The following is a 72,089-nucleotide window of genomic DNA, read 5'->3' as shown; positions in this document are numbered from 1 at the left end:
CTTGGTTGTTTAAAAGTGCTCTAGGATAATACTCTTAGGTTTCATTCATACTCCATTTTTAAAATATGAGATATTAAAAGTAGTATCAGAAACATGAGGATTTAACACACATCACATTAGAATGTGTATCCACACAAACACAAAACAAAATACAAACAAAAACTCCTGATGCTGAAAATAATGTTAAAAAAAAAAAAAAAAAAACTCCTTTTCCATGTAAGTCAAAATCATCAGCAGATGTAAGAATGTTTTGTGATTTTACTATTAGTGAAACCTCTCAGTAACTTTGAGCAACAGAAGTTTCCTTTTCCATGTCATCACTGTCATACGCCTGAGCAAACACATAACCACCCACGCAGCAGACATTGCATAGCCATGACTATGCAAACCCAGACTCCATGAAGCTTCCTCCAGCGAGAGGAAAGGCTCTCAGAAACAGCGCGTGACTTTCTTGTGATGTTCAACAGTTTTCGTCTATTGTAAAAGGCTGTACTGTGTGTGCTATACTCTAAAAAAAAAAAAAAAAAAAAAAAAAAAATCTAGAAATAGCATTTCTGAAATTTCATGATTCCCAATAACAACTCCAGATTCAGTAACTGTTACTAACCAAATAGAGTATGGATTATGCCAAACTAAAATAGTTAATATCATTGTTAATATTTATTTATTATTTCTAAAATTTAGAGATAGTAAGCAAAAAAAAAGTCCTGCCCTTTCATTCATTTGCAGGTCTTCTGATGGAATACAAACAACACAGTTAGGTAACTGATGAAACTGTGGACTAAAAAACAATAATAATAACGCTACGATTTCATAAGATAACTATATAACCCAAGAGAGAATAGTGTATTATAGTTTCGTTTTTACACTTCTTTTAATATTTCTTTACAGGTCTGGGAGCCTCTAAACTAGTAGTAAGCTAAGTAGAATTCATTCTTATTGCTTATTATGATCTTTACAAATTGTCATCTTTATCATTATTTAATATTTAATAAATTTACTACTTCTGACATATAGGATGCAAATAAATATATGTTGAAATCTATGAAAACATCCTGATATTATATGAGGAAAATAAATAAATAAATAAGATTATTTCTTTCTTCATTTAGTGGTTCTAGCATTCAAATTTCAAAACTGTTTTCTTGCAAACTTCAGTTAAAAACTTCTGTATGACCAAAAATAAATTGAGTAATTAAATAATGCTATCAAGCAAAAATCTGGAGAATTTTTCACATTTATTTCCCCACCCCATCCCCCCAAAAAAAGAAAGAATGGTACAGAAAACACACAAACAATAAAAAAGAAATAGACAATTCAATTGAAAGAAAATTGGACAAAAGATATGAATAGACTGATAAAAGAAGAAATAATATGTTGAAGGTTACTTAGCTAGTAAAATAATTCTACTCTTCAGATACAGCACAGAGATAAAAATAAAATAGCCACATGGTTTATAAAAAGAAAATATGAGACAAGTTTAAGGAATGTAATAAGTTCTAAAATACAAGAACTGAATAATAATCAATGGGTGAATAAAATTACAAAAGCAAAAGAAAATTATGGTAAATAATAAATTTCATCCTAGTTTCCAAGATAATATAATCATAACATCTGTATCAACTGGTAGATCACAGTGTTGACAAGAGCCATCTTGCTGTACCTTTTATATATATATTTTTTTCCTTTTCTTGAGGTATTTTCTGTCATTTAACCTAAAACTTGTTAATGGAAACAGACTTGTTCCCTGACCTAAGGCAGATGTTGTACAAATATGTATCCGTAATCAGAAAGAATAACGTGTTCAGTGAATGTATTGATATTGAATATATATGCACATTCATATATCTAAGGATATGTATGCTAAAATATTAATTCCAGCATGGTTTTTAGTTTTTAAAAAACTAAAATTAATCAGAAAGTCAACCTGTAGGGAGCTATTTAAACATGAAGTATGTACAAAGGCTTTGAAGAAAGCAAAATAATAAAGTTGCCATTTTTGCAATGTTTATTAATGCAAACATAGTACAAAGTACTTCATATGCATTATTTGACTTAATCCTCACAGCAACAGTAGATCAGAGATTTTAGATAAAAAACCACTCTCAATTTTATTTTTAATTGGCAGCTAATACACATTTTTTAAAAATATTGCCTGAGCCAACTAAAAGTATCCATAGCCAGATCTATCTGACGGGCTGCCAGATTGTTTCTCTGATGTGGAAATTAGGGGAAAGACCAAACCTAGAGTTTTGAAAATTTTTATACACAGGGTTCTTTTGGAAGCTGTACAGTTAGCAAAAACAACGAAGAAAAGTAGACAGTAAATGAAGAGCCATGAAGCCAGGGTAAGAGAATTCATGACAGGAAAAATCAAGATCAAGTCGTGGGGAAAGTCTTAAAGTAAGATCTAAGGAGTTGTATGATTCTGTACTAAGAATGTCAACAGATGACCTTTAAGATCTGTAAGAGAGCATTTTCAGTAGAAAGGTGGCAGTGGAAACAAGACGGAAGGGGGCTGAGCAGAGGCAATCCAGTCAACAAATAAAGACCCAGGTTTTCAAGAATTCTGACTTAGAAAGAGGGCAAAATGGGACAGTGGTTTCATCTGTTCCTGTCAGATTTGAAAGAGATACAGACCAACGCCTGGAGCGGTAAGGACTGGGGAGGCATTTGAGAACCAGGGAGCGAGGCTTGTTTGTAGATAGGAAGAGGGAGAGGTAGAATTTCAGGGGTGAAGGAGGAGGCTAACTGGGAAAACAATCCTAGGACTACTGGAGGGCCAAGAGACATGGAGGGTTGCTTGTGAAAAGACAGATATTTCATCTCTGAGAGGAACAAAAAGATTAAGAATGATCACAGACACTTGAGACATTTTGAGGAAGTTCTGGTTAACAAACATTATTGGAGTAGCTACTCCGTGTCAAGTAGCTGTGTAAAGTTCTGGGCATGATAGAATCCGTGAGGCAAGCTCCCAGCTCTGAGGAGCCCTACCAACCGGGAACATAAAAAAAAAAAAGTCCACATTGAATGATGGGTCAATTAGGAGGTGAGCAGCCATCTGATGGGTAAGAGGGATGGAAGGGATAGTTTGAGTTAAAAAAAAAAAAAAAAAAACAGTGCTTCTAATCCTTGCTCCTATCGGAACCACCTGCAAAGATTCATGAAGTCTACCTGCTTAGACCCTAGAAAAGTCTGAGTACATAGGTTTGAGATAGCACCCCAGGATCTTTAATATTTTAGGCTTTATAGAAGATTTTGTCCAGCAACTATCTTAAAATTACTGGCTCAGAACAACTACTGGGGAACATCTAGGAGGGAGTCAATTAAGGATAGATAGAATGATTTTTCTTGGAGACTGAAAATAACTAGAGTTCATTATTTGGAATCCACAAATATTTACCAGTTGGATATTTTTTTTCAAGAAATTGTCAATACAATAAAATGAATTGTATAATCAAAATATAGTCAAAATATTCCCTTAGTATATAATGGAGAAACCTCTGGGGCAAAGGAGCATTCCATGGTAAAGTAAGAAAATGTCAAGAAAAAAAGAAAAACCACTAACCACCTTAAAACAGTATGAACACACACAGATTGGAAAGACACTTTTACTGAGTCACTAAATTTTCTCAAATAATTTCCTTCAAGCACAATCAGGTTTCCCCTGTGTTGACAGAAAAAAAAAAAAAATAGATGTTGCTTTCCCCTTTTAGCTAGGATCCTTTCCCCTTTCTTTGCTACCTAACTTCTAGAATGAGTGGTCTGTGCCCACAGCCTCAATTTCCTTCCCACGCACTCCCTCAACAAGAGCAGCAATCTGGCTGCTCCCACACTTTCTACTCAAAATGCAATTTCGAATGTCACCAGCATTGTAGAGTCAAACTTTTGGCCCCTCTGCAACACTTGTGCTCTGCTTGCCAGATTTTGGTACCATGAAAGTTGTTCGAATTAAAATGAGGTTGTTTGTATGAAGGCTTAGTGTGTGTATTTTTTGGTGCTGGAGATTGAACCGGGGGCCTCCTGCATGCAAGGCAAGCACTCTACCAGCTGGGAGCTATATCCCCAGCCCAAAGGCTTAGTTTTTAAAAGCAGAATAAAATAAATAGAGCCAGAATTATGAAGGAGGAAATTCCATATTTAAGTCTGATAAGAACAATTATAAACATGGCATAAAGGCTATTATAACCGTACACAAACAATACTTCTTCGAGGACATCTGGCCAACAACTGTCTTTATTCTTAGACTGCCCCCACCCCTGTTACTGACCCTCATAGACAAGAATTATTGTTTCAAAATTCCTTACAATACCCCCTCAATTTGTCTTTAAAAACTTCTCCTTGCCTCAACCTCTTTGATACACACATGATTTACTATGACACATATGTCCCCATTGCAATGTACTCTTGAATCCACTTATGAATGCTTGGAGAAGGCATCAACAACAAATCACTTTCTTCTCCTCCACGACACCAATATGTTTGTCTCTTTCTCTATCTCCTTCCCTGTCTTCACCAATTACTCCCATATCTTCTCTGCAAGCTGTATTTTCCTCAGATATGCAAGTGTGCTTTCAACCTCTCCCCAAAGTTTCACCTGCTCCTCTTTCTCTTTACATCTTCTGTCATCCCTCTCTCTAACCCCCAGAACTTCAAATTGACCTCTCCACACTTGATCTCCTTGTTTCTGCCCCTGTGGTCATGGCTTAGCTTTCTCTGTGCTTCATGCGAGCTGTTTGACCTGCCTGGAACGTTCATCTCACAACTCTAGCTCTTTCTGTTTGTCTTAAATATCTTTCCCAGAGAAGCTTTCTAACCCCAGACCATCTCCAACTCATGAGTGAAGTGTTTCTACATCAGACTATATTTTCCCTTTCACACTCTTCATTACTAAGGTATTTGCAACAATGTATTTAATCTCTATCTTCCCTACTAGATTCTAAGCTCCAGGAGAGTGGGATGTTGTGTCTCTCTTGATCAAGTATCCCCAACATGAAGCACATGACTTTGACTGACACATGACAGACACTCCTTGTAAGGTATAACTGACCCACGTTTTAGCTGTAACTTACTTTTCCTAAATAAGAGTCGCAAAGCTCTAGCTGCTATTCCTTCTGATTTCTTGCTGTCATTTCAAGTGCATCAAAATGTCCTAGATTTCCCCACACACACTTGCTAGATCTCTTTTCCCTCTATTTTTTGGTACTAAGGAGGTGTTCCAAACTCAGCTCATCCACCATAAAGTTAAGTGATAGATATCATTAACAATTTCTTAAATGTGCCTGGGCTTTATTTTCCTACATATAAAACGAAATAATTTTATCTGGATATTTCTAAAGTTCTTCCTTTCTGAAAACTCTAGTGTTGTACATCTTCTTCATTTCACAAATCAGTAAATTACTATCTAAGGAGGCTAAGAAATTCCTTAAAGATGAAAACAACCACACAAAATGGACATGTTATAATTGTTGAATACAATAGAGAGAAAAAGGTTGAAAGCAGCCAGAAAAAAAAATAACACATTATATTCAGGAAAACAATGGTGTATATGGCCAACTGACTTCTCATCCAAGATAGTAAAACATTTTTAAGGTACTGAAAGAAAAAAAAAAGTTCAGCCCCAAATTCTCCATCCAGCCAAAATATGCTTCAAGAATGAAAGCAAATACTTTTTTATATAAAAGAAAACTAAAAGAACTCCTTGCCAGAAAACTTACACTTCTAGAAATGACAAAAGAAATTTTTCAACCTAAAGGGAAATAATAATATACTAGATAGAAACTGGGAAAATCAAAAAGGAATGAAGAGTACTGGAAACCCCAACTATGGTAGATGTGGACATGCCCCAGGATCTCCTTCAAGCAATGACTCCACGGCTGTTACAGGGAGCACTGGTGGAACACAGCATTCCATCTCCAGCGTCTTCAGCAATTTGTCTCAGTTTTTCTGCCCAAAGTCAGACCTTTCCTAGAATAGTCCTCATCCAATAACCACAAGACTGAAAGTACAAAGGACCAGCCAATTTGAGAACGAAGGTTCTCTTTAAGGCCATTATATCTCTAAAGCCCCCCATAGGGTTAGGAGTGGGTAACAGCTGGTTGAGATCCCAGGAAGACTTTTCCTTCTACCAGTAAATATTCTGCACATGAAACTACATCAGTCTGATTCCAAGATAACCTGCAACACCATCACTAACTCAAAGTATTTGAGATTTTTGAAGAAAATTATATCTTTAGAAATGGAAAAACTTCTAGTCCTGCTTCAATCCTGGGACTCTTCTATAGTGCTTCCCTTAAACACAGATTAGATTTTGTTCTCAGAATGGGGTCTAGGTTTTCAGATATGCAAGGCCTATAAATTCTATTGTGGAAAAGTTGGAAACTGTTTTCTTGGTGTTGATGCCTGAATAATATTTGGGAGAAAAGGCAAAAATATATTAATGACTATTACATTTTAATCACTGTATAGATGAATATTTTGATACATTATAAAATCATATTACCTCTGTTTGATTTTATTAACAAGCACTATTTATTGAAATACTCATAATCTTATTGGGAAGCAGATTATACAATGAACACTTTAATTTTCTCACATCTCCTTATTGCCATCCCCCACTACCACCAGAGATTGAACTCAGAGGCACTTTATCACTGAGCCACATTCCCAGCCCTATTTTGTATTTTATTTAAAGACGGTCTCACTGAGTTGTTTAGTGCCTCGCTTTTGCTGAGGCTGGCTTTGAATTCTCAGTCCTCCTGACTCTACCTTCCTGGGACTTCAGGCATGGGCCACCATGCCTGGCCTCCTTATTGCTATTCGTAACTTATTAGTCTTCCCACACCCAACTTCTCAACTCATTCTTCAATTTCAGCAAAAGTATCTTTCCTCCCATTTAAGGTTATCTACACAATTCATAGCTCATCATGTGTCTTCCTATCTCTTCTTAGATCTTGCCCTCTGTTATAAAGAGGAATGAGATAATTAGGCTCCTTAGGATCCAATCCAGAAATCTCTAGTGCTTATTCTGTTATGTGTATTTTGATGGGTAGTCTTTTTGTGGAATTATCCTCTTCATAAATTGCCCACAAACCCTAGATTTTGCTACATTTCCAAGTACATACAGGAATTTCCCTCCTTAGTGTTCTCCCTTCCTAAACTGAGCTGAATACCTTCCTCTACAAACTCCCTTCTCAGCCAACAATGTGGATCATTGAAGACTGGGGTAGAATCTTTTGGCTCCTGTTTCAAAATAAATGTTTTGACTTAGTGCTACCAACATTCAATGGGACTTTGCTGCTATACTATTCTCCCAAAATATTACCTTATTACATTATTTTCCTGTTCACAAAATAATAGATGACCCCTCCTTGTCTAAGGCACAATTCTCGATTTCTCTACTCAGTTACCAAAGACCCCTGAAACCCAGCCTTATTTCCTATTATCATACAGCACACGATATCTGTGCCATCAAACTAGATTTCTTTCTCCCCTGAAAACCCTCGCCTTTGCTCACATTACATGGACCCCCCTCCCAATTTCCTTCTCTGCTTTCTGGTTAGTAGACAAGATTTAATAAGAAAATACCTGAGGGGAAAACTGAAAATAATTTAAATCATCCACCACTGAGTCAAGTTCCCAACCTTGTAACTGGTCCCCCTTCCTTCAACTCCTCATCTCTTAGGCTACTTCTTCCTCCTTTTACCCCTTTCATCTTCTAGGTTTGGGGTATGTGTTTGAATTATATATTCCTGCTCCAGTTAAAATCATTCCAGCTTTTACAACCTATCAGTCAAGGCCCAATTCCAGATACTTCTCCATGAAGACTTCAGCAAGGCAACCCACCATCATTTCAACTTTCTTCAGATTATTCCTGGGCTCCAAGACAAAAAAAAAGTCAAGATGTCCTAATTTTAAATCTTTCCCAAAGACTTCATCTCAGCTTTGAATACACTCCATGCTCTTAATAAGGCCTTCCAATATATTTATTAATTGCTTAAACAATTATAGGAAAATATACCTATAAATTATTTTAATATGTAAATTCACAACTATCACAAACTAAAAAAGAAAGGGCTAAAATTAAAGAAAGACAAATCTTTTCTTTCTTTCTTTTTTTTTTTTTCACAACTGCTTTTAATCTCTTTCTCCATCTTTTGCAATTCTGCTCAAATTACCCCATAGCTCAGTCTTGATTTTTATCTACTTCCTCTGTTGCCTGCTTGCCCTCTAGTGGAAGGTGATGATAAATGAGTAAAAATTATCCTCCCAAAATAAAGATGAGGGTTCCTATTCAGCAACTCATTTTGGTGAAATCAATAATTTTTGTAAAAGGTACAATGCTTTTAATTGAAATGGGAAAATAAAATTTGAACACATACAAAAGAATCTAGAAGACAAGACTCAAAAGATAGGAGCAGCAGAGAATATGGAGCAGTGGAAGGGAGGATGACTTGGTATAAGGTTTGGAACTTGGCTTTGGAATGGACAATCAAAATTACCCTTAGTTTCACCCTCAGGTATTTTGTTATTAAATTTTGTCTACTAACCTCCACATTGCTTAAAGTTATAAGCAAATAAGTAGATAAAAGTAAACAGTTAAGCATGGTTAACTTGAAGCCAGGAGCTCTCTTGCACCTTGGTGAATATGTCATGGGCACAGTGAGTTGCTTCTATTAGGCAGTATTGATAACAAAGCAATATCAGTAAGAAACATAAAGCCATCACCACAAGTGGTTTTCTTCTCACTCTCCTAAATCATTTCTTGGTGAATTTATCACACCAAATCACTGCACATAATTGGATTTTTTAATATCTTGATGCCTAAACATTTTGACAACTTTATAATGATAAAAGAACAGACTTCAGAGATTTGATGTATGCAATATCTCCTCGTTGTGCACAGAAATCATTTTAAATTTTACACCATTCAACATTCAAATTTCAAATTATTATATTTTCATCTTGTTATGTTTTTCCCTTTCCCAAGAGTAATAGTTCGAATCAACATAAACAGTACCTCAACTATCTGGCTTCCCCTGACCACATTGGGCACTGCACAGTCTTTTAGAAGAGCTTTCTAAAACAAGATTCCAACTGTGGAAAGATTCAGATCACTTTTTTTTTAGTGAATAACAGTCCATAGTGAGTTTATAACAAATTTTTGGCTTTCCCTTTTTCAGTGGTATTTAAATCATGGTGCAGTGAGAAACAGAGAGTAACACAAGGGTTAAACATTGAAGAAAATCACTCTTTCAAATGTCTCCTGATGTTTACTGACATGTTATAACTGAGTATGAACACATACTAGTTGTTCTAACCTTGAACAAATCATGTCATCTCTCTAAGCCTCAGTTTCTATCTTTGCAAGATGAAGAGATGTCTTCCATGCGTACTTTACTGGGTTACTGTACAGATCGAAAGAGAAAAAAATATGTGAAAATTCTCAGAAAGGCACAGTAGTGGAGGATGGTCATTTTGTGTGTACCCACCAGTAAGATAAACCTGTGATATTTCTCTTTTTGCTGAAAGATAGACAAAAATGACTTTAGAGTTATTCCAATGAGGGGAAACAATACCTTTTCTCTTTCAATTATCAAATTTATAAAATTTAAAACTAACTACATTGTTCCTTTGCCACTGTTCCATCTACTAAAAGTGAAACCTGCAAACTCCCTATCACATCAACTCCTAACAACCCTCTGTAGTGAAACAGGACACCCCCGCAGTAGCCCCCATGTTCTCTTCAACTCCTACAGGAACCTAAGATGAGGAGTGTGTCCTCTAATTCAGAAAGTGTTTCCTACAGCCCACACACCTTCAAGAAAAATACAGACACACATCACAGGTGTTCCAGCAAAACTGCATGCATATATTATATTTCAAAAGTACCTAGTCATAAAAACCAATAGAAAGCAATAAACTTTCCTAATCTATGCTATCAACAATGTGGACTTAAATGGGATAAGATAATTATTTATTTATTTTTCCTAAAGAAGCAAAGAAGATAAAGAGAACCCAGACAACTTTGATTGCTGCTAGTATGTGTTTAATTTTTGCCTGCCCTGTCGGAAAAAGGGGAATGAGGGATAAGGAAGGGGCAGTAAGTCAATTCATAGAAATGTACATATTGTGGTAGGATAAAGTAAAATAAACAAGACAAAATAGAAAGTAAAGATGATAAAATCAAATAAACCTGTGGGTAACGTCTTACATCTATGGCTACAATGGGCTTGCATTGTCCCATAAGAAAGGCAAAGAAAACCCCAGAGGAGCTAAGTCCAGGTCTCTCACCAGTCATTCTCCCAAAGAGAACTCAGACTCACCCGACACGAAGAAGGAGGTCAACATCAAGAGTAGCCCTAGGTCATGAGTTCTGCAAGGACAGAGCATTTCTGTTTTGTTTTCTGCCCTTCACTCAGTACTTTTCCTCCTGACAGGTAGAGGAGCAGCTGTGAGCATGGCGAGGCTCCCTCCAGTCGACTTCTTGGTGCTGGTTCCTCTTAGTCCAGCAGCAGCAGGGGACTTCTTTCCTCCAAGCCCTTTCCCCTACTGGATGTGTTTTAGCCTGATTAGTAACTTGGAAGAAAAGAAACTCTTCTCTGGAACTTGACACAGCATTAGATTTCCTGTACAAGGCGCTGAAGCAAAGACAGAGGAAGCAGATTGATTGAGTTATCTTCCAGCTCATTGGTTCCCCTCTCACTTCTGCTGCTCACAGATAAACTTTACAGTAAGACACTGAACATGCCCAAGAAAAACGGATTTGTCTAAACTTACATTAAAAAGTAAGACAAGACATTTCTCTGTTTGGGGTTCATGGCTATACATTTCCCAGTCATGATACCTTTTAGAAGCTTTCTCCAGGTTGAAGTGTACAGCCTTAGTATTCAGATCTGGAAGAAATATTTCTGCTTGAAAAATCCTGGATAAAATTGTTGTCTAGGAAGGAAATCTGCATACAAGTCTGGAAGTGTCATAAATAGATTGGTTTTCCATTGTTATTCTAACAAATAACCACAAACTTAGTGGCTTAACACAATGCAAACTTAGTATCTTACCAGGCAGGATGTCAGAAGTTTGGAATGAGTCTTATAGGACTAAAAACCAAGGCGTGAGCAGAGCTACAGCTTTTCTGAAGGCTTATGAAGAGAACCTCTTCCGTGTCCTTTCCAGCTACTAAAGGATGTCTGCATTCTTTGGCTTGTGGCCACATCATTCTAACCTTTCCGTCACTGTCACATCTCCTTCTCTGATCATGACTCCCCTGCCTCCCTCTTATAAAGACCCTTCGTGATTGTATTGAATCCATCATATAATTCAGGATAATCTCTCTATCTCACAATCGTTAATCACATCTGTGAAGTCCATTTTGCCCTATAGAGTGACATATTTTCATAAAGTAGAAACCGGGGGAGCATCATTTTATGTCACAGTTCAGTACTCATTGGCAATTACTTTCATCTTTGAAGAGTTACACTGTCATTTTAACAAAATTAATAAACACTCATCTTTTAGTTGACACCCATCTGGAATTCCAACTTTCCAGGAAAACTCTGCCTAATGTTGCCAGTTAGTCTGCATTTAGATACAACTGAGAGAGAGAGAAAAAAAATCTTCTGTGTGTTAAGAATTTCCTAACCCATGGCAAAACCCTCCAGGAAGGGGAAGAAAACATTGCAAACAGGAAAAAGATTAAACACGATGCATTTTTTTTTCTAAGTTAGCAATTCCATCTTCCCTCTTTCCAAACATTAAACTATATATATATTTTCCTCTCCCACTTCTCTGGCTTTCTTCCCAGTGAATTGATTTGGCTCAGACAGTAAAACAAGGTCTCTAATGGCATGGAAGACTGAGAGAATGAGTTATGACAATGAGTGGATTATAGCAATCTTCTCCTCTGTCCAAAGTTTAACCAGGTGTCAGAAAAATAAGTGAGAAAATGTCATTTAAAATAAAACACTCTTGATTTCCACCACATATAGCAGATCAGACCATGGATTCTGATAACAGACAGACCTAGAGTTGTCTCTGCTATGCAATTAATAGTCCAATGTCATGAGGAACATTTCTTAATCAAGTCTATAGCCTTTTTTTCCACTTAATATTAAATTGACAGGAACTTTTTCGTAAGTCATCAAAAATTCTTGATAATCATTTATTTTAATGTTTGCTCAATGACACAACCAAAACTCACCACAGAAAGGCTAAATGATCTTCTGCCTAAAGTCTCAAAGTGATTTGGTAACACAGTTGAGAGTGAAATATTTCACATTTGCTAGTTCGAGAAGCACACTCCCATGTGCTCATCTGAGATCAGACTACCGCCTGCTATCAGCAGTTCAGGAGTCAGCTGAGTGGTATCAAAAACCACAGATTCATCAAGTTGATTTGGCAGAATAAGACTGTTTTTCTTTCTATTCCCTATCTCTTCCACCTTCAAACCCTACCTTTACTTCGTATAGAAAGCAAGTGTTCAAAATAATAAAGGGACCAAGGATTAGTTAGCAAAATTATCCATCTAAAGTATGCCCCAAAACTCAGTATAATAAGAGAAATATATGCGTGTCTGGTAAATGTATTTTTCTGAAAAAATCTAAAGGCCCCAAATTCTTCTTGGCTATGCCCCGTGGGAACAGGGACCCAGAAAACAGCAGAAGAGCAAGAGAAAAGTTTTGGGCAAGCCAGAAACTCCAACCTTTTACTCTACCAGTCTTTTCTTCAATAATACCTACTAAGAATCAGGGCACGTGAGAAGGGGGAAAAAAAATGATGTGATGCCAATTAATGGTTGTGGCAGCTAAAACAAAAACGATTTAGTAAGTTTTAGAGCTCACTTAAGTTACAATGTCCCCAAACTCACTACCTGATTAACTCAAAATTGGTTCATCTGCCTACAAATGCTATTGAAGTAAATTTCTTCTGATCAGGTGTACTTCTCTGTCTCCAAGTCAGATTCAGACTTAGCCACCATCATTTAAGGTAGGACACTACAGTCTTGCCCAGGGACTCCTCCCATTATGAAGAAACTGAACACGGAGTTTTTATATTTACTGCAGTCTCTTTGGCCTTTTATTCCTGACCCCTTGTTCCTTGGGCTCTTTATTCTGCAGGATCACTGCCTAATCATTCACCTTCTATTTGAGTATTGACCACCTGGAATTTCATTACCTGCCTGCTCCCAGGCACATAGCTGAATTTTCTGGATATGTATCCTTGCAAAAATAGTCCATTACCTGCTTCTTTGGCATCTTTACTTTCGGCAAGCTCTCTAGTTCAGCTATCTGGTCTGATGTACCCTTCCAGACACATACACAAACACACCAGCTAATCACTTAGTCCCATTTCCTTCAATCTACCCTGTGCTACCACTACCCAAGTCTAACTTAGAAATTTCATAGAGGTAAAAGAACAATGCCTAATGGTATGAAGAATTTCAAGAAATCCAAACTCCACAACATTTCACTCTTTATTTACCCCCTGCCCCTGTGGCACAATTAGAGATCCAAATCTAACCATTACTGCAGAACACTGTAAAATCAAATCACTGCACTCCTAGACATATCCATTTTCTATTTTCCACTTCACCTCTGCAATTTTTATCAACCCAAATTCTCAAAAATTGTCTGAAGTCCTGGATCTTCCTCCATGCACAATTAAATGTGTTGATTGGTAACTTAAAAGAACCTCACAAAATGCACATATCTATTTTTACATTCTACTGTTGTACTGATATTTATCTTGAAATTTTCACTACACAAAAATTATCCTTAGAAATTTAGAAAAAATATGTAGCCACCTGAAAGCTACTGATTATTTTTTTCATTATGATTTTATAGAGTATACAAAAAGGAAAGTTTAGGAGCAGGTATTTGCTACACCCAACAGAGAAATTAGTAACCATATTTTGTTTGATGCCTAGTATGAATTTTAGATTTCACTGGTCATATTCAGAGTAAATGTTTGCCTTAAACTGAACACACAGGCCTTGTTTTAAACAATTTAAAATATTGCCTCATTTAGTATTTTCAACAACCCTATATAGCAAATATTATTATCCCCGTTTTGCAGTTTAAGAAATTAAAGCCATAAAAATTAAGTAGATTTTACCAGATGATAAATACAGATGATAAGAGATGGAGATAGGACTCAAGCTCAAGAAATGTCACAGCAAAATCTATTTCTTAACTGTATGGCTAATTATACTTTCTTTAACACCCTGCCTTTTAATTCTCTGTCTTGTCTCTGATTTTCTTCTTCCATAAATAGATCTATTAATCCATTCCCTCACTTTTTTTTCCAATTGGACACACTGAGTTCATAGTTGTCTCTTCTGTTTCAATAAACAAACCTCGTGGTTAGTCACTTATCATCTATTTACATTAAGATTATTCTTTGCTGCCCTCTGCAGATAATTTGGTGAAATCAATGCTAATATTTTCATCAAATTCAGTAACAGATGCACTTTGAGATTTTCATCACAGAATATGCTAATATGCCTAAACATTGCACATAATAAAAAACTTTGGGAAGTTAGTTAAACATAAGGAATGGCTACCTAGTGAATAGGATGTGTGTTATAACCTGAAGAAATGATATTGAAAATAATAATAATGAATCTTCTGAATTGCCGGGAGGATGGCTTAATAAAACAATAGTGTAAAGAAAGGGATAGACAGATTGGTGGATGGATGATAGATTCCATCTTCACTTGAGGAATATTTGAAGACCATCATCACTGGGTACCCTGAGAAACAACCTCTGAGACGGAGTCTAACATGAAGAATTATCATTCGGCAGAAATGTCAGTTCATCACTTATGGAAATGAAGGGACAGAAACTGGTAGGCAGGGAGAGAAGTCAAACTGTAAAGTAAGTCTGCACCTGACTCAGATACCCTATGCAGACTCTGGAGCTTAAACTACCCTCTAAATACGTCCTCTATTGGCCTCCAATGGTCAGGCCTTTAGAGTGCCACATCCATTGGTCACTGGAGATAGCCACAGGAAGGACTTAGTTGGGAGAAGCAATCCATGAGGGGGCTGAACTGCAGACACCATCAACACTGGAGTAACAAAGTGTTTCTTTGCAAGGAATCAGATGACACCTCACAGGGTCTGCCATTGGCCTTTTCAACATTTAAATACTGGAAAATCTTCTACCCTAATTCTGGTCTCAAGTACAGTGGTATTCCACTCAATCAGGTGTCCATTACCCCAAAAAAACAAATTTATGGGAAATCTTGTTGAAAATATAAACTTGAAGTAGTTCTGCATTAAGATGCTTCCTATTAGAAGTAGTTATGTTATTTGCTTTTATGACTGGCCACTGGGAAGTCCAGAAAAATACAGAAATAATTTTTTAAAAAATAAAAAAATCCCAGTTATATGGTTGGCTAAAAATTACCATCAAGGCATTATGAAAAGATGCAAGTATTACCTGATCTCCAAACACCCTAATGACTAAAGTCAAGAAGGATCAGAACATTTTTAAAAGGAGTATTCCAGATGGAGCTAAGGGGGATTACCTTACATGTCTCAGGCAAAATTCAATTAATAAATAAATGAGTTCTGAATAACTTCTAGAGAAATCATAAGAAGCAAAAAAATTATGCATTTCAGTATAGAAGTTGGCATATGCCTGCAATTTCATTCAGACCTCATTGGGCCTTTCTCAGGTGAATGACAAGTGTTCAGTTGAACTGTCATGGTATTATATCAGTGGCTTAAAATTTGTGTCCTCAAATTACATGTTTGACCATATTGTTTATATTTTATAAAACAATGTAATATTTTCAGTGAATAACTGAAAAGCAGTTTGTTGGCTGAATTCCAATATGTTAAATTAAGGATGTCACAATTTCTAGTTTTGAGAGTAGTTCTTAAGACTATGGCTCCTAAGTTTGAACTTCGTGGGTTCGAACTTTAGATCCTCCACTTAGTTTTTGGTTATTGTATTTTCTTTAAGTTCTACAAAATCTATTTAAGTAAAAAAAAAAAAAAAATCTCGTGTCATTTTTATAATTTCCAGTTTTTTACCAGACTTTTTTCTTTGGTATCTTAGAACATAAAATGCATACTTTAAATTTTCTATGGGTAAATCTCTACTGGTTCTTTCTGTGAAATCTGGTCTTCTCTTGTGTCAGGCATTGATTGTGTTTTGTTTATGCTACGTTAACATCTAAGTCATGTTTCTATGATTATTTTCCTGCTATTGATCTTTCTTTGTTGTGCACTTTAATTCATTCATGCATTTAATATATACTACTGCCTGTAATTTTGGAGTGGTTTAATACGATTTGAAAGTGTTTCTAGGGGAATTTTATTAAAAATACTGTTATGATTACCTCAGCTTGGGAAAAGAAGAAGTAAGGATTATGAGACCGCTGAAAATGTTTAGATGTTGAATATTCTGCATCAAGAAAAGGAAGTAGATAAGATCTCTTTTTGTCTTAGGGTTCTATATTTTACTTGGCTGAACATAATAAAGCAACAAAACCTGTGATAAGTGGTGGTATCCTGTGTCTAACGAATTTGTCCTAACAGTAAATAAACCTATTATGACTTAACTTCCACTGGTGAGTTAGCAGCCTTGGTAAAAATGAACTAGGCATGAGCTAGCACACAAGTTGATCTATAAATCCTGATTCTTCAAAACAAGTATCTCAAAACCAATGACAGAGAGACCAAAGCAGTGATGCCCTAGCCTTCAAAAGCAAATCACCTTCATAACATCTGTCTTCAGACACATCCATCCAGAAGGAGGACACCCATGCATGGAAATGTCTTGGGAGATACTTTTTGGGAGAAGGGATGTGGATTTAGCTCATGGTTCTTAAGATCCAAATTCATCCAGCATTAGTTTCTGATGAGGCCTCAAGGCCCAGAGCATCACATAGAGGGAACACGTGCATAGAGAGAGAGGTCACTTGACAAGAGAGGAAGAAAGAGAATGAGTTGAAAAAGCTGAACTTTCAAGTTAACTAATCCAGTCCCACAGACCTAACTCACTTCTGTGAAATGGGCATGCATGTTTTCCAAGGGTGGGCCTGATTCTTCCCACTAGACCCCACCTCTCAAAGATTCCACCACCTTGCAGAACATGACATTCTGGGGGACAAACCATGACCAAATCACAGCAAGATGTATTAAATATCCCCTTAAAAATAATGCATTTTATGACTGCTTAAATTTGGTTTACTCACATGATCTAATCAAGAAAAGAGGGCTAAACTATTATCACAGCTGAAAGAGTTAAGCTTTCCAGAAATATGTCCCTTGGTGTTTAACCTTATGTTTCCCTTGGGCCCTTTTAGAAGAAAAAAAACTCATTGGCATTGGGATATGAGAATTAATGAATAAGACTAAATACAAAGATAAGAATCAGTTCTGAGGAAGTGACATGCTGAAATACTTCATGAGCATTTTTTTTGCCTTGTTTACAGTTTTTAATTCCACTGTTATCCTTCTTCCAAAATCATTTCTATTTAAATATAAATATTAGGTAACTCAATTTTGCTCAGCATACACCAATTTGTATCTCTATCAAATGGGATTAAACAATGACTCTGAAGAAGATATTGAACATGCTTCTACAAAGCAGAGAGGTATAATATAAAATTAATTTTCTACAAAAAGACACAATGATTGAGGGATTGAAATGTCTATTAAAATGGGTATTATTATAAAAGTAATATTTGCTTGTCAAACATAATAGAAACAGTATAAAATTATGTAAAGGAAAAAGTAAAAACATTCTCTCCAGGACACCAATCTTCATCTGCCTTCCCTTTTGCACTTTCCACTTGTGGTGGAAAAAAAAAATGCTACCTCCCCTCAAGATGCCCATGTCCTAGTCCCTAGAATCTATAAGTACATTGCCTTAGATGGCAAGAAGAATTTTGAAGACATGATTAGTTTTAGGATCTTGAAATTGAGATAATCCTGGATTATCTTGGTGGGTTCAATGTATACTCATAAGGGTCCTTGAAAGGGAAAGAGGGAGACAGGAGAGGTAGAAGCTGAGAAAGACAGAAGATGCTACACTTTTGGCTTTGAAGATTGAAGATGGGAGTGTGAACCAAGGTATGCAGGCCCTCTCAAAGCTGAAGAGACAAGGAAGCAGATTCTCATCAAGATCTTGATTCAGGGGGCTGCGGTTGTGGCTCAGCAGTAGAGAGCTCACCTAGCACGTGCGAGGCTCTGGGTTCGATCCTCAGCACCACATAAAAAATAAATAAATAAAATAAAGATTTTAAAAAAAAAAAAAGATCTTTCAGGAGGAGCACAGCCCTGCTGACACCTTGATTTGCCCTACTAAAAACCATTTTGGACTTTTGACCTCCATAACTTTTTTGAGACAACAAATTTGTATGGTTTCAAGGCATTTAGTTTGTGATATTTTGTTACAGTAGCAAGAGGATATTTGTATATCACTTAGTCTCTCCTGCATTTATATATTTTCCACAAAATGTATAAAAGCCTGCCACAGTTTTCTTTAATTATTCTTCCCTCTTTATTAAGCTCACCTCTGATATTTGTAAAGCCTAGGTGAAAGCAAAGATGAAGGGTCACCTATCCCATGTTTTAGATATTTTAAAGTGTAAGTCATGATAACAAATGTTAAATAAAATATGTTCTATCCTACTACTTTATCATATATAACTTCCAAACAATTTTTTACACAAAACCTATGATTTGTATAAGACAAAATGATATATAAGAAAAATATTAAAGATGGCCAAATTCAGTTACAATTGCATGTCTGGGTGTTCTCTTGATAGGTCAACTATGTTTGGAAGAGTCATAAAACATATAATTCATAAGCCTCTGTAAAATTATGCCACAAATTGGGGGGGGGGGGGTCTTGATGATTCCATTTTCCTTTTGGTGAATTGATTATTTATATATTTTGTCTAATCTTTTCTCTTTTTTATTTAGATTATGTGATTGTTGACTTTAGGCTAATGGATACCCAGATGGCTGGTAAAGCATTATCTCTGGGTGTGTCTGTGAGGGTGTTTCTAGGAGAGGCTGGCATTTGAATTGATAAACTCAGTAAAGAAGAACATTCCCACCAATGTGGCTGGCTATCATCCAGTCCATTGAAGAAAGGCCTGAATAGAGCAAAAAGGCTGAGGAAGGGTGAATTCATTCATATTCTGTCTGTGTCTATCTGTCTGTCTGTCTCTCTCCCTTTTCCCTCCCTCCTCAAGCAGGGACATCCATTCTCTCCCACGTTTGGATGTGTTTGGTCCAGTGTTCCTGGTTTTCAGACCTTCTCAGGACTGGAACTACACCAATAGCTTTCCTGGGCCTTCAGCCTGGATTTGGCAGATAATGGGACTTCTCAGTCTCTGAAACTGCATAAGACAAAACCTTCATAATAAATACCTTTCTGTATATCTGGATAAATCCTATTAGTTCCGTTTCTCTAGAGAATCATAATACAGGCTAACTGTGTATATTTTTGATAATATACTTAAGTTTCTTATATTTTAGATATGTATCCCCTCAGCTGCCTTCTGGCTTACACTCACACCATCTTTTTGGTTATAATAATTTTGGAAGAGAAAAAATAAAAGGCTACATGTTTTAAAATATGGGTTTTAGGTATATTTTTACTAGAGTTATTTGATGGAATACTTATATCAAACTATTATTTGTTAAGTTTAAACCTTGCAATTCTACTGTTTTATTTGTTTGTTTGTTTTTAATAATATGAGAGTCCTATAACTTTTTTGGTCAGTTTGAACTACTTACAGCTCTCATGTTACTGTTATTATAGGTCTCATTTCATAGTAGCTCTCTTGCTTCATATTCCCAGTTTCCTATTGACCATACTTTTAAAATTTACTTACCCTTCTCTACTACTATACATGAATTCAATTTTCTTATTATATTTTAAGACATCAATATACTATTTTTGTCCTTATTGTGACTTATCTCATTCCTCACAACTAAAACACTCAGGGTCGCTCCAGGTGAACTGGGCTGCATGAAATAATCACACCAGAGACAGAGATACCTTTTTCTTTGGGTCCTGTGGTGGCTCCTCTGACCCTAGGGGTATGTGGAGAGAGAGAGAGAGAGAGAGAGAGAGAGAGAGAGAGAGAGAGGGAGAGGGAGGGAGGGGGGAGGGAGAGAGAGGGAGAGAACACATGCTGAACACTTTTATTGGGGGAGAAGAGAGTCAAAGGAGGCAAGGGGTCAGGTTTTGGGCAGGGGTTGAGTCTAGCTTCATGATGTCTGTTGTCAGCAGATTGACTGACTCTAGGAAGGGCATACCCAAAGGCAGAGCAAGAGAAGGGGACATATAAAGGGAGTTTCCATGGAACATTCTATCCCAAACAGGGCAAAGAGGTAGGATTACAAAGGAATAGGTGAGTGTAGCTCAATCCCAGGGGTATGCCTACTCAGAAGACTGGCCTTGATTTCCAAGTGGAGGAAAAGATCCAGTCACGAGTCATGGCACTACCGAGCCAGACTATAATGATCTTTCAGATCCCCATGGTGCACAAGGAATGGAAGGCATGGTAACTCAATATGACTCCCCACAGTGAATAGCTCAACTTTAAAAGACTCATTCTTATACTTACTTTTTCTTACAAAGTTTTAAGGTTTATCAATATCTAAGTCTTCTCTCCACCACAACACCAAGATATATTCCTTATACATTCTCAGGTCTTATATACTTCCACCCTATAACCACCCCAGGATGCTAACAAAATGTGGTGTGTGAACAGGCACTGATTCACAAACAACTTGACATCTGTTTGTTGATTTGCACTCCTACTCGAACTCCTTTTCTCATATAGATGGCAAACAAGCCATTCATGGATGGCACTTTTAGTATCATCAGTCCAGACTGGAGTTTCAGTTCTGGATCTTAGAATATACTTTGTGTGTCATTGCTCAGGTAAACAATGATCTTTGCTAAATTATTTATCCACCTATATGTCACAGGTTTCACTTCTCCTTCTTAGATTTATTTCTCTCCTTGCCCGAGTATGTTTTCCAAAAATGTTATTAAAAATTATTGTTGTTCAACAAATTTATTCTGGCCTTATATGCTGTGGCTCTTCATTTTTACATGTTTAATAGTGTAAATCTAAAATTCTAAATTTGTATTCACTTTCTTCCAACTTTAAAAATATTAATTTGGTCTTGTCGTGCTTATATCCAGTGGTAAAACACAGAAAATGTAATCTGACTCTTATTGTTGCTTTGTAGATTAAACTGCATGAATCCTCTGAAAACTTTTAGCATTTGCTTTTTTACTTTGACCCTACAATTTGATATGTTTAAATGTTGGGTTTGTATTATATAGTCTTTTGTATGAATCCTTCCAAACCAAAGTCTTTTTTTAATTCTAGAAATTTTTAGTAATTATTTTAAATATTCCCTCCTTTCATTTATTTTAACTGATTCTTATAATATTTACATTAAAATTTCTTTTTTACCACCACTGTTCTTGACCCTTGAATTTTTCATATTTTTTTCTCTTCCTAATTCTTTCTTGAAATATTCTACAACTTAACCGTCTAGCTCACTATTTTGTTCTTGGCCTAACCCATCCTTTGAGATTAATTATTAAACCCATCTTTACTTCAGCAATATATTTTATATCCAACATGTCCATCTGCTGCTTCTTTGAAGCTTCCTGTCTTTGTCATTTGTCATTTATTCCTTTATCTCTTTGAAGATATTTATTGTTTTGTTTTAAATTCTTTGTCCACCAGGTTTATTTTCTCTGATTACTTCTAGAATAGTTTGTTGTTGTGTCTTTCACTTGAAACACTTGGGGGTTCATAATATGAGTTTGTGAGGTCCTACTATCATGTAAAATCACCTACCTTGTCAAATAACAGATATTAAGAGTAAAGAGTACAATTCTAGGCTCTTGTGCAATAATCTAGGCAGTTGAGGGAGCATCACAGCATGAAGACCATATAGACCTAAGTACTCTCTTGCCTTCCATTTGTCAGATTCTGTCCATCAGACAACCCCCTACTACCTTTACTTCAGGCATTATATCTTTCTAAAGAATAACCACCAAAAAAACTTTTGTAATTTATTGTCCAACTCATGGAAGATGTATAAGGAGGTTGGAAAGAATATTCAATGAACTAGCTGCACTGACCTCTAACTAAATACCCAAGAGAGCTCATTTAGTCAGTTGAAGACTTGCTGTTCATACCAACTAAAATCACTGCACTTGGGCTAGGGTTGTGGCTCAGTGGTAGACGGCTCACCTAGCTCGTGTGAGGCCCTGGGTTTGATCCTTAGCACCACATGAAAATAAATAAATAAAATTAAGGTATTGTATCCAACTACAACTAAAAGATAAATATATTTTTTAAAAAATTTACTGCAATGCTCTATAGAAACCCAATACTTCATTATAGGTAGCTGAAGGAGCAACTTTGATAACTTCCTCAACCTAGAGAATTCTAGTTTTACCATGTTCTACTAATGACTATGGCAGGTCTGTACAATCTTCTCAAAAAATTTCCAGAGATGATTTTTAATTAAAGCAGAATTTGGAGTTTTTATTTAAAACAGAACTTTCTTATAGGTATATGACCTCACAATAAGGGTAGATGAGAAACTTCTTATTTTTAAGTTTTTTACTTTTTAATATACATGCAGAAAGAGTTAACATAGAGAACCTATAACTAGTATCTTTAAAAAGACTTGCTTATATAATTAGCCCTGGGCTAACATCTGAGAACATGACTGGTAAATCATTCTCTCCATTGGTAGAAAATGTTCTTTAAATGAGAAGAGTATCTTGTTGCACCTAAACTGTCTATATGAACAATGTTTTTTATATTTATGTTAGTCAGTTTTCCATCACTATAACAAATACCTAATATAATCACCTTATAAAGAAAAAAGGATTATTTGGGCTCACAGCTTTGGAGATTTCAGTCTATGATCAGTTGGTTCTGTGATTTTGAGGCCTATGGTAAGGCAGTAAATCATGGGCTGAGCATGTAGCAAAGCAAAACCACTTATGTTGTGACTAGGAAGTAAAAAGACGGGGGGAGAGGGGGCAGATAGAAGCCAGGGACCAACCATTCTCTTCAAGGGCACACCCCTAGTGACCTAAAAACTTCCCACTATGCCCCACCTTCTAAAGTTTACACAACCTCTAAATAATGCCTCTCTGGAGACCACCCAAGCCTTTAACATATGGGCACTTGGGGGACATTTTAGATTCAAACTATGGTAATAGTGAACACTGACTTCTTTCTGAAAACTTAAGATTTCAATGAATACCGTCAGTCACACAGACACTAGGTGATTACATGGCCAACCCTTCCCCAAAACCCTGAACTCCTATGTTCAGGTAAGCTTTCCTGGTGGCCAGCATTTCGCTCATTACACCGCTGCTGGCAGAATTAAGGGCATTCTGTACAGATTCACTGGGAGAGAACTCTGGAGGCTGGTGCCTGGCTTCTACAGAACTCATCTGCTTTGTACCCTTGGCTATGAGAGTATACCATAGCCATGAGCACAACTACACGCTGAATCTTGTGAATACTAGTATTTCACCTTTGGGAGCTAGGTCTAGGGACTCCTGACCCACTACCTGAGAATAAGTAAAACCCGGAATATATATCAGTATATTTGCCTGTGGAACATTGTCTCAATTATCAGGGTGTCAAAGAGCATATTGTTCACGTGCAAGAAGGCAGTGAGATGTGAATTAGAGGTGTACGCAAAGTATCTCCCATCAGAATAGCCTTGCCTACTAAGTAACATATACTTAAATGTTAATTAATCAGTCATAACAGCAAGATCCATGCTTTTTTTCAACAAAATCCTGAGTTTGTTACTAATATAAAAACATGAATTGAATATAGCAAAACATTCCAATATATTTTAATAGCACTAATATGACAGAGCCAAACACACAATTACCAATGAGAAAAATTAATATTACTTAGGGCAACGGTTTTCTCTCTATTGATAAAAACAACTTTGAGGTAAGTAAATTTGTACTCCTCCTTCAGAACCCAAATCATTCTAAGAACTCACCTCCCACACGAGTACTGTCTGATACTTTAATCTTCCGATCTCTTTAGAGAAATTTGTTGGTACAGCAGACACAACCTAAAGAGAAAGCTCAAAAAGCTTTTCTGAAGAAGAAAAGAAACTCTCTGAAGTTAGAGACATTCTCTAAAGGTCCTTTAATGAGATATGAGTGAAATTCAATGATTTGATAAGCTTCCAAAGAAGATTGTGATAGATATGACTGTGCTCTTTCTTGAATGATAGTTATATAATAAATCCCAAGAATAGTAACCTATACCAAATTGACAAATAAGATGGAAAATTCATGTATCATGTTGTATGTGTATGCCACAAATTGTATCAATGTGTAGATAATATTTAATATAAATTTTTAAATGAAATGTATAACTTAGGAAAGTGTAATTAAAGGCATTTTAAATTTAAATCATTTTTTCAGACAGTAGTTATTACAATCCAGGCAATTTAAATTATATATGGAATATTTTCATGTGTCAGTGTCCTTTACATAATGCCTCTTCCTTCTTCCTTTCTCCAATATTTTCTTCTTTCTACAAGAGTTTGAGGTCCCAATTTCAACATGAACAGGTAAATCCCATGTTTAAGCCCCAGTGCCCAGATCAAAGCTGGTATATAGCATGCATTCAATATTAATTATTGTTAAAACACGTGAAAAAGTGATGGTAGGAAAAAGTCTTGTGTAAATCAAATGCCAAGACTTAATCCATTACTTCTCTTTACATCTAGAAGTAAGTTTTCCTAGTGTCGCTGCCCTTACTTCTGCTCTTGATTCTGTCTGGGTATTCCAAGCATGATTAGGCTAGAATGAGAGTTAACCTATGTGTATACTTTGCATGATGGCTCTCTCATGTCCAAGATTCTGCCCACCTATCTAGGTTTAAAATGATTACCTTCTTCCTGTCTTAGATGGATTCTCTAAGCTTGACACCATTGAGACTTTGACATAAAATGAGATCACTCTGGACCCAATGGCCATTCATTACAGAGGTATATATCATGATAGGAATAACTGAGATGGCACTGATCTAGTGGTAAGACCTCAACACTGTTTTATCTTCCTCCTATTCTTGGTAGCTCAATCTGACAAGAGTTTAACTATGGCATTTAGGTAAGATTAATTTTAATGATAAAACTTGACTCATCAGTTATGGGTTAAGGTATGTAAGGTCTGTCCAACTCATCATAGATTTTTAAAAATGGGGTAACTTTGTGGTGAACTGCCTCCTCAGTTCTCAAAATAGAAGGCAGTTATTCTGAGAAGGACCATAAATGAAACCTAAATGGAAAGGAATAAGCCGTGTGATTAAATAGGAAAGCATTCTTGGCAGGAGTGTGAGGAGTTAAGGAGTGTGTATCGCTTGTTTGAAAACAGCAAGGATAATAGTGTGCCTCGCATAGAGTAGAGAAGAGGGACAATAATAGTAGATGAAGTCAGATGAATAAGAGTGGGAACAGGAAAAGAAAACCATGCAGGCCTTTTAGGTTAGTGTAAGAACTTTGGCCTTCCTTTGAGTGAGAAAAGAAGATATGGGGGATTTTAGCTTACATTTTGACAAAATAATGATTACTGATGTACTGGGAATATACTGAAGGGGGCAAAGGGCAAAGATAGGTATCAGTTCAGAGACTCTTGCAGTAAACTAGGCAGGAAATAATGGGAGCTTGCATGAGGATGATGATCATTATTATCCAAAGTACATGTATGGAGACATGAATTGGTGTGAATATACTATATATACAACCAGAGATATGAAAAATTGTGCTCTATATATGTAATAAGAATTGTAATACATTCCGCTGTTAGAAATAAAAAATAAATTTTTTTTTAAAAAAGGATAGTAGCAATGGGATGTGTCAAAAAGTACCAAATTCAGGATACATTTTGAAAGTAAAAACAGAATTTCTAACAGATTGAATGTAGAGTTTAAGTGGGAAAAAAATCAAGAATTGTTCCCAAGTTGTTTGGCTGTGTCCTTTGGGAGACCTGGATTACCAATTATTGTGATAAGAATGATTACAAAAAGACCAGTTCAGGAGAGAATGAGAGACTATCAGGATTCCTGTTTTGGATATTATAAATTGGAGGTGTGTATATTAAAAAAACATAGCATAGTTTTTTAATCTTTTTTAAACCTTCAGCTCCAGGATTAAACCTTATTCTGAGTCTTACCCAAGACCAAGCCCTGATCTAGGAGGCTAGATTCTGACTCCCACTCTACAGTTCTTGACTAAAGTCCTACTTTATAAGCACAGACCACCAGGAACCAGGATGCTTCCATCGGATCAGAGTATCGCCAGAACGCAGAGTCCTACTGAAACATCCCATTCACCAGACTTGATTCCCTTTGATGCTGATTTTGGCTTGATTTTCTGGACTCTTGAGAATTCTCTGTATTTTCTATGATTTCCATTGCAGTGTAAAATGGAGTTATTTCTTTCAATCCCTCCAAATTCTAGGCCTTTCCCCTCACTAGTAGGTCTTGCTGCTATCCATGTTTCATCTTTCACCTACAATGGAAATTAGGGAAGAGTTTGATCACATGTGCCCGACAAAAACATATCATGTAAACTATCTTTCTGAAGTTTTATATGCCTTAAAAGAATGGAGTGAAAGAGGGGAAATTTATTTATGATTAAATAAATTTTCAAGATATTTTCCTAGTCATATTTATTTCCAATGGATTATTTGATTTGCCAACCTTTGCATGGCAATTTAGTTTGTAAAGACTATCCTAAGTTGCAAAAACTGTCCTGCCAAATGATTTCAAAATGATTTGTCCTATCAAGCGAATTCCAAAATGACTTATGATTCAGACCCATGAAAAATTACAAAATGAGTACCATGACATCTATCAATCCCTGGATGCCTCCAAAACAGTTCTGAGAATTGCCAAACATCCTTTATTCTCTGGTTGATTTCCAAAACTGATGCTCCAACGTTTAGAAGGCATTTTAAAGGCATTAAATATATGGATCCCAGGTTTCTGGATGTACACAATAAAGTGGGTTTTTTGTTGTTGTTGTTGTTGTTTGTTTGTTTGTTTTATGGAGGAGTGAGTCTAGGAAATAGAGGGGAGGCCTAGAGCCTAATGCAAAAATCAATAAAAAAATTAGCCAGCCAACATTAGTCCAGTTGCTATTCTGGCTACCAGGAACTCCTTGGTTCTGTTCATTAATTTTCGTATTGTGTTTACTCAAGAATTGCACTGTTTAGTTACCAAACAACTCCGGAAACGGCTAAGAGATGTGAGTTACCACTCCACTGCTATTTTCTGCTGGTGTTTTATAAGATCTTTGGTTTTTACACAGGAATATCTTTCAGTTATTCAGTTCATCAAATTGAAACCTGTTATCTCCCATTCCACCACTGATCAGTTTAAATTGCTTTAAGAAGAAACTTGTGAAATAAGATGCTGTTATGGAACTTCCATACAACAATTGTTTCACATTTATTTTGTAAGAAATCTCTAAAACTCTACTGACATTTCCTGCATCTCTAGAGAAAAGCAGAGATAAGACTCCCTCTCCTGAAAATTAGGTGCTATTCCAACCACATTTCTCACCAGTTGTTTAAAAAAAAAAAAAAAAAAAAAGTGTTTTTCTTAGTTATGCGAACGTATGACAATGGTCAACTGTTCCTTAAACAATAAAAGAACTGTGAAAATAAAAGGGCTTTGGAATCCACCAGAGCTTCACACCACATTCCCTTACTTGAGAACCAAGGACTGTAACCACGGTCCAGTTTATGCCCGAGTAAACCTTGCTGCTTCACTTCATATGGCTTACTTTAAAACTGACTTGTTTTTCTTACTTCCTTTTCTTCTTGCCCCTCCCCATCCCTAAGAGCAGAGTGGCAGGCGGGAACAAGACTAACATTTTTCCTGTCCTAGGGTAACCTATCATATTCTTCTCTACCCTAAGTGTCAGGCCGGCAATACCAAAGAAACTCCAAACCCGGGAACTGAAGCAACCGCTCTCTCAAGAACGCCGATGAGCACTAATTAATATATCTACTGACAATATTTGGATCTCACCCCTCTTTTTTAAAGCTCTGTGTTCCCCCTGACAGAATCACAGCCTCTGGGACAGGAATTCCGTGTTTTTCCTTTGCTAGCAAATCAGTTAAACTCTTTTCCTTTTTCTAAAACCATTGTCCTCCTTATTGGATTACCAATGGAGACAAGGACCTTCGTATCAGGACTACATAGCAAGATAAGTCTTTGACCTCTGGAAACCGTTAAGCACCCTCCTGTAATAAGGTACTATTCCGCGGCACAGTCGTTATAGCAAGGGTATTTCAGGAACCCAGCAGGCTTGATCAACAGTTCACCGCTTGCAGGAGCGGGAAAGGCCAGCGGCGCCTACAATTCCCAGCAGGCGCCGCGGCAGCGGCCTTCACGCACTCGCTGCCCAGACCCTGGGAAAAGGACTCCGCCGCGGGGCTTCTGGGAAAGAAAAATGGCTGCGCCCCGGCTACGGCTTGGAATGGAGCAGCTCTTTAAGATGCCCGCGTCAATGGGGCGCCAAGGCCGAGCTTACAGCACGGCCCAGACTTTTGCTGAGGTACTACGGCTGCCGAAGAAGCAGCTGACCAAGCTAGTGTACCCGCTGCAGGAACTCGAGCAATACCTTGTTCCGGACTCAAGGCCCGACCTTCACCTGAGGGTCTTCGACCCTAGCCTGGAGGATATCTCGAGAGCGGAGAGTGTTTTCGCTTCCTCCGCCCGGAACCGTATTGAGTATATCAGTTCCGCGGTGCGGCTAGATCACGCCCCGGACCTCTCCCGACCTGAGGTGAGAGCTGCTGCTGCTCAGGTTCACGGTCCCCAAAATATTAAACCTCAGACCACCCGAGCACCGCCTGCCGCAGGTCTTGAAGGAGGCTTGCGGGGCGGGGGGTTACCACCACTGGTTTCTCGTCACCCAGGAGAGAGGTTTTCTGGTTTTGTGTGGGCGCATGTTTTAGATAACCGTATATATAGTTTTGCTGGGGCTGTGACTCAGTGGTAGAGTGCTTGCCTGGTGTACTTGAGGCCTCTGAATTGAATCCCCAGCACCAAAAATAAAGTCGAAAACACACACATATAGTTTTAATTATTATGATGATGGATACTGAAGACTTTAAGAGGTTTTGAAACATGAACTAAGCGTTCAAAAAGAAAATTCTGTCCTTTTATTTTTTGTTTCCTTTTTAATTGAAGCGTAAAAACTTGCTGAGACAAATTTGAAGTTAGGGAAGGAGACATGATATAGATTCATAAATGAGATGATCCTTATCAATATGTAATTTTCACCCTATCTAAATTTCTCATCATCTGCAGGAATAATTATTATCTGTAGATAGCAATAACAAGAGACTTTTAAACTTTCATTAGTGAAATTTCGGCGTATGCATTTTCTCCTTGTTCTACAATTTAATAATGTATTTTGTTTTGAGTTTGCTGAAAGGCGGCTCAGATCTCCTTTGCCATGTAAATGGAACACTGCCCTGAAATTTTTCTTCTAAATTATGTAGAACTGCTATAATTAATGGACTTTTGTATACTATTGTTTTTTCTTATCATCCATTTTGAAGGACTAACAGTTTTGTAGAATATGTGGCATCTCTGACCCCTGTCTACTGAATGCCTCCCAGTCATACTGATAACCAAAAATGCCCTTGAAGATTTCCAAAGTGTCTTCCAAGGAGCAGTTCTGACCTCATTTAGAACTGATTGGAGGTGTCTACTCTTAAGCAAAGCCACGTGTAGTGATGGTGATTCTCAAGAATATTTTGTTGCTTTCCACATTACAGAGGAGAAAATCTTTAAAAAAAAAAAATTTTTTTTTTTGTAGTTGTAGATGAACAGAATGCCTTTTGTTGTTGTTGTTGTTTATTTTTATGTCTAACTCAGTGCCTCACACATGCTAGACAAGCCTCTGCCACTGAGCTACAGCCGCAGCCTGAAAATCTTAATTGGCAATAAAAAGATCAAGGGGAAAAACAAAACAAAACTCTGAAATACCATGAAGTTACAGTATACTGTGGTAGTTTTGAGAAAATGTGCTTCCGAGCATGTAGTTGTATTTTTGAGCCAGTTCTGTTGAAATAACATTTTTTTTTTGTTACTCCAGAAAGCTTTGTAAAAATGTAATGCTTAATAAAACATGCAGATATTCTTGGGCTGCGGGTATAACTCAGTTGGTAGAGTGTTTGCCTTGCATACACAAGGCCCTGGATTCGATCCCCAGCAGCACCAAAAAACAACAGCAACAACAATAACAACAACAACAAAAAAAACATGCTGATATTCTTGAGTAGTGTAATTTAAGGCACAGGTGCTGGATCTAAATGCCCGGATTTCAAATCCCAGCTCCTTCACTCTCGCTGATTAATTTTGGGCCAGTTATATTTTCTCATTTCTAAAATGGGGATGATAATATTACCCATTTCATAGGGTTGTTATGAAAAATAAATAAGAAAATAATGTTGAATGCTTACAGTACTTAGCATTTTAAAATTATTCATAAATATTAGCTGTGTGTTAGAATGTGAGGTTTGACCACATAGAAGCCATTTTTTACGTGCCTTGACAAAACTGAACAATTTGGTTCTGTGGGGAATGTGGCATTTAATAAATAAACTAGTACTTGTTCTCTTAGTGCTCAATTATCTTCTTTTTTCTTGTGTAAGGTATGTTTTATAGGCAGAAGCAATGTTGGAAAATCGTCCCTAATAAAGGCTTTATTTTCATTGGCCCCGGAGGTTGAAGTTAGAGTCTCCAAAAAACCGGTATGTTGATATTTTTAAATACCAGTAGACTATCTCACAAATTGACTAAGATAAGTAATAAATATTGGATGATAAATAATTGGTAAGTGCCTTGAGAAAAGATGTTTTTCAAAAGCTTCCTTTTTCCCTATTTTCCAAAGAGTTAACAAAGTCTTTTATTAGAATTGTATTATTTCCTTCTAAATAATGATCATCTAGTTCCATATAGGTTTGAGGGGAAACAGTTTCAATGTTTTGTTGCTTTTTTCTTCCAGTAATCTTTTATACCTTGCTAATTTTCTCACTCTCTGACGCATGCACATTCTTACACATTTACCTGTCCCGCATATTGCATATTGTGTTTACCCAAGACCAAACCATGTGCTTCTTATCCCTTCTGTCATTTTCCAGTTCCTTCTATTCTTTAAGGAGGCAGACTCTACCGATATCTAAGATGACATGTATATTCTCAAATCACCCTTACTTCCCATTACCATATCATTTGTCCGTGGCAAAACCACTGACTCCAATGCTCACTACTCCCTGATCCTTTCATTAAGCTTTTCCATGAGGCTCCACTAATCTTTTGTTCCTGACTTCTTGAAGTAGTTGATTCTCTGGATTTATCACTAAAGATTCCTTTCTTAACGTTCCCATCCTCATTCCTACCGTGCCTTACCATATAAACCAGTAAACTATAACTTCTAGGTAGAGATGTATGGATGTAAGAGGACAATGGATGAAATTTATTCTTGACATTGTCAATCTCGGTCTTGTCAAGTCACATAATTCTAAAATCGTCTTCTGATAGACAAATAAGCCTATTGGAAGTTTAATCACCATTTATAAAAAAAAATAACCTTTGATAATATTTTTTCTAAGATCAAAACAGTTAACTAAATTGTCTTTTCTTTTCATGATTAATACATGTCCCATGGACACAAAATTATAAATAAACCACATATTTCCTTTGCATCAATTTTAGTTTTAAAATTATAGTACATGATTTAATGAGAGCACTAAAACTCACATAATAAAACATGAAAAACAGCTATAGGAGAGCAATAATTTAGGGGTAAGAAACTTATCAGGTTTTGGATCTAGATGTTACAAAAACCTGTTATGACTATGGCAGTCACACAATTTAGAACAGAGAGTAAAATAGGCAAGACTCAACAACATTTTGACTGTATTTTTCCATATTTCTTATATGGAATCTAAAGCTCTTAATACGGATTCTATTTTAAGACAATGAATTGGAAGGAGAAAGTAGTATAAGCCAACCTTATATCCAGCCACTTCCTTTCTGTTTTCTTTTCCTCTATCATCATCCTTTTAATAAATGTTTGACACAGTTGAATAGAAAACATTCCAACACATGAAATACATAAAAGACATATTTTAAGTCAGCTTTTATTTTTTCATTTATCAGGGTCATACAAAGAAAATGAATTTTTTCAAAGTTGGAAAGTATTTTACAGTGGTGGACATGCCAGGTTATGGCTATAGAGCACCAGAAGATTTTGTTGACATGGTAGAGGCCTATCTAAAAGAACGAAGGAAGTAAGGAAATTTATTTTCTTATAGTAGTTAACACACTTAATCCCCAAATACATTTTTATCAGTGGAATATTCCGCACATGATGAACATTTCACTTTTATGAAGTGACTTAATTTAGAAGGTCCATTTTATTCTCATAATATTCTATGATACAATATTTAGGAAAAAGGTATGTTTGGTTCTGCCTGTAGGTGTCTGTAATCTTAACTTCAAGTGTTTTCCTAAATTGAAACTCTAGAGTACTTCAGCAGTTTGTTCATTTTTTAAAAAACCAAACTCTTAATTTCTAAAAAATGAAAATAATTGGTTAATGTGTTATTTACCAGAGTTAAATAAACTATAGTAAATTCAGATTATTTTTAAAATATCTCAGCTTTATCCTCTGAAAATGTTATCTTTACTTTCAGGTCTCTATTGGTAGTGAAATGACAGTTCTGTTTTAGGAATTGCACAATATAGAGAAAACTATTAAATTTCTGAAATGTAAAAATCTGTCTAGGACTGGGGGTGTATCTCAGTGGTAAAGTGCTTGCTGAACATGCTAGAGACTCTGGTTTTGATCTCTAGGCCCACCAATTTAAAAAATAAAGTTTGGTACCAATCTTGGTTTTATAGCTTTACATAGAAAGTAAGGTGAAATATTTACAAAAGAAAATGCAATATATCATGTATTTGGTTTTGATTTATCTGTTTGTCTTAATATTTAAAAAGTTAAACATTTCTATAATGTATAGTAAAATTGGATTTGTGTCTCCCCACCTCCCCCCCCAAAAAAAAAACAAAAACTTTAAGGTCTTAAAAGAAGGGACTTACTCATCAGAACAAAAATCCCAGTCAGACTTATGTTCAATACATGCTTATTGAAATAAATTAATATTTAGCAAATTAAGTTATTAAAAGTAAGCATCCTTGAGACCTATTAGACTATAGGATAAACTTCCTTGTTAATTTAGAATTCCTTTTGCCTAAACAAATTTTTAAATTTTGGATCAAAAATACTCAAAGGGAAATTTCTTAATATAGTAAGGATGGATAGGAAGAGAGATGAATGAATATATCTCATACTGCCATTAATCTTTTCTTTCTTATAGTTTGAAGAGAACATTTTTATTAGTGGATAGTGCTGTTGGAATTACAAAAACAGACAATATTGCCATAGAAATGTGTGAAGAATTTGCATTACCTTATGTGGTAAGTCTTTCTTTGGACTCATGGTTGCATTTAGAAACATCAGTTCTGTTTGGCTGTATATGTGTACAAACATTTAGATGAATGAATAGGTCTTTCTCTCTCAAAATACAAAGGAAAGTGCCTTTATGTTGGCACTTTATGTAGAGTGGCACTTTTCATTTTTCTTTTTCTCAGTTTTAAGTTTTTTAAATTATAATTAAAGTAAAAATGTTTTAAGCTGTTCATTTAGTGTTCCTAAATGCTTTGCTTTTCCTTTTTTTTTTTAATATGGAAATAAAACATGTTACTAGCTCTTTAACAGCAGCTTGGCAGATAATACTTAACAAATGTAATAGAAGTACAAACTGAAAATTTTGTGAACTTATTTTGGAATTTAAAAATCATTCCAAGAATATAGCAGACTCCAGCACACACAGTATGATTTTTGTACCCTTAAAGAAACAGAATTTCTTCTGAGAATATCTTACTAACACTGTTTTTGTCATCTCACCTAGAATAAAATACAGATTAGCAGGCTAGAATCCATATTGATTTTATTTCCTTATATTTCCAGATAAAATAGCATTCTTAAAGTTCCTTTATAAAGAAAAGTGAAGAACTTAATGATCTTAGTTTATTTTCCACCAAGTGTTAGAAAACCACTAAAATATAACAGTCGAGTTTAAATCAAATCATATACTAGCCACTTTTCTTTAGTTTGTGAAAATCTTGGGGTTTGCGAAAATTCTGTGAATCAGAATAACTCATAAGGCATCAAAGGATGATAGTCTTACATAGTAAAAATGCCTAAATATTGTCAAACTAATTTTATTAAGTAATAGCTTTCATAATTTTTTATCATAGGTACCAGTTTGTAAAATCATATTTTACTAAGCTTTAACTGAGGAAATGTGAATATATGTATATATACACACACACATATATTCATATATATTTTTACATGTCCATGCATGTATGTATTTCAGCACATTTGCCTTTGTGAGGAAAGACCCCTATTTGAGTTGATTCACAGGTCATTAGAAACCATACATTTTTCTGCTTCTCACTCCTTTTGCCATTAGCATTTTTATTTGTAAAAGGCATAAATGATTCATCACGAAATTTAATTTTTAGAAATTCTTCCAAGAAAACCTGATGGATAAGTGTTTTACATCTTAATTGATTTTTAAGCATCCATGCTTTAATGTTTCTCCAGTATATAGCTGTGTTTGGACAAGTAAAATTCTAACATTTACCTGGGTTGTAACTATAATAGATAAAATCTACAAATAGCCCAATTTCAAATTATTAGGCTGGACCATTTTATAACTCAAAATGATCTTAAGTTTGCAGTTTTAATAAATCAACCTAATAATATTCATTTATATATCTTATCACAAGACATATTGTGATCATATGAAACAGCTGATGGCAATTACAAACATGGCTCCAGGATCTTTCTTATTAATCTTAAGTCCATGGTATGGTGGCTCTGTGTAATTAAAACACTGTTAAGGGCTGGGGTTGTAGCTCAATGGTTGAGAGCTTGCCTCACATGCATGAGGCACTGGATTCTGTCCTCAGCACCACATAAAAAAAAATAAATAAATAAAACAAAGATATTGTGTCCATCTACAACTAAAAAAATGCTAAAAAACAAATAACACTGTTAAATCATAGATAAATAGTGTGCACTTTATATGTTATACATATTAACAAATTTCATCTTCAGAGCAGCTTCTTTCTGGGTTATTGTTTTTATTTTGTAGATGAGAAAATGGGTCTAGAAAGATTCAGAAATATGCATGGGTCACTTAGTTGTAACTAAAAATTTGTAGTTAAAATGTGTATAACTGCATATTAAGAAATATTTTATTTCTAATTTTATTTTCCTATAGATGGTATTAACAAAAATTGACAAATCTTCCAAAGGACATCTTTTAAAACAAGTACTTCAGATCCAGAAATTTGTCAACACACAAACACAAGGTTGTTTTCCTCAGCTGTTTCCTGTAAGGTAAGAGTTGAATTGTTCTAATAACTTATATATTAAAAACCTTTAATATTAAGTGTTTCTTAAATTGAGGTATCTCTTAAAATATGAAAGACTATGTACTTAGCCATGATTTGTTGGTATAGTCTTTTAATACTTATATATATTTTTTTCCTTTTATTCTTTCTCATTGGATCTTCCTTGAAGGCATTTCATTTTATTTCTGCCTCAGCCTAGCTCACATCTAGACCATGGCAGAAATGAAAATTTGACTTTTTAAAAACAGCCACAATAAAGGTCTCTTTCTTAATTTCAAAGAGAAACAACTGTGTTTATGATAAAAAGCCCAGTCAGGCTAAGAGGGACTACATTTTTTCTTTTACATTTTTCCTTAAAAAAGAATAGATAGGAAGAAAAAAATGGTTCAGGTTATTTCCTGAGCTGGTAATTTTTGAGATGTTATGATGTGGTTTCATGACAAAGCATGGGTTTGTACTTTCATGGCGTATCTTGGGTACAATAAGTAACATACTGTGGCAGAGATAGAGCACTACTCCTGGTGTTTCCTTTCTCTTACTTGTTTGTGGAAGGCACTATGCTAGTTGCTACAAGAAAATAATGAAACCAGATAAAACCTAGATGTCCATAAGCAGCCTTTTTAGGTCCTACCAATCTGGATCTGATTTAAATTATAATTATGAATATGCGTATCAGAACCCTTCTTCCTTCATTCCTACAAAATGCTGTTCTCTTTTGACTTACATTCAGTTATCTATCCAGTTCATTTGTCTGTCCCACATACATAATGGAAATTCGTAGAGATTGGAGAGAAATCTTAATTCTTAGAGCTCTGGGCATTGTCATAAAAACAGCTATTTCTTTTAACTGTTTAATAAGAAGGAAGTGAGACTTCAGCTAAAAAGATCACTCAAACGTAAGATTAGCACATCATGGCTAAACAAAATCATCTGTTGAAAAATATTGTTTTGGTTGACCATAAACTGAGTTTGAACTACAACATAATGTGACTGGAAGAAAATCTGGGTCTTTTTTTAGGCTACATCAGTGGACTTACAATGTTCAAAACAAGGCAGTGATCAAGGAATAGTCCTATATTTCTGTGGGCTCTATGCCAGATTGTGATGACATTAAGAACAATTAGGACGTCTGAAAACAGATGGTTTTGAAGGGAGGCTATTAAGCATTCAAAATACTTCATTGATCCTCATAGTAAACATGCCAATTTCATGGACAAGGTTGCAAATCAGAGAAATTGAGAATTGCAGTTATTTGCTAAATAGTGGTCAGACCACTCTGATCTTACATAGCATAGTTCCTGTACTTCTTGGTTATGGCTTTTAAAGCAGCTTATTTCATTTTCTGAGTCTTTTCTCTCTCTGGTAAAAATGTGATGCTAGAATGTGATTGCCATACAGATGAGGCACATAATAATGTTAAGTTTAATAATGCCAGTCGACAGTGGGTGGCAGTCAGGCTTGTGACCCAGATTATCAGATTTCTGGTACTTTTTAGGGACATTTTCTTCTTTAGATATGCCAACTTTCTCTGCCAGCATGACCTTGGAATCACTGCTGCTACCATCCATTCTCAACACAGGTGATTAATGATTAAAGTCTTACACCACTCACAATTTAAGAACTGAGACATGACAGCCTACTGAGCTTCAAGAGCTTAAGCATTCACTGTAACAGTGACCATTTATAGGAATGTACTCACAGCTTTCAAAACCCCATGCAGAAAATAGGTATATGGACTTCTTGCTTTTACTTGCATGACCAACCCTATGGTGAGGCCTTCAGAAAAAGAGTTTGGCCTATTCACAAATGGTTATTATAAAGAAATCAGGTATTCTTCGTTTGCTTGTGGTAGGAGAACAGTGAATTGTGTGGTAGACATTTAGTCTGGCAAGGTTTGGTTTTCAAGCTTGCAGGCAAAGGTCAAGTGCTAATCTTTATGGACGAACTCTAACCCAGCAGCCTAGAAAATGTCAATGGTGAAAGGCTTCCCTAAGATTGAATACTGGGATCAATCTGTTTCATAAATGGTATGGAAGAAATATATAAGTAGGCACTATAAAATTGCTTCTGTAGTTGTCTATGTGTAAAATTCCAAGTGGGTGAGAACTGATTTTAAGGACAGAGAAAATTATGAGCTGATAGAAATGTTTGTTACACATAAATTCAGGGTTTCATACTGTTTGAACCATCCAACTTGTGTCTCTCTTTAAATGTTTATGTACGTGTAACTCCAATTATAAGAATCATTATGGGCTTTTCGCAAGGAAGTAGCTTTGACCAAAGAAACTAATGCTTACTTAATTATGAAAGTAATTAGTGATACTGTAGGAAATATTCTACCTATATATAAAATCATAATGTATTTAAAAAACCTAAGAATTGATGTGGTTGAGCTCCATGGATAGATGGATGGATGGACAGGAAGGTTGGGAGGAATGGCTTAATGATTGGGTAGAGAAAGATAGGTAAACAAAACTCACAATAATGGAGGGTGATTTTTTTAAAAAGATAAAAAACCTAAAGAAAGTTCTGAATTATCAAGGTGATGGAATTTTTGTTATGAAAACAACAAACTAAAAATATCAAAACTAATTCTGGGAAACAGTATAAAAGGTATAATAAAATTTTTAGAATTATGAGGGAAATGGAGCAGATACTGTGGATCATCAGATAATAAATCCTGTAAGAAGCTGAGGGAACAGAGTAAAGGCAGAACAAATTAAAAGACATTTTGCTTCATACATGGAATCACAAAAGTTTGTAAATAACTTTAAGTGAGATAATTAAGATCTGTTACTACCTCTGAGGTAAAGAAAAAAATTATTTTTCTTTTCTTTTCACAGTGCTGTGACCTATTCTGGAATCCATCTGCTGAAATGTTTTATAGCTGATATAACAGGAAATCTTAACTAATGGTATCCATTAGTTTCAAAGATGAAGTTTCAAAATTCTGTGTGCCACTAGAGTTCAACATCTAGAAAAATTTCAATATTGTATATCTGTAACTTGCAGGAGGATCACTTCAGGAGATGCAAGCTTTAAAACTTGCATCTTCTCAAAATAAGAATGAATTGGTGCCTGGGGGACAAAAGATTTATAAATAATTATCTGTTCAGTAGAACAAATGCTAGTTGGTTTTCCTATTTTAACAAACTGACAAGCAAGAGCATATTTTTAAAAATTCATAAAATGAAAACCTATTACTACTATGTAGAGAAAGGTTTGCCATGTTATTTATTGAGCTTATCTTTTAAGGAAAATGTCTATCATGTATATTTTTTTTAATATTAAATGGACTAAATAAAAGTAGCTGCTTTTCTGTTAAGCATTAATAGGTAAGTTGAAGGATACTCCTGTATGCTTATAATTAATTTTTTCCTAAGTCCTTGAGTATTAAAAGAATTATTCTTGGTAAAACTTGTCAGTCCATGTTGGAACACCAATCATTTCAGCCTGGAATCATTCACCTTTAGGTAAACCCAAGATTAGAATAAAAAAAAAAAACAAGAATTCAAGTTTAAGTTCCAGTTCTAACATCTAGGTCCTTGGGAAAATTACTTAGTTCTCTTAAATTCATTTGTAACTATAATGACATAAACAATATATTAAGATTAAAATAGTATTACATGAGGTGATATATAGCTACATATTTGTAAATTCAAACTAACCAAGGAATATAGCAAAAGTCATAGGTATTTATCATAAACATTGTCATTAAGGAATTGACATATTCTCTAATGAAAAACAAAAATGAGCTTTAAGCGAGATTAATTTGTAAAGGAAAAAGGAAGCGATGAAGATGATTAACCCAAAGGAACGTTAATGAAGTAGAAAAAAATGCTCAGCTGATAGTCCAACCCAGGCTTTATAACTCAACCTAAACTCACTGAACCACTCTGGTTTTTATGAGGGATGATGACCAAAGTTTCTTTCAACTATAAAATTTTATGATTTTTCAACAAAAATGCCACTTCAGATGCTGACTAGCATCTGACATAGGAAAACTGACTAGCTCAGTGGAATCACATCAAAGTAAAAGCAGCAGGAAGACTGACCTTAAATCTTAATTTTAGGACTGGGTAGGTAGTTATGGCTCAGTGGTAGAGTGCTCGCCTAGCATGCATGAGGCATTGGATTCAATCCTCAGCACCACATAAAAATAAAATGAAGCTATTGTGTCCACCTATAACTAAAAAAAAAAAAAAAATTTTTTAAACGTAGGGATCTTTTCATTTTATCTTCTAAATTAGAAATTAGGATGTGAAATCTTCCAAGAAGTTTCTTGGGATAGTAAATAGGTGTTTGAATATTAACAATTCCCCCAAATAAAGCAGGCCCTACGGTGACAAAGCTATTCCACACCAGCTTTTCTCTTACTAATTTACCTTCATTTCCCAATATGTAAAGGAAATACACAGGATAAGAGCCATTTAGACATTGATCACATTTCTAGATTGTCATGAATACAACATCCTTGATAATGTCCTGGAATTTTTGGTATTTTTTCTTCAGAATTATCAAGAAAAGAGATTTATGTTGGTTTATGGTCCTGGGGGTACAAGGTTGAGGGTTCTTATCTGGTGATGGCTTTCTTGCTAGCAGTCCTTAGGCTTCACATGGCAGAAGATGGAGTGGTATGTGTATGTCACTGTCCATGTTTTAAGGCACCAAGTAGCAATTTACTGCCACTAGTCAAAAGGCCAGAAGGAATAGTTAGTCTAGAAATTTAAGAACTCCAAATTAAAAACAGGATGTTTACCAGTGCTTCAGGAGAGAAGCTAACCAATATTTATATCATTGGCTCTGGATTTGGGGTCACTTGAATCAAAATCACCTGAGCTCCTTATTAAAATAAACATGCAGACTTCTGGCCTCATCCCTGGTCTGTGTTTATCAATCTAAGAGAAGAGGCTATGATTCTATTTTTAAATAACTTACCAGGTGACTCAAAAAAATGAAAAGTTCAAGAACCACTGATACAGATAAGTGAGAAAATGAAGAAAACAGATGGAAAGAACAAAGGTGGGTAAAAAATGGAAAGGAAATACAGAGGAAAAAAATGGTAGGATGGCTGAGGAAAGGAAGGATGCAGAATATGTGAGGGCACTATATTCTTTTCCTGTCTCTGAAACAACATAAAACTTAAGGCTACCTGAGAAGCATATTAACTTAACTCCAGTCAAGTCTGTACATTTGAGCAATACCTCAAATTTCACATCATTATTTGGAAATACAAGAAGATTTAGCCTCTGAGGCCAATTGTACAAGCACATACAAATACAAGATAATATCATCAGCATTATGATATATTATACCTTTACTCCAGGGCATATTTTGTGTCTCCTAATACTTTCCTTTACTTCTTTGTTATCCTGTTGCATTTCACACATAACCACAAGCCATCTTATATCCCTAATGGAAAAGGTTTATTAGAGGGGGGGAAAAAAAATCCTTGATTGGTACCACATAAACAATATTAACAAATAACTGAAAATCTCTTGAAAAACTCCAAAAGTATTTTAATGTACCCTCCTGTGGGATAAGGTGAACAAATGAAGAGAAATAATGGTTGTGCCCTGTCTCTGGTAATAAATACAAATTACTGACAAAACTTTTAAGTCTTTTTGATAATTCAGTCTAATACATAAACAAGATAGCACAATGGATGGAAGCTATAAACATTGGTATTTAGAGGTGGACTTAAAGGACTAAGTGACCCTCAAGGGTACTTCCTTGCTACACTCCAGTTTACTCCCCATTTACCTTAAGGCACAGGAGTTTTTGCAAACTTAATTATTCAGGTTTTCATTCCCTGGTAAATCATAAAACTATTCAAATTTTCAGGGATCTATCAGCCCCAGTCAAAGAGTTACATTTGTTTCTCAAGGACAGGCTGACAGACTTTTCATCTTAATACCTGTCATGTAGTCAAAACCAAATAAACACTTGTTGATAAATGGCACAAAACAACTATAAATGTTTACTGAACCAAAATGAACTCCTATGTGATGTTACATAGAAGGAGCTCCTCTTAAAACAGCTGAAGACTGACTCAGATTGTTAACTACTTAAAAGTCTCACATATGAACATCTAAACTCCCATTAAAGCAAAAATTTCATCAATGTCATCTGTCTCCTTAACAGATTCTGGCATACTCTCTTTGTTTTTTTGTATTTTTATCCATGAATCACATTCATTTCCATTGCTTCCTAGGAGGTTCTCGTGAATCTGTTTCTCCTTAGTTTGTTTGACAGGACTTGAAAGTCTGCTCCTCAAGATCTGCTTACTGTTAGGACCAGGATCAGTTCTCTGAACTGTATGGCATGAGAGTCTCCACTTAGCACTGGTGTCTGTAGCACTTTTTGAAGAGAACTGCTGTATTTCCTTCAGATGAATTGACTGCAACTTTCTCTGTGGTTTCCTTTGTCTCAGAAAAAATTTATTCTGTGATCTTCTTTGTCTCAGATGATACTTTGAAGTTTTGATTCCTGAGCCACGAAGAAGACAGTTGCTAATAGATGTTTTTATGCACTCTAGTTTCTTTGGCAAACTAAAGGACAAAAAGAAAAAAGTCTGAACTTTTTGAGATACAAAATAATTTAAGCACTTTTTAAACATGTTTCCTTTCTACCAACTTCCTACAGAAAAGGACACAATTTATTTACAAGTCCTCTCCCTATGTATAATCTCAGAATCATAAAAGAAGGAAATAAGGAAACTGGAGTTCCAAATTTTCAGAGCAAAACCTCCCTCTGATTCAGACTATAGGCAGATGTGTCTCTGGTTTACAGAATGATGAACTCTGCCCTCATAGTGTATCAGAAGTGGAAATGCAAAACATCACAAGTGAAAAAAATCCATCAGTACACAGTTATCCACATTTGGATAAGCAACTCATGTTGACAGAGGAAATGAACAAGAAAAAAGGAATCAGGTTCTCTGCCATACAAACTTTAGGTAGCCTTGAGCTAACTGAAATGCAGTCTATAGCACATCATCTTCAAGTGTTCAAAATTCTGAATTCAAACAGTTGATTACAAAAGGTATTTTTTGTTTCTAAATAGGTGCACTACCATAGGTTCATCAATGCTTACTGAACTGCCTCACTGTAATGGCCAAATTTTAAAATATTAACATAGGTCTACATTCCCTATCCCACTTCCCTTGTTACTTTTAAAACAAATACAAACATTTGAAGTAATCCATGATCTCTGTTTCAAAACTATTGTCTTACTCTAAATGGTGACATTTAACAGAGAAAGTGTAGGTGTAACTCTTGTATTGAAATGAAAAGAGAATGAAAGGAACAGGAATTAGAGAACCTGAATTGAGTTCTAAGCCTCCAGTAATTATACCTTATGCAAAAATCTTCCATTTCCTCATCTATAAAATGAGAATAATGCTGCCTACCTCATGGATTTATTGTGGAAATTAAATACAAAGTGTATTACAAAAAAAATGAAACAGCTAAATAGGACAATGTGAAAGAGGACTACACTTAGGGAAGTACAGACTATAAACAACTTTGTGATTGTTCTCATTAACTCCCTCCTTCCTTCATTCCTTCCACAGGCATTCAGAGTTATCCCCTTCAAGTAAGCTGATGAGATCTTTTTTTTTCCCTCTTTGCATATTGATTTTTATTATGCTTTGCAATTATACATAATAGTGGAATCATGACACTTTCATACTTGCATAACATAATTTGATCAATTTCATTCCCCGGTTATCTCCCCTTTCTCATTAACTTTTAATCATCATCTCTGCCTCATCCAACCTAATCTTGAATAGAGGGCCTCTCACCATCTCTAGCTGTTTCCAACCCTAGAATAGATCCTTTTAAGATGACTACAGACCTCTAGGGGATCCCAATGTTAAAAACCTTCTAGTTCATCCCTAGGAATATTCAACAACTTCTCCCAAGCATCGTTGTGAGAATTTGCTACAAAAATCCCCATTATATACCACATTTTTTTTTAAGTAGAAATATCTTTTTCATAATTTTTAAAACAAACCTTAAATTTCAGATAGTTAAACAGTGGTTCATCCATAAGAAACATTATAAAGCCCAGGATAGTTACATGTTTATAGCTATCAGTAAGAAATTATGGTGTGTGATAGAATATTTCTTGAACATAAAAAACTAGTCAGAGTGATAATTGCCTCTGTGAAAGGGAATAAGGATCTTTATGCCTGTCTCTGTGTGAATTGGTACCATCAGCATCTATTATTTTCAGTAAAAATAAGAGCCCTGAAGTAGCTATAACTTCAAATAATGCTTCAGGCAACACTGGCCTAAATCATAAACAGTTCTAAGGGTATAAAAATCACAGGAAAAGAAAGATATCAATACATGAGGAGTAACTCCTCTGAACATCTAGCCTGACCCTGGATGCTGGCAGCCTGGTGTGGGGGGCCTTGAGGTGCAGGTTCCCATTCCTGCACTCACACCTTCATTTCACTACACTGTGTGCAGAAAGGCCACCTGTCCCACTAAAGCATGAGCTTCCTAAGGACCAGTCTTTATCCTGCAGCAGTGTCCTCAAGCTTTGCACACCAGACATTCTTAATGCTTCCTGAATGAATAGATGGGAATGATAAAAAGTACCAGTGAGTAGATCCAATTAACTTAAGTTTGCTTTCTTTCTCCCAATAACATAACTATGCCCATATGACAAAAGCAAGAAATGAAATTACAATTTGAGTAGATCTCACTTTCAGCACAGTTAGAGCTGCTAGACATCCTATTTTAAAGAAAAGAGACTTGAATATAAATACTTTTGCCCTGAGCAACAACAGAAAAAGTAAAGAAATATAATTTTTATAATATCCTTACCTATAACCTTGAGCTTCCACATGTTTAAGCCTGTTACTTTTAAGAAGTTTGTTACCCAGAAAGGTAGCCTGAGCCTTGAGTTTTTTGCTCCTGCACCATGTAATCGCCATTTGGATTGCTTCAGAGAGTTGTTTGAAAGTCTTGGCCTCTCGGAATCGTTGCACAAAATTTCTGGCAGGAGTAGTTCCTATCACTTTCTGAGAATGTTTTGGTGGCTTCCGTTTGGATTGAGAACCTTTAAACTCAAAGCTGGTCTCCTGAAATGTGAAAAGATGAAGAAAATATATTAAATACATTAATGATTTGTAAATACATGACAAGAAGGAAAGCTGACTCAATCAGAAGTTTAAAATAATCAGTCTTTTTAAAAGAAGGAAAAATTTTGCTGTATTATCCTTTTGTCCTAAAAATCTTAATTTTTTTATTCTCAACTCCTAGCACAATTTGTTTTTTCCCCACTTCTGTATTAAGACAGTTGAATTAGATGGACCCATGAAACTCAATATAAATATTTCTAGTGCATACATGAACATACACACAAGAATGAAACTCCAAATGGTTAAATACCAGTCAAAGCCTTATAATGGAAAAACACTTCAGTTTGGATTGAGAACCTTTAAACTCAAAGCTGGTCTATCTGCTAAGTAACCTTCAATAATGAGTCATAAATGTTACTCAAAATACTTGAGGATGGGGGAACATGGAGCCTGCAAAGTATCCAACAAAGCAGACCTACCAATCATTTAATTAACAAAGAGTGAACATGTTAAAAATGCTTAAGTGAGCAACATTTCCATTTCCGTTAAACCATTTTCTAACAAGGCACCTTTATTTTTTCAATCCCTTCTTTCTATATATCAAGTCAAGTTTGGATTTTACTAACTTTTACTATTTCCTATGAAAACATGCCACCTACTAAGTCTGCTTCTATTCTCCTTTCAAAGCTTACCTTCTTTCTAAATTTCTCACACTCATCTTAAAAAAGAAATGCAAAATATAAAAGTAGAGACCCATCAACATTTTGCTTGGTGATCAATAAAACAAGTTTACCCTTAAAAGCAAATGGCACATTAGTGTTAACTTCTAAAAATATGGTAGTGATTACTCTTGAAAGGGACATCAACCAACCAGTTTCAAAACCAGCTCATCTACAAGTAGCTGGACAAGCTGCAAAAGTTTCAAGGATTACAAGGTACCATAGCTCTCCAAGACAGAATTGAAAAAAATATTTTGGGGCTAGAATAGTAGTAAAGAAAATATACTGCCTGCATCCAGCTCTTCCACTCATTCAGTATGTGGCCTGGCAATTTCATAGTCTTTCTATGCCTCAATTTCCTCATCTGAAACATGAAATCAGTAATAAAATCATCTGCTTCACAGGACTTTTCAGAAGATTGCATGAGTTAATGCACATAAAACATTTAAAGTCAGGCACAGAAAATATTAGCTATTATTTTTATCTCTCTGACAAACTGAAGTCTTTGTAAAAACTGTGACTTATTAGAAATGATTAATAGTTATTAAATAGAATGGAAGAAGAAAATTGACAAATGAAGCTAGAAGAAAGACATTTTACAAAGATAAAGGATAATAAAAATCAAGTAGTTATTATGGCGAAAGAGGGTTGACACTGACATACTTAACTGTTGTTAAGTCCATAACAAACAGAATTTACAGGCACTAACTAAAGAGAGGAATCATATTCAAGTTTGAACTCAATAAGAAGAAAATAACCTCATAACAAATGAGGAGGAAGATGAAAATGATGACAATTGCTAGTAATGCCTAACACCAATTAAATGCTTACCACACTCCAGACCCCACTGAATGCTTTGTATGTATTAAAACTATCCACACACTGTGAGGTTCATACTATTATTACAAAATAGAGGTATGAAGAGACCAGGGAACTGACAGGTCACACAGCTAGTATAAACCAAGGCTAGGATTCAAAACATCTGATTGCAAAGCCCATACTCTTAAACTGCAGTGTAGTCCATACTTATAATAGTTCTTATGGTCACTTTAAAATTCTAAAGAAACTCCTACTAAAACATTTCCGAAAGCATTCTATTAACTGAATTAACTGGAAGCATTAAAAAAAATTCCCTGCTTCTATTCATTCAAAAATACACACAACTAATAAGGCACCAACCTTAATGCTGGGCATAAACAGAGGACTAGGATTTATTCCCTGTTCTTGGTGAGTAACATCCTCTACAAATTAGCAGAAATCAAAAGCTGTATTAAATTAAGTCAGACAAACCTCAGTGGCTTTGTGTTTCAGCTGTTTGCAGAAAGACCTCACATCAAATCCTGTAGACTTTTCTGTGGAGGTAGAAAAATCAGATAGAAAAACTTAGAAATGGTATTTTCAAATCTCCAACAAATTCTTAAGTGCACATTTCTTGCCAAGTTACTACAAAAGAAATAAAGGGAATAAAGCAAGCAAAAAACTATTTCTAACAAAGAACTTTTAAGTGCTCAGCCTTGGAAAACATAGGTGTAACTATACCTCTCTAATCAGGGTGGGTTAACATTCAGCAGTGAGAATTTCTTTCTATACAATGTACGACTACATCATGCTTTTAAAAGTTTTATTTAATTAGAATATGTACTGTATCAAAGCAAATTACCTTTGAAGACATTCTTTACTGGCTGTCCAAGATCCACATTATTCTGTGTATTGGTCTTCATTTGTTTAGCTTTTTTGGAAATTCTAAGTAAAGTGTCTTCGCTGGACCTTGACGATTGTTCTTTTGTTAAAAAGAGTTTATTTAGTAGCTTAGCTACTCCTTTAGCTGCAAAAGCTGTAGGCATTTTTTTCTTAAAGACTTCAAGATAGGGCTGTCCTAGAAATTCAGCAATATCAGAAGGAAAGGTAAAACCTTTAAAGTAAGGCATGGGTTGAATCCTAGTGATCTCTTGAAGTAATCCAAACAATGGCTCATATAAAGAAATCAACCTTCTTAAAACACCTTTATAGAGAACCCTAGAAAGAACAGGAGCTCATAGATTAGCTAGTAATTACAATGTAGATTACATAATAAACTATAAGATTCAAAACTGAAAACAAATGGTTATCAAGCTCTATCAGTATAGATTTAAAAACAACACCACTATGCAAGTTGCAAGTAGTTGGTTTAATCCAGCACAACAGACAAATTCAAATATAAAACAATACTCAAAAACAAAGAGTAGAGAGCTATGTCAAAGAACACACATAAAAATGTAATAGATGGTTTTATCTTAATGGTAAGATTTTAAGCAAATTTCAAATACTTCATTTTTATTTTTTTATATATGCATATATGCTTGTAAACAGCAAAAGTTAAATCTCTTTTCATTACAGAAAAGAATAACAATCATTAAACATTTTAAGATAAATGACAGTAATTCAAATGGTATTCCCTCTGATTAAGAAAAAGCAGAATAAAAAGCAAAGTGATTAGAAATAGTAATGATAGATCCAAGTTAAGACAACAAAGCAAGGTTTTCAGTCACTGAATGCAGAAAGAATTTTCTACATTTTTCAGTTTTACATTAAAAAATTAGAGCTAATGAACCAATTCTAACTATCCATTAAATCATTTTCACAATATATATGTTGAGAAATTCAAGAGAATGTCTCTTTAGTTTATAAGTATTGCCAAGTTTTCTTTACATCAACTAAATAGGCCTCTAAAAACAGTGCTGTTTCAGGAGGAAGGAAAATCTATAGCACATAAGGAATGTCAAATTGTATTTTTCACTTTCATTAAAAATTAGAAACTAGGGGCTGGGGTTTTAGCTCAGTGGTAGAGTTCTTGCCTCGCACCGGTGAGTCACTGGGTTCAATCCTCAGCACCACATAAAAATAAATAAATAAAAATAAAGATATAGTGTCCATTTACAGCTAAAAATATTTTTTAAAAAACTTAGAAACTAAGTGGCAAAAAGAATCATGGTATAGCCAGTATAAGAATATCATTATTTTAAATAGCCCCACCAGTTATGGCACCTACTTTAATCCTGGCAGTTCAGGAAGCTGAGACAGGAGATCACATATCCAAAGCAGCCTTAGCAACTAAGTGAGACCCTAAGCACCTTAGTAAGACCCTTTCCCTCCCCACCCCACCCCACCCCAAAAAAAGGACTAGGGATGTAGCTCAGTGGTAAGGCGCCCCTCGGTCAAATTTCCAGTACCAAAAAAAAGGCCCATTGCAATGCAGTCTCTGCCACCAATTTTTTTTATTCCAAATCCTAAATCCTAGGAATTCATTTGTTCAGTTGTTTAATGTTAGGCTGAATTTTTTGGCTTCAGATTCAAAGCCTACTCCTTTGACATAATCATCAGCACTTAGCTTCCCAATCTACCAAAAGTAAACTGATCAGGTGAAGAAAGGGACTCCTGCACCTTCAGCATCCCATGAAAAAACAATATGAAATGAAACTATATAAAAACTACTAATAAGAAACCTAGATTGAGGTAGAGAAATGAAAAAGAAATAAAAGATAAAGGATGTTAAAGGCCATATACGTACCAGAATCTGCTCACTAGCCCAACCATCACAAGATTTAAAATAATAAACTCTTGCAATCCTAGATGTTTCACAGTTAAGCTGGAGAATCAATTTAAGGTGGGAAAACAAAACAAAAGTAATCTGTGCTTTGCAAGTTTCAATTATGAAAGAAGAAATAGATTGAAAGTAAAAAGAACCTTCTTGAAGACTTAAAGCATGTTCCCCTTAATGTCACAAAAATGTAAAAATACAGTAATCACCACAACTTAGAAGTTCTTAAATTTAACTTCTAAGCTTAAGAATTTTCTGTCAGTGCTTTAAAGATAATATGTACTAGAGAAAGAATGTCTGGCAATGGCCATATCTACCAATTACGAGGAAAAGAAGGCCAAGAAACAAAATTTTTTAAATTCTCACAGGTTATAACATTTATTGGGCCCTTGCTTTCAAACAGAAATACTGTTAAATATATCCAGACAATGCCCACTCACAGGAAGTTATCTTAATAGATTAAAGGATACAGAAATGCCTTGCAACAGCAGTCCAACAAGCGGAGTAACAATTTGCAGGCTCCCAAAACCTTCATCAACACCAATTCCACCACTGGTTGGCTGGGGATGACACACGTTTTGGCAGATGCAGGCTGACTTTCACTTGACAAAAACAGAAAAGTGCATTATTTCATTTTTAAACAAAAAGCATTTCTATAGCAGTTTTTAAGAGAAGACTTATTTTAAGCTCAAAAAGTATACTCAATAATAACCAACTGATGTTTCAATATAGCCTATTGTGATCCAGCTTTCAAAGTCACTCCACTCTTTCCCACAGACCAACAGAAGGAGATAACCACAAACACCAGGTGCCCCTTATTAAAACAAAATTGTATAGCTGAGGTATAACTGGTTATACCCCACCACCAAGCAGAGAAAATCTAAAGGGGAAACACGACAGGACATCAAGTTTCCAGCCCACCACAACACAAAGCAATGGACCACCTACGTGGAAGAAAGCAGCTCAGATACATCTTCAATTGAGTCCCCCAAATTCATGTTTTTCAAACGTTTTAAACATTGTTCAACCTGAAAAAGAAAGAGCAGGTCAAGTCAGTATAATGCAGTCAGGGTTCACTTGATATGACCAGGAAAGCAAGAAACCATACTTTCAAAGTGTGAAAACAAGCTAAATACTACAGAATACATTTTGTTTAAGGGTAAAGAAATCCAAAACCCAAAACAATTGCTTCTGGTTACAAATATGGAATTTATCCTACTCAACAAACTCCTCAAATAAGATAATGATTAAGAAATTACTAAATGCCAGAACATGATAAAAGGAGCCAAAATGAGTATTTGATTATCATTTTGATGAAGCAACATGCTTTTAATATTGAAGCCATTAAAACAAGATGTTAAATTATTAACCACTAAATTTCAACAGTCTGTAAAGTACCACAAATATGAGAAAGGTGACTGAGTCACTGAACAAATGTTATCTCAACGAAGCATGCTAGGAGATATAGTGAGGCATTTTCCAATTTCTAGTGGTAAAAATAAGATATATAAAATATTTAAATGCTAAAATAAAAATTGATGTACTTTATTTAAAATTGCAATTCCCCCCTTTTCTTCACAGCACTTACCAACACTGACATATCATTATTAACTGATTGACTGATTCATTGCCTTTCTCTCCAAAATGTTCTCTAAGTGCCACATGTATTTTGTCCATTCCGATCACCAGTATAATCCAGTTCTTAGAAGTAAGCACTAAATACCATTTTTTATTTATTTTTTTAAAATGGCAAGAGCTACTCATTATACAGAATGGCACAAGAATTCTGTAGTTATCAGGAAATTCCACACAAAGCGTATGCATGGGACTGTATCAATAATTTAAAGACTATATAGATTTGGATGTGTACTGGTACTGGCAACAGTAGTATCTTGCTGGAGTTACATGTATACTACGAAGTTGAATGAAAGTTGAGGATTCTATCTTAACAGCAATTTTCAGAATAATAAAAGTAACAATCCTTAAATTCTCAGGATCAGCTCCTATCTTTTTCAGTTTTTAAATCTGAACACTCTTTGAGAGAGGTAACAACAAACCAAGAAGGTAAGGTGCTTGGTAAACTAAATAAACTATGATTCAAGGGACAGGACGAAAAAAAAAAAATTGAGAACTTGAGCAAAAAAGAGACAGGACATAGAAGAACATAATAAGTCTTACTACACTCAAAGAATTGTCACACAAAAGAGGAATCAAAAATATTTTTTGTGCTCCATTTGAGGGAGTGTTAAGAGGCAAATCCCAGTATCTGGCTTTTGAAGAGAAAATATTAAATCTCAATGTATGTGAAAGTTCTCTGTAAACTGTGAAATGTTAAGGAGATATAAGGCAACATTAGCAATGACAGTAACAGCTGCAGTAGCGAGAGACAGTATGAGACAAGTTCTTGCTAAAGGATATAAGGAACATATACACAAATAACTGTACCTCAACACAGATTGCATTAAATGCTATAAGAGAAATGAAAAGGAAGCCCAGATATTAAATAATCAAAAAATAACTCAACTTTTCTACTAATAATAAAAATGCAACTCAAAATGGGATTGCCATAACATATACTCAAGTTACATCTTAGAAAGAAAAAAATTATCACTGCCAGGGGACTTAGAAGATGAGACAGCCTTTCAAAAGAGGGAACAAACATAGTAAACACATTAAGAATTCGGGCTGTCCAGACATGGTGGTGCACTCCTGTAATCCTAGTGACTCAGGAAGCTGAGACATGAGGATTGCAAGTTTGATGCCAGTCTCAGCAACTCAGCAGGACCCTCTCTCAATTTTTTTTTTTTTTTTTTTTTTTTTTTTTTAATGATTGAAAAGACTTGGAGTATAGCTCAGTGGCACAGTGGTTCAATTTCCAGTACTGATTTAAAAAAGAAAAAGTTCAAGTTGGCCAGAACACAGGATACATGAAGGCCAGAGAGAAGCCTGAGCTAACAAAGGCTAATGAGGCTAGATCACTAGAGAATAACAGGAGCCAAAGAAGGAGTTTTGTCTTTATTCGGGACACAATGGAGAATTACTAACAATCAAAGTTGTTTTAGGATGGTTACTAATAACCTAGTTTTGTTAAATTGAATACACCAAAATGTAAGCCAGACTAAAGAAAACATCAGTTAAGATAATAAGAACTACATGCTGAAAGGTCTAAACAAGAAAATGGCAGCCAGAACTGAAGAGGAGATGCAGAGAAAGTTCCAACTTATAAATTGATTGGGAGAGCTACACAAAAAGAAGAAACTGAGACAATAAAACACGAAATTTTTATGACTGGATGATTATATACCACCTAGAAGCCAGAAGGAGAAATATGTTAAATCTAAGAGTTAATAATTTTGCTTTGGGATTACTTCCACTCAGGTAAAAGTTATCCTAGGGAATCTTTAAGAAAAGACCATGATCCCTGATCTTTCTTTAATGAAGAGTTTTTCATTCTTTTGCCTTAAATAATGGGAGGAAAAATTTAACAAGAAAGTTGAGTCTATAAGATTAGAGACAATGTTTGTCTTTTTCACTCCTATACACCTAGCACCAAGCACAGTGCCTGGCACAAATAAATTTGTAAACAATATTTGTAAGGTGTCTGTTACACAAATAAAGTGAATAAATGAATGAACACATAATGAACGTAGCTTAAGAGGCTCTACTCTATGTTTTAGTCCAAGCTGCAGGACACAATTTTGTCTTAAGCTCCTAATAATTACAGGAAACCACTTTATACCAAAACTTGCCATATACTCATTTTCTATTGATTAGATTATGTGCCCCACAATAAACCAAAACATTGTTCTTTTTAGGATTTAAATATGCTCAGATAATTGTTTGTTAATGTTTGACACTTTTGCCTTGATCACTTTATCTTTGAGGTAAGCAAAGGCACTATTACATAGATTGCACAAAACGAAAAAAAATTTTTTTAACTTCCTAATTAGAAAAATCTGGGAAAGAATTAATGTAAACATACTTACTTTCAAACAAAGAAAAAAAATACTTTTTTGAAATGGTTTCAGAAAGACTCACATTTAACTCTGGGCTACAGACCTATAAATCACAAGTAATTTAATTCACTATTTTATTATAATAAAATAGTGACAGTGTGATTCTTCAAGTAACAATCTGGGCATTGAACATAGGGCTTCCTCCTCACCTGTTTGAGGGCCAGATGAGGTTTATGGCGGCCCATTCTGTTGTGATTGCTGTAAAGGACTGCACATAACACATCTGCTTCTGCATCTAAGGTTTGGCTCCTCAGCAACCGTGTGACAAGATGGCATTCTTTAATTACAGCTGCAATGCAAAGGTCTAAAGCAGAGACATTTAATAAGACTTCTACATTAAGGATACTATATGAAAAATACACTGGAAGAAATACCTTTCCTTATTTGCTTTAGAGCAATCAAAAATGAAATTAATACAGTCAACCTCAACTGCACAAACAACGAAGGATTCTAAATAAGTGAGAAGTTAGAAAATGGTGATCAATGGTATAAACCCCAAGAAATCATTAAGAGAACATCTGTTCAACAAGAATACATATATCTTTACATTGCATTTTACCATGATTTAAGTGATTTTTTTTTTCATCTGAATACAGTCACTCATTTGCTGTACACTTTAAATACTTTGAAGCTGGGCATACGTACTTCTCTAAATCTCCCATTTTGCTATGCATGTAAGCAAAACAGAACAGATAGATTCATAGCCTTTAAAGTCAAAGAAACTGTATTCAGATATCACTTTTAAGAAAGACAAAAGCAGAGCATGGTGACTCACACCTGTAATCCCAGAGACTCAGGAGGCTGAGGCAGGAGGATCACAAGTTCAAAGTCAGTCTTAGCAAATTATTGATGCCTTAAACAACTCAGCAAGACTCTGTCTCAAAATAAAAAATAAAAAAGGGCTGGGGATGTGGCTCAGTGGTTAAGCATTCCTGAATTTAATCCCTGGTACCATAAAAAACAAGAATATGTAGTCAGTCCTTTATATCCATGGGTGAAATCTATGGATTAAATCAACCTCAGATTGAAAATATTTGAGGTTGGGGGATAATCCATCTGTACTGAATATGTATAGACTTTTTTCTTGTCACTATTTCCTAAATAATGCAGTATAAAAGCTATTTACATGATATTTACATTATATTTAGGTATTATAAGTAATCTAGAAATTATTTAAAGTATAGAGAAGAATGTGTGTAGGTTATATGCAAATACTGTACCATTTTATATAAAGGACTTGAGCATCTGCAGATTTTTGGAACTCAAGAGGTTTCTGGAACCAATCTCTTATGTGAACAGAAGATCATATTTAAAAAGAGAAAACCACCATGTCCACTAGAAGTTATATTAGTTGAATATCTGACTGAACACCAGTGCCCAGAAGTTTCCTAATCTGCAAAGGTGTCAAGAAAAGGAAGTCAACTGTTCTATGGCTCTAAGGGAAGGCAGGCACTCTAGGTGGAGGTAACACAAAGGCAGGTTTGTATACAACATGCAGAATTATCTTACTGTCCCAAATATTTGAAGACAAAAAGGGCTGCCTTGGGGATGAGGAGCGAATTTGTCAATGTCCCGTGCCTAACAGGAATTCTGTTTAAAAAGTTCTAGAGGAAGGAAGATTAATCGGTAAACTGAGAGGACGGATGGGAGGGAATGGGGCGGGGGTGATGATTTATTTGATAGGCTGTATTTAACATTAATAAACGTCATTAAATTTTTCTATTAATGTAATTTTAACAAATGCTAGCATTTGTCTATCGCCATATAGTAGAGCCTCGCTTTCCCCAAGACAGACTTGAAGAGGAAGGTAACATTTCTACTCTCATTAGAAAATGAGCTTAGGCACAAAAAGGTTTAATAACTCTCCTAGGCTCCTACCTACTACATCCTACTGCCCAAACCAGCAATATATCACGTTACTAACACTTGAGTTCACACAGCACCCTCCTAATTTGCATCAGGAGATCCATCATGTTAGTTAGGGGTAAGGGAGGCAAATTTTTGTTTTACAGATAAGGAGCCAGAGGTCCAGCAAGATTGTGCGTTAAGTCCAGAGTGCTTGGGTGACTCCCCAGCTCCTCGGGCCGGAGTGGCTTAACTGTCCAAGAGCAAGCTCCGGGCGGCCTGAGACAACTCTGCCCGTTCCCAGGCGGCACTTTATTCCGGCGCCTGCTGTGTCCTCTGGGCGCGGAGCTGCACTTTGGCCCTTGACCCCCTCCAGCCAGGCCCTGCGTTAGCACGTGGGTTCACTACGACAGCCAGAACCGGGGGCGACAGACGCCCTCCGCACACTGCCCCGTGCAGAGGAACACCCTGCGAAGCTCAGCGCCCCTTCCCAGCGTTCCCCGGACTCAGGAAGTCCCGCCCCACTCCACGGGCGCCGGCCGGCCGGCCCGAAGGCTCCTCTGGAAACGTCGGCGCTCCTCGCAAGCCCCTCACTCACTCAAGGAGGCGCCAGGGTCCCGCACGGTCACGGTGCTCTGGCTCCCCGCCTTAGGGATCCTCACGCGGTTCCACGGCTCCGGGACCGGCGGCCTGGCAGCAGCCATCTTGGAGACGGGGCGGGCTTACGATGGGCGGAGCTGGGTGAGACCAAGTGGAGTGGCAGAGGAGGGGGCTGAGGCCAAGGCGGGTAAATGGGGAGGGGCGGGGCCCAGAGCGCAGCGACCGGCGGCCTTTACCTGGGCCCCACAGTGTGGGTTGCAGAGTCCTTGCTATATGTGACAAAGGACTTCCTCCTTCACTCTTCAACAGGGCAATTTTGGTCACCCTGTATCAGAGGAAGAGCACTCCGAAGAACAGATTTTAGAGGGAAGAGGCTGGAGACATGGAGACTAGAGAGTCTATTACAAATGCTGAGGATAGAAATGATGAAAGACTGAACCTTCAAGCACTGGTACTGGAGACTGAGAGTATGACTTATGTAGAGGTCTAGTATTTAGATTTTTACCTGTCTAGGGTGTTTTCTAGATTTTCACCTTGCATCTGAAATATGGCATTCAGAAGAAGAACCAAATTAGATAGGTGGCAGGAATAATGAGATAACTATTGATATACTGAATTTGAGATGGCCCATTGGCTGTTCATAAGAAAATATCCAATTCACAAATTAAATAAATAGCTGCAATGTGATTACAAAGGGAGAAAATGGAAATAGTGACTTTGAGGTAATATGTTTTAGAAGCCTAAATGAGAAGGGAAGACAAGAGTTTATGTGGTAACAGAGTTAGAATCAAGAAGGGTATTGTTTTCCTTTTTTCAGATTTTTAAAGATGATGTGTTAATCAGGGATCCACCAATCAAGCAAAAATAGTAGCATATGAAGGTATTTGTTAAAGAAATTGGCTTATGTGATTGTGGGGATTGGATAGGAAAGTCCAAAATATGTATAGCAGACTTGAAACTCAGGCAGAAACTGAAGGAGCAGTCCATAGTGGAATTTCATCCTCTTCCTTCTTGTCTTTAGGGAAACCTATGTTTTAAGTCCTTTCAACTAATTGAATCAGGCTCACTCAAATTACTTGGGGAAGTCTCCTTTCCATAAAGCCGACAAATTGTGGATGTTAATCACATCCACAGAATACCTTCACAGCAACACCTAGATTAGTGTTTGGTTGAATAACTAGGTACTGTGTAACCTAGCCAAGTTGATTCATGAAACTGGCCATTGCAAGTGGGAAATCACCTGATCATATATATACATGCTAAGAAGAAGGAAACAAAAAGAGTAAGAAAAGCTGGACATACTCAAGAGACAAAAGGAAGATAATTGATGGACAAGACCTATTACTCATTCAACAAAGTATTTGACTAGCACCATATCAAGTACCAGAGGTGACAACAGGAGTGTATCAAGTGCTTAACTAAAGGGATCGATTGACGATCCAAGAACCTTTAGTCTCTGAGCCAGGAAAAAAAAACAAAGATAGCCATAGATGCCGGGTTTCTGATCTCGCAACTAAAAGGCTCAGGGGTCACTCCAGTTAAACTGGGCTGACTGGGCTGCACGAAATAACCACACAAGAGACACAAATACCTTTTTCTTTGGGGTTGCTGTGACGGCTCCTCTGACCTTAAGGGTCCCAAGAAAGAGAGAGAACGCGAGAGCACTCGCTGACCCCTTTTATTGAGGAGAAGCTATTTAAATGAGGCAAGGGGTCAGGTTTCAGGTGGCTGAGCCTATCTTCATGATGTCCACTGTCAGCAGATTGACTGACACCTGGGTAGGTCACACCTAAGGGCACAGTAAAAGAAGGGGACACAACACAAGGCACTTCCATAGAAGATTCTATCCTAAACAGGACAAGGGGTTATATTACAAAGGAACAGGTGAGCGTAGCTTCACCCAGGCGGCTATACCAAGACACACCCATGCATGAGACACCAACCACATTTCTGTGACTGAGCGCCTCAGCACCCAGCCAGGGAGTGTGACCCAGTCACATGTAAGGTTGGTCTCCCACACATAGATATGGATATGTTTTAAGTGCAGTAATAGAAAGATGAGGGAGCCTAAAAATGAGAGCCTTTGTATTAGTAGAGGAAGATCTGAGATCATTACCAAGAGCAGAAGATAGGGATGGTATTCTGGATGAATAATGGAAGGAAATCAGAACTTTCTTGAACTGGGGTATATGGAAGGAATGCAGGCTGTGTACATAAGGAAGTCAGGTTTTAAGGCCATGCTTTAAATTTCTTGTACGATGAAGAAAGACTGTCACAGATGCAAATGACCAATAACTATCCAAAACTTTGTCCACCTCATTATCCAAGAAATACAAAATAAAATAATTTTGAGGTACTATCATATAGACAAAGTAAAAAGTGTGATGGATGTCTTGTTTCTAGGTCTTTCCTCAAAATTTTAGATATGAAGTTATCCTTCATTGTTGTAATCCTAAAAATTGAAAATGATTTTGTATCCACATAGTGAATCTGTTAAAAAATTTAGGCAGTGGAATTACCCACCCCACCCCACGCACACACACACAAAATCTTACAAGGAAATCAAATGCATAAAATAAATACATAAAACTGGAATTGCACTGTTAAGAAGCATGGTAGAATGCAGGGTCCTCCCATTAAAATCTCCTGCCCCAGCCCCCTAGAGGCAGATCACAAGAAACTTTAGTGAGATAGCTCTGGGAGATAAATTAAAAAAAAAAAAAAAAAAAAAAAAAAAGACCCTTAATAGCTGGAGACCAGGATTTATAAGCATGACTAGTCATGCCTGTCTCTTTAGTTAGATGAACATAATTTCCAGCATATGCTTGCAACAGATCAACTAGAACAAAAATATAATTTAAATGCCACCAGATTCAAAGACTTACACAATGAACCACAAATGATTTGCAGCTAGACTGTTTGACCAAAAAGACATTCTGAACCCCCAATATAGAATGATATCATGGGTTGATTTTCAAAGAAACTTGTCTGAGAACCTGCACATTTCTTCCCAGAAAAGTTCTATATATAATCAGAGAGCTCAGTCATGGGTGTGTCACTCATCTTCTCTAAGAGGTGAGGGGCACCTGCACCCTACCTTTGGGTGTATACACCTTTGCTGCCCTTAAATAAATGTTTGCTGGTGCCTTGCTTCCAAACTTCCCTGAAATTCTCTTCTGCGATGAAAGTGAAGAACTTACCAGGCTGAGTTAAAGTCCATTTCTTCTCTTTGGAGGGATCTCCTTGCCCCCCACCCCTGATTCAGTGATAATTCCATGAAAAAAAAATATGTATCTACACATTGAAGAGAGAATCTGGGGAATCCTAATAAAACCATGATAATTTCTCCAACAATAGGGTATATGTTTCCTTCTATGAACTTATTTGTATCTTCCATTTTAAAAGAACAATAGAAGTGTTGCTGTTATAGTGAGGGAAAAAACTTATTTTCAACGCTAAAATACTGTGCGCCAAAGTCTTAAGGTGTGTGTGTTTGTGCATGTGTGAGCATGTACGTGTGCACCAATATATTCAGATATACTTTTTGGCCCATTCACCTATGGCCTTTGAACTTCAATCTAGTGCTTCAAACTGCTCTGTGATGCTGGGACTGGGACTCTACAAACTACTTTCTTTGCCAGTTGTTGTTATACCAATACAGGCCACTAGAGGGAGGTTAAAGGCAGGAGGAAGAGAACTTACTTGTAACAGTGTTGCCCACCAAAAACCACTCTTCAGCCCAGGTAACTGCAGTTGGTTCCAGGCCCTGGCTCCCTTTAGTTCTAAGAAGTAGTTCTTACCTCTTAGAACTACCCTTAGAGGTACTAACTATGCCTAGAAGGTGTTCTCAAAGATCTGAGTGCCAATTTTGTGATACCCTTCTTCTAAAAGTCTAAATTCTGCTAACCTCAAATTCTTTGCTTTGTTTCAGGGATTGTAGCTACATTCACAAATACCTCTGTGTTACCTCAGTGTTGTGGTTTTGTACTTCATTTTCACCAATGTAATCAATTCTTACATTCCTTAAATTCTCTCCGGTGAAATACATTGTATTTACTGTGTAATACTGAAGAACTCTGACTGATAACATTTTTTGGAAACAGAGGAGATGCCAGGAAACAGCCCCCCAATTTGGTATCTGAGATTGGTTTGGTAATGTAAGGACTAAGGAGTTTGAACACAAACAATCTCTTCATGAGGGGAAAATGGATATTAGAAATCCACAGTGTGCTGTGTCATTGTACCTAGTCACCCAAGATTGATTGTGATTGTGAGGGGACCAGATGATCTCACTGTAACAGTGATGCTTCTGAATGCACTGGAGACCCTTCAGAAAATAACATTCTTGGGTCTCTAACTCTTAGCTCAAGTCACAGAGAATCATAGAGCACTGATACTATTCTTGAGGACACCTACCATTATGACCTCATCACCTCCTAATTGGTGATTAGAATGTCAACATATGAATTTTAGAGGATACAATGTTCAGGCCAGAACCTTTGGTAAATTTCTCTTGTGTATCCATTATATGCCAGATACTCTGCTAGGCACTGGAAGGCAACAGATAGCAAGCACACACATGATCCTTTTCCCTAAAAACAAACAAAAAACAACAATAAAAAAAAAAAAAAACTTATGTTGGCAATTAAGCAAAAGAATAAAAACTCTTGGGGCTAGGGATGTGATCAGTGGTAGAACATTTGCTTAGCATGCCCAAGGTCCTGACTTTGATCCTCACACTAAAATCAAAACAAAACAAAACCCTCAATGTAGCCATGGTGTGCTGCCTCACCTCAGAACCAGAGCAAAGGAGCCAGCTTTCTATGGACTGAGATCTCTGAAACTATAAGACCCATATAATTTTTTTCCTCCTCTAAGTTGTTTTATCAGGTATTTTGATAACAGTGATGAAAAGCTGACTAAAACAAGTGTTTATATGTGTATGGATATATTTATATATACATACATATGTGTGTATGTATGTATATATATGTGTGTGTATGTGTGTGTATGTATGTGTGTATATATGAATATGATAAAGCAATACATACATCACAAAGGTTTATAACCTGGACTGTGGAAAGAAGAATGGATTCGAATCTGGGTTCCCATGAATACTTGCCATGTGACTTCGAGCTAGGTGCTTAATCTCTTTGAACCTCAGTTTTTGACAGAAATATACTCCTAGGTCACCCAAGGGTCTGAGCAGGTGTTCCTGGTCTGCAGTGGCTTTGTTCCAGCTCTGATCCCATCTGGTGGCTTTCCCTGTCCTCCAGCTTCACCCTCACTGCTGAAGGGGAAAGAGAGTGTGGAAGAGGTACAACAGCTGCTTAACAGCACTGGTCTGAAAATGGCTACCTCAGCGATTTGGCCTCACTTAACTCAGAGACTGGAAGAAGTTGCCCAATGTGCACCCAAGAATAAGGAGAGCACAGACGAGATTTATAAGGAGTAAACTGGGTAGGAAAGTTTAAAAGTAGGAAGCTATTGTCAGAAAGGGAAGTGTCTGAATTTATGTGGTAGAGATGGAATGATCCTGATGAACCTTTGGGGCTTTCACTTGAGGGTACATGGCTGAAATGAAGTGGATGTGAAGGTGACTGGAAATGAGAATAATGAACTACCTGGGATGATAGAGGACTTGGGATGGAGAGGAACTAGTTTTTCAGGTGACATCACTGTGACCAAAATACCTGACAAATGTTCTACCACTAATCTAAATCCTAGATGCATAGGATATATAGTTCAGTGGTAGCTCATGTGCTTAGCATGAATGAGGCTCTGGGTTCAATCCCCAGCACCAAGTAAATAAATAAAACCCTAACTCAGATGTCCCTGGTTTTCACTGATCTCTGAACTCCCATCTTACTTCCCTCTCGCCTCTCCCATGATGCTGCCTGGTCTGCCTTGTTCTTGAGATACTTGGCTCAGTTCTACAAGCAGCTTCATGCAGGTGAGGGGTGCCTTCCATAGTGCTGCCACAAGACCACTCAGCAAATACTCACTGAAAAAAATGATGAATGAATGAATGAACTCATAATAGAAAAGCCTTCTGATATGAACCAAGTACTAGCCTGGCACTGATAATTTCTTAATAAAAATAAATAAATAAAAAGAACCTCACAATAGCTCTAGAAATCACTGGAACACATTTGAAAGTGCATGGCTGAATACAGATGCATAATATGTTAATGTTCCTATATACTAGTCTCAAAATTTTTCCTTGATTCTAAAATTCTAAAAGGCTTCCTTCATGGAGTATATTTTAATTAAAAACATGCCTCTACCTGGGTGTACTTTTTGAGAATTTTGTCAATTGTAGGGCCTTAAAAATTAACATATTCTCTTTCAAAATGTAACTTGCATGCCAAGTCTTCAGGAGACAGACTTTCACTTGCACTGAGAAATTCTCATAAGGTATAAGACTAACATGTTCCATTTGCATTCCTGAAGTGAATTTTGATTTGCAATTTGATCTGAATGGATAAGTATCAATTGCAATTTGAAATGTGGAGTGAATAAGGATGCACCCATTTCCTGGGCCAAATGCTGATCCTCACTTTTCAGAAATGTTGAAAGATAACCCTATGGGAATCTTGGGATTATCCCAAGATACATGAAATAAGAGTTGAAAAGGAAGAGGTTGGGAAAGAAAAAGGAGAAATGAGCTGCCAGCAAACAGAGAAAGGTGAGATTGAAGCTTCAACTGCTAAGACAGACTCTCATAGCTCCATTCATTTAATTTATCTTTCATTTATAAATCTAGATTCACATTTTAGTAGACACGAATAACTTGAAGAGAACTTATTCCCTGTGAGCCTTTGCACTGACACCTTAAGTTTTGCTTAAATCAGTTCTGTTATGGCTTGTCCAATACCCATTGTTTCCACCAGGGGGCAGCAGGAAGCTGTACACATACTACTCTTTAAATTGGTCACGGAAGCCAAGAGAAACCTGATAATCCCAGCTTCACAAACCCAAACAGAATGGAGACAAATCGATTTATACTTGGCAGAGGAGATTCAGATAATCAAAGAAATGTCTCCCAGGCAAAGTAGAAGCGCATGATTTCCAGGCTTGGCCCCTGAAGAGGAGGCGAGTCATGTGATTTGAAGGCCTAGTTTTGGATGGGGGGTAGCATAACCTAAATTCATTCTTAAGGAGCAGAATCACCTGATCCTAGAAATGGCTAGGCTGAAAAGAAAAGAAAAAGAAAAAAGGAAAAGGCTGATAATCAGGTAATTGGATGTATTTTCTCCACATTAAAGACTAAATGCCCAAAAATTGGACTTGGAGAAAATGGAATCATTATTTCTCCTCTTTTATAGCCTTGAGGCAAAATTTCCAAGTCAAATTTATAAGGTGTACAGGGATTTGGTTGCTTGTTTTGCTTTCTTCTCTCTTGCCAGTTACCTCCTGAGAGCTGGGCACGGATCAGTGAGGTCCCTCCATCAAGGCTGCCAGCAAGTCTGTGCCTGATTGGGTGAGTTTCTGAAAAGGTACAAGTGCTTCCTCCCACCAAGGCCTCTAATGGAACGTAACACCTTAGAACTGTGCCAAGGGAAAGAGCCAAGCCACGTTTCAGTGTCTGCTGCTAAAGCAAGGAACCATCTTTTCTGCCCACGAAGCTGTTACTGGAATCTTTAAAGTGCTGGATTTAGAGTTCTGGTCAAGAAAGATAGTCTCTATACACCCAACATTTCTAAGACATCCTTTATCTGTACAATTACACACACACACACACACACACACACACACGCTAAGAAACAGAATTAGGAGAGTCACGTTCCTAGAAGCTTTCTCTTTAAACCAGTATTTATTGATATCTATTCTCATAAAATATATCATGGGAGATGCTGGCATAGCAAAAATTTTGCCTCAGTAGTACATAAGAAAACACGATCAAAGCAGTAGGCAGATATATTCAAATAGTGACAAGGAACTACAGTGTAATTAAGCCAATATGTAGGGTCACATCTAAAATTTAAAATGAAGGGTATTACCTCCAACAGAGGATTAATATTGAGAATATATAAAGAACTCAAAACCTTAAGATTATAAAAACAAACAACCCAGTCATAAATTGGCAAAAGAACTAAACAGACACTTCTTAAAAGAAGAAATACAAATGACCAACAAATATGTGAAAAACAATTCAAAATCCCTGGCAACCAGGGAAATACTAATCAAAACTATACTATACTGAGATTTCATCTCACTTGTTGGCAGGATTGCAAATTAATACAATCACTCTGGAAAGCACTATGGATATTATTCAAAAGAATAGGAATATAAACACCATGTGATCCTGTTATCCCACTCCTTGGTATTTATCCAAAAGAACTGATCAGTATATCACAGTAATATGGGCACATCTATGTTTATAGTAGCACAGTTCACAATAGCCCAGTTAGGGAACCAGCCTGGATGCCCCACCAACAGATGAATGGATTTTTAAAAATGTGGTATATGTACACAATGGAGTTTTACTCAACCATGAAGAAGAATGAAATTATGGCATTTGCTGGTAAATGAATGGAACTGGAGAACATCACACTAAGTGAAATAAGCCAGCCTCAGAAAGTTAAAGTCTCTCATATGTGGAAGCTAGAGAAAAGTAAGGGGAAAAAAATCAGGGAATACCATGAAAATAGGCAGAAGATCAGTACAGTACAGGGAAGGAGTTGAGGGGAAGGGGGGGGGGAGGGACAGGAAAAGGAGGAATTACAGAATGAAAATGACAAAATTACACTATGTACATATATGTCACAGTGAATTCCACCTTTATGTACATCTATAAAGCACCAACTTAAAAAAACAGTAAGTAATAGAAGGAAGACCTGTAAAGAAGAGGAAGAGGAATCAGGGAGGAGAAGAGGGGAGGGGAAGAGGAAGCACTGGGGGTTGAAATGGGGCAAATTATATTCCATGCATATGTGATTCTGTCAAAATGAACCCCACTATTATATGTAACTATAATGTGTTAATGAAAACATTTTTAAAAATATTAAAATTAACTTTGAAAATCCCTCTCTATGGACCAGGGATGTAACTCAGTGGTAAAGCATTTGCCTACCATGTATGAGGCCCTGAACTCAATCTCTAGTATTGAAAAAATAAAACCAAAATCTCCCCCTATAAGCTTGCAGGCACTCTAAGAACAGGAATATTTAGTTCCTTGTTCAATTCCAGATGCTTTGAACATTTCAGATGCTCAGTTAATATTTGTTAAATGAAGAAAGCATTTAAAAAATGCACCACCACATTAGAGATCGACACACTGTCTCTTGGTGAATCCATTTTCAATGATATTTTTCTCCTTCCAGCAGTAAAACAGATGATGGTCTCTTCAGAGAGATGGAGTTGATGGCTGGGCTGTAAGAGTCATGTTGTGGGCATTTTAGAAATAACCTTAGCTAGAGGGGCCAGATAGTTACTCACCCTAGAGAAGGGCATGGACACTGATTCTGACCAAACACATGGAAAATTCCCATTTCATATGGTCTCAGGAATAGGGTTTCCAGATTTAGCAAATAAAACTACAGGGTGTTAAGTTAAATTTGAATTTCAGATCAATGAATTTATCATGAGACAAACTTATACTAAAAAAGAAAAATTATGTCTCTGATATTCAAAACCAGCTGGGCATCCTGTATTTTAACTGGCAACCCTACCATGGGGTATACAATTTCTAAGTAGAAGGGTAAGAAGATTGCCCAACCTTTGAAATTGTGATCTCTCATTCTCCCTGGCCACAGGGGTTGTAGCCTTTAACTTCAGTGTCTGAATGCTATTGTAGGTTGATGATGACAGTGGATTCCACTGAATCCCCATTAAATGAGCCATAAAAAATCTAGTATTTGGAAATGTTCCTCAAGCTCAAAGTTTTTGTTTTGTTTGCTTCTTGCTTTTCAAGAGTGTACATTACAAACAACTGCTATATTTGCTTCAAAGGCTCACCTGGTGCCAATGTCAAGTCCTGATGCTTTGGATAGTCCTTGGTTCTCCCCTCCAGAGTGGGCTGGACCCAGGCTCCCAGGTGAGGGGGCAACCTCTGCATGGAACATCCTGCTTCCTGTCAACTGAGGCATTGGGCTTTTTGGTGATGGTCAGGGTTGGCTCCTTTCTCTCTGCTTGAGTACATTCAGGCTAGCATGGGCAGGGAAACTCACAAGGGAGATGGCCAGTCCAGGGGCACTGGGTGGTCATGACTTCCCCTCCTATCTGGGACACAGATCCTTCAAATTGGGCTGGAGTCATGGTTTCCACATCCTGCAGTTGGCTAGCCTACCCACCATGATTCCTTCTTGCTTGGGGATGCCCTGTGTGGGCCTCAGTAAGGAATTTCTAGGACATGGCATCTGGCTTCCCAGAGGAGGAAGCAGAAGTAGAGCAACTGGTGGTTTCTAGTCTTGAAGGTCTGGGATCAAGTGCTATCAATAGTGCTGGGGCCACCAGCTCCTATCTCCTGGGAACTCTGGGCATGAAGGTATTCTCATCTCCACCTCTCCTGTTCCTCCAAGGAGGGGAGGGATATTCTGGTTCACTTCTAGTTCAGGTGCCAAGCCCTAAGCTCAAAGTTCTGAGAACCACAAGTAAGAACCTTCAGTAATTATTCTTTGATCAAACAAAGGGTATGCCCCATACTTAATATAATAATTTCTTGGCAGATATCTGTGTTTAGAAAATTAAAAATAGGCTTAGAATGCCTTGTGTTTCCTATATAACTTCCAGTCAATTATCAACCTCCTCCTGATAGAGTGGATCTGATGCCCGATACTGGGGGTGGGTCAGGGCGTCACAATGGGAAACTGAAAAAAGAGGACAGGATTAAACAATGATGACATAAATTCAACCTTTCCAACATAAAAAATGACTTAGAAAATGTGATCTCCAGACTTCTATTCACAAACATGCAGAGCCAGTCTTTCCTGAGAACCCATACCTAGCTGTGACCTTACAAAAGGCACAGGTCTTCACCCTGAGCTCAACCCTGTCCTTCCTGGATCTGCCTCACCTGATGCCTCAGTGGACAGATATCCTAGTGCTTTGCAGGAGTGGGGGTGGAGATGTGGCAGAGGCAGTGGCCCCAGCACTATTGATAGACATTATACCAAGAACTCCAAGAAGAGAAGATTCCCATGACCTCCACAAGCCTTTGGGGAGGCTACCAGCTCCCACTCTCTACGGCCCTACCTGGATAGTCTGAACCTCCAGGCCCCATCCTTTCCCCCACCCCCAAAAGGCTTCTGAAAGGCCCAGCACTCTGCACCCAGGCACCAATAGCACTAGGAACCAGCCAATACACACAGATGCCTTTCCACTAGAAGATCCACAATCAAAAGACCTCAACACTTAAATCCTAAGAATCTTGTAAAGAAAATGTTCTTTTGTTGCTTGTAAGCATTATCACTTTTTATTTAATTATGCTATGAATGAGTACCCTTGAATCAAATGAGACCAATTAAATTAATGAAAATAAAATGTTTACCTTTCTAAAAACTTCCATCATATTGATAGACCCTTCAGACCTTTTGCAAAACAACACCAAACCATCTTTCAGGTGGATAACTCAAGCACTATTTCTTCCTAGAACTACCATGCTTTACTTTAAGGTTTCTGAACCTTGGCACTATTGGCATTTGGGATGGTAGAATTTTTTTTTTTCTAGCAGGCTGTCCTGTGTATTACAGGATAGTTAGCAGCATCTGTGACTTCTGCACACTAAATACTAGTAGCATATACCCTTGCCCTCTAAGGTGGTAACAATCTTAAAATGGCTGGAGACATTACCATGTGTCCCATAGGGAGCAAAATTGCCCCATAAAGAGCCACCAGGGGAAAAATCCATCCCCTACCCAGAACCATTACTCTGACTCATAAGACAGCTTCCCTTCTATGAACGCACTTTCCTCTGTCCTCCTCCAACACACACACACATGTACACACATACACTTCCCTTTACCTGAAACACTTTGCTTTTCCCCCTTTCCACTGAGAAACTCATGCTTATTCTTTAAGGCGTAAATCCAGTGCTGCTCTTTATAGCTGGCAGTCTGTGCCAGCTCAATTTCCTTTCCCTAGTCTCACCACCATAGGCACCACATATTGCTTTACTTGTCCTAAGTAAAGTGTTCACCATATGATGTTGCCGTGACTTGTTCCCCCTTCCCCCTTCTTCCAAGAGGCCATGAGTTCCTTAAGAGCAAGTTCTGTGCACCCCTACTGCCCAGCGTGGTTTCTGTGTGTGCGTGTGTGTGTGTGTCCCGACAAATATACACAGCACTCTACTCAAGTAAATGTTTTTGTTGAGGCATAAGCCAAAGTTGTAAGCTATGTCATTTACTATATTTTCTAAAGGAAAACAGAGATTTTAGAATTTATCAAGAAAACTGATTTTAGTTTGTCTAGGACCCCCACCACCCCGGGCCTCTACTAGAAACTGGGTAAGAACAAGTTGATTTGAATAGAGACAGTGGAGGTTTTCTTAAAAATACCCGTTAATATCAGAGACAAATGTGGGTGAATACAGAAAGGCAATGGGTTGTGACACCATCCAAGTGAAGCTTTACCGCATGAATTCATGTGGGCTGGGAATGAATGAAAATCAGGATCAGGCAACCCCAGGACAGGCAAGGAGAAGCCATTGCTTTCCTAACAAAAGGTTGCAGGAACCATGTCAGAGTGACCCGGGACTGGAAGTGGAAGAAGGGAAGGGGAGTAAGTATATAATAGAAGTAATAAATAAGTAAATAATAGAAGTAATAAATAATATGATCAAATCTTGAGTTTGGATGCTGGGATGCTGATTGACCACTCACCAAAATGTAAATATTAGGGAATGAAGGGATTGAACTCAGCATTTGGGATACCAGTGGGCTAAAGGTCACAGATATGGCTGAAAATGGGAGTGTAAGGCTCCAGAGGAGCTGAGGCACCCAGGGACCGGCTTTGGGAGTCTATTACTGAGACCAAGGGACGGTATAAGATGACTGAGGAAGGGCAGATGGGATCTGTGATAAGAGAAGAGGGCCTGGCGAGGATGGCAAGCAGGAGCAAGAAGGAAGCCAGGAGCCACATGCTGTGGAAGCCAAGAACGAATGACAGTTCAAGATTGTGACATTTCAAGGATTTCAGCGGGGCAGAAGTTGGTATGAATGAGGGCTGCAGATGGACCAGTGGTTTGTTGATCAGGGGGTCTGTTGACTTGGGGGAGGTGAGACTATGGGGGAGGAGGAGCTGAAAGCCAAACTGTGAGAAGCAGAGGACCAGGGAGACTGTGATGATGGAGCTAGAAGAAACCAACCCCTCAATGCACAAGTTAGTAGGAGGAAGGTAGGCAGTCCTGCAATAGCTCAGGGGGATAGCAGGGTTCAGAAAGGTTCTGTTTGTTTTTAGGTTGTGCAAGACTGGAACTTGTTTGTTGACAGAGCAAAAGGGATAGAGAAGTAGAAGATTCTGAAGCTTTAAGACAGACAACTTAATAAGCAAAGTCTTGCAAGGAAATGGGATGTGATCTGGCTCCTTGAGGAAGGGCTGCCTTTGAAAGGAGTAAGGGCATCTTCCCCTTAGAGAAAAGTAAAGAAGGGGTTAGGAGTAATGAGTCACATCACCAAAACAAAGAGGAGCGTGGAGGAACCTCACTGCTAGACATTCCCACCCTGCTCGAGCAAGATTGTAGACTGTGCATAGAGGCCTGCAGAGTTTGTGAAATCCGAGTTCCACACTGATGATCCTACAACAGGTATTCCAGGGAATTGACCAGAAATGATTTAAAAGACTGCAAGGCCAGAAGAGTTTCCACAATTCCCTTCAGGTAGACATAGCTTTTCCTGAAAAACTCCTACTCACTCTTCAACATCCAACTTCAGTGTTCCCTTCTCTGACACATCCAGATGGAAACTGAACCATGGGAGTCATTTTATCTCCTCGCCTCCAAGATTTTTATAAAAATATTTACCATGTTGTGTTTGAAATTCTGTTCACTCAGTTATTCTCCTGAACTTCTCAAAGTTTCTAATTCATCTCTGGATTCCAGCACCTGGGGCCATGACTCACACACATTAGGTACTCAAACAGTGATGAGTGGTCGAATAAAGGAGTGAACTGACATTTCCCCTGCTGGTGGAAGCTCACTTCTGCTGATAGCACTATTAACTAGAGCAGAGAGTCCTGAGGAGAGGCTGCACTGCTTCTCTGTCTGCACAAGATCGAGAAAAACCACACATGTGGATATAAAAGCACATGAGAACAATCATGGCCATGAAATGAATGTGAAATGCAAATGGTTTTCTCAAGACCCATATGCTATCCTGACCAGCAGAAGAAAAGAGCAGGAGGTCTGACCAGGGCTGGGTTAAAAAAAAAAAAGGCCCAAGAGATCATTTTCAGCTGGGAACAGAATGACTTCCTAAATCATGAAGCATGTGCCCCAGAGAGCTGAGCACTACAGATGCGCTCACTGTAAGAAAACAACCCTCATTTTTTTTTTTTTTTACATAAATTCTGTTTTGAATCTGACTGTCTCTCTAGCATAACCTTGCTGCTGAAAGTCGCAGCTCCATGAAATCCTGTTTCAGATGGAATTCGGTGAACTTAATGTGAATTCATGGTACCCAGCAACACCAGTGATGCTTGTACTGAGCCCCACCATAGGTCCTGTGTCTATCTCATGATCTCTCTGCTAGTTGGGGTGACTGCCTTTGTCTTAGACATGGGGAAACTGAGGCAAGAAGCAGAGAGGTTAGACCCCAGTCTGCAGCGCCAAGATTAAAGACAGAGTCTTTCTAGCTGCAAAGCCCTGCTCTTCCCACTCTATTGTGTGAATGCTCCAGCAAGTACCATCACGGAAGGGTAGTCTTGGGGACACACAGAATCAACTCCAGCTTCAAGGACACGCACACAATAGTAGTAGTCAGCATGTTGGAGCTGGCAGGGCTTTAAGGGGTCATCCACTTCACCCCTGTGCATCTTAGAGATGAGGAAACTGAGTCACCAAGAAAGAAGCTCACTGCCTTTGGTCACACTACTCACTAGTGGCAAAGCAACAATAAAATCCAGGATCCCAGGATCCTTCCTGTGTCTTCTCATCCTGAATCCTTGAAAGCCTCCCCCATTGGACAGGAGCTTATCTCTAGCCAAAATATCATCTGTGGCTGAGCCAGGTCAACTCAAATAGCCCTGCATTTTTCATAAAACCAAATGCACATAAACCTGAATGTGATTCCAGCAAAACCACAATGTCTACTTGGTGGTAAAAGAAATCTTTAACTGAGCGTCTCACCAAATACCTCTCTCTGCTGCCCAAACCTCCCCAACATGTATTTCTTATGCTGGGGAAGCTGTTTAGCTAGGATCAGGTGGGGGTCACTGCCAGTGCAGCCAGGGGGACATCGGGCCCAAGGTTAAGGCCAGGAGCCTACTAAAGCCGACCCAGATGGGAGGGAATGTGGTACCCAAATCCCAGATATTCTATGTTTACTAAACTGAAGCTCTGTCAAGCCCCTTCAGGGAGGCCTCTTAGGACCACTGTTGGGTGGTTAAAATGAGTAACCAAGCCTTTAGAAGGGCTGTGCTCAGGTACTCCATGCCCATGTGTTTAGAAGTTATAATAATAACACATATCACCCTCAGTGGGTGATTCTGTCCAGTGGAGAGCAGGGGCTAAGATATATTGGATTGTTTTGAAGACTCTGTGTGTCCACCACAGCAAGAAGTGGCATGGACAGGTTACCAAGGAGACTTGGTTATACCTTAAAAGAGCTTCTCTAGGTTTCCTGGGATTATAGGAGCAGTATGGACAGTTTCCGCCCTCAGCAGGAAGGGACAGACACACAGAGCACCATGTGACACAGGAGCAGGACAAGGGCAGGCAAGTGACCCCTTTTGTTCACTGAGGTATCTGAAGTGCCTGAGCAGACCCTGGGGCTTAACAAGTGCTCAATAAATAATTTCTGTGTGCAAAAATGGTACTTGTGACTTTAAGAAGTAGTATTGAATCTTATGGATATCTTTGAAATAGTTTCCTAACACCAGAAAACTTCAAGAAGTTTATCCCCTTTACCCAATTCTTCCATTACTGACTATTAGTTTTTAGAGAAACACACACACACACACACACACACACACACACACACACACACAATTTCTCACAGTCTGGAGTCTGAGAAATCCAAGATTGAGGTACCAGCAGATCCAGTGTCTGGTGAGGACTTGCTTCCTGGTTAGAGATGGGCATCTTCTTGTAGCATCCTCGTGACAGAGAACAGAAAGGAGGGGAAAAGGAAGGCAGGGAGAGGGAAAGAAAAAGAGAGGAAGAAAGCTGTTGAGTGTCTTCACATGAGGGCACTAATCTCATTCAAAAGGGCTCCAGCCTCATAACCCAGTAACTTCCCAAAGATACACCTCCTAATGTTACATGAGAGTTAACATTTCAACTTATGAATTTGGGGCAAGGGACAAAAAAACTTCATTCCATAACTGAAGGGAGAATAACAGAAGCAAGAGTTGCCAAGAAAAAAAAACAAACATGATTTTGCTTCAGGCTGGCCCTTCTCTTGTGCCCTTTTGGAGTGTGTATTAGTCACCACTCCCTAATCATAACTTGCCATCAGCCTCCTTTGATTCCTGAAGTCCATGAAGAATGCAAATGCTGATAATTTAT

General features: G+C 37.1%; 2 protein-coding genes across 5 annotated transcripts; one reads left to right on the top strand and one right to left on the bottom strand.

Annotated features, from left to right (window-relative positions):
- The first annotated feature begins 28,520 nt into the window (after positions 1-28,520).
- On the top strand, positions 28,521-41,338 carry Gtpbp8 (GTP binding protein 8). 2 transcript variants are annotated; one of them, XM_076867168.2, is made up of 6 exons: positions 28,521-28,856; positions 30,736-30,834; positions 32,246-32,376; positions 33,466-33,565; positions 35,443-35,556; positions 40,517-41,338. In XM_076867168.2, exons 1-6 carry the CDS (start codon positions 28,521-28,523, stop codon positions 40,550-40,552), a joined length of 816 nt encoding a protein of 271 aa, XP_076723283.2. In that variant the 3' UTR covers positions 40,553-41,338. The 2 variants fall into 2 exon arrangements, with proteins under 2 accessions (XP_076723283.2, XP_076723282.2); XM_076867167.2 differs by lacking the exon at positions 40,517-41,338 and adding an exon at positions 38,419-38,915 and having other exon boundaries at positions 35,443-35,561.
- Rmp64 (ribonuclease MRP subunit p64) lies at positions 40,819-55,536 on the bottom strand. Of its 3 annotated transcripts, none has more exons than XM_076867169.2 (9): positions 55,425-55,536; positions 53,131-53,285; positions 49,914-49,993; positions 49,436-49,567; positions 48,936-49,013; positions 47,049-47,404; positions 46,679-46,740; positions 44,413-44,669; positions 40,819-42,126 (listed from the first exon to the last, which is right to left on the bottom strand). In XM_076867169.2, exons 1-9 carry the CDS (start codon positions 55,528-55,530, stop codon positions 41,667-41,669), a joined length of 1,686 nt encoding a protein of 561 aa, XP_076723284.2. In that variant the 5' UTR covers positions 55,531-55,536; the 3' UTR covers positions 40,819-41,666. The 3 variants fall into 3 exon arrangements, with proteins under 3 accessions (XP_076723284.2, XP_076966440.1, XP_076966441.1); XM_077110325.1 differs by lacking the exon at positions 55,425-55,536 and adding an exon at positions 54,202-55,313; XM_077110326.1 differs by lacking the exons at positions 49,914-49,993; positions 53,131-53,285; positions 55,425-55,536 and having other exon boundaries at positions 48,936-48,993; positions 49,436-49,489.
- Positions 55,537-72,089: the final 16,553 nt, after the last annotated feature.

Source organism: Callospermophilus lateralis, chromosome 10 (genome assembly GCF_048772815.1).
Source record: "Callospermophilus lateralis isolate mCalLat2 chromosome 10, mCalLat2.hap1, whole genome shotgun sequence".
Taxonomy (NCBI): domain Eukaryota; kingdom Metazoa; phylum Chordata; class Mammalia; order Rodentia; family Sciuridae; genus Callospermophilus; species Callospermophilus lateralis.
Note: the sequence above shows the minus strand (reverse complement) of the source record. Positions and strands in the feature narration are given on the sequence as shown.

What these genes read in the sequence shown, in the direction of transcription:
- Gtpbp8 (XM_076867167.2), top strand. Translation starts at nt 28,521, where the DNA reads ATGGCTGCGCCCCGGCTACGGCTTGGAATGGAGCAGCTCTTTAAGATG. An exon ending in CGGACCTCTCCCGACCTGAG is followed by an intron (nt 28,857 to 30,735) that starts GTGAGAGCTGCT and finishes TTCTTGTGTAAG; the next exon opens with GTATGTTTTATAGGCAGAAG. An exon ending in AATTTGCATTACCTTATGTG is followed by an intron (nt 33,566 to 35,442) that starts GTAAGTCTTTCT and finishes ATTTTCCTATAG; the next exon opens with ATGGTATTAACAAAAATTGA.
- Rmp64 (XM_076867169.2), bottom strand. Translation starts at nt 55,530, where the DNA reads ATGGCTGCTGCCAGGCCGCCGGTCCCGGAGCCGTGGAACCGCGTGAGG. An exon ending in CTCATCTGGCCCTCAAACAG is followed by an intron (nt 49,994 to 53,130) that starts GTGAGGAGGAAG and finishes TTTCTTTTTCAG; the next exon opens with GTTGAACAATGTTTAAAACG. An exon ending in GGGCTAGTGAGCAGATTCTG is followed by an intron (nt 47,405 to 48,935) that starts GTACGTATATGG and finishes TGTTCTTTCTAG; the next exon opens with GGTTCTCTATAAAGGTGTTT.